At 37.3% G+C, this 63,722-nt stretch overlaps 1 protein-coding gene across 1 annotated transcript; it reads right to left on the bottom strand.

Moving 5' to 3' along the window:
* Positions 1–9,221: 9,221 nt before the first annotated feature.
* Positions 9,222–32,062, bottom strand: LOC119527060 (guanylate-binding protein 4-like). The gene is made up of 11 exons (XM_037826695.1): positions 31,893–32,062; positions 25,243–25,438; positions 23,497–23,624; positions 19,278–19,387; positions 18,882–19,078; positions 17,245–17,490; positions 16,088–16,368; positions 13,838–14,050; positions 12,871–12,973; positions 12,315–12,508; positions 9,222–11,417 (listed from the first exon to the last, which is right to left on the bottom strand). The coding sequence occupies exons 2-11, from the start codon at positions 25,430–25,432 to the stop codon at positions 11,196–11,198; spliced, it is 1,884 nt and encodes a 627-aa protein (XP_037682623.1). The 5' UTR covers positions 25,433–25,438; positions 31,893–32,062; the 3' UTR covers positions 9,222–11,195.
* Positions 32,063–63,722: the final 31,660 nt, after the last annotated feature.

The following is a 63,722-nucleotide window of genomic DNA, read 5'->3' as shown; positions in this document are numbered from 1 at the left end:
TGATTATGAGTAATTTAATTCATGTTATATGCAGCATTTCTGGAAAATGCTCATAAATCAATAATGCTTGGATAAAACCTTCAAAGATATTTTAACAGTACTTAACAGAATATAATGAACAGTATTTCTAGCTAATTGAAGGACTTAGAGGTTTTTTTAAAAAAGTTTTCTGTGTATTGTTAATTTCTTTTCAATAACTGAATTATTTATTAATCATAGAAATGCACAAATATAACAATAAGGTATTTTCCATTTTTAAAAAGAAAATCATTGATTTCAAGAAACATTTTCTGAATGATTTCCATGTATTGGGTATTGCAATTTAATAGGTAATATATTTGTTAAAGTATTTAATAATGATGACTATATCCAAAACTGTCATATATTAGGTTCACTGGGTACATTGAAGTTACTTATACCAAGATGTGTCAGATAGGAAAGACTGTTTCGAATGAAGGATTGTCCTGGCCCCCTTGATTTGAACAGTAACCAGGGTAATCTGATATAGTTTATGAGACTGAACTATTTTGCTGAGCAACTAAAGGAGGAAATGTTCATGACAATTGCAGGTTGGAACTGGGGCATCATTTTATTCATGTGGTAATTTACTTCAAATATTTCAGGATGATCAGTGTAATATGTGTGTTTATAAGCTGACTCCAATTTATACTCATGATGTAGTTAATAAGCATATGAATTGTCCTAATATGAAATTATCATTTTAATGGTAGTGATTTAGCACAGGAAACATTCATTTCCAATCAACAATAAAAGGCTTGTTAATTGACATAAGAATAGACTCAATGAGGTTAGTGGGTTTAAAGTCATTGATTGCTTGGGGAATTGAAGAGGACCCAATACCCTTGTATAAACAAGACATGAGATACATGAAGCCCAGTAACTTATGCCAGTTGTGCAGAGTTCCAGGGTTAAGAACCTGCTGCCACCATTTCTCCCTTCTCCCCACAGAGGGTCCTGCTGCCTGACCTAATTTCAAGGCCAGAGAACCTGCTAAAGGATCTCACTGCATCCACCTTATAGTAAAATTTGCTTCACAGAGAGGGACATCCCTAGGCTACAGACAAGTTAAACTTCTTTGCTTTAAGAAATGTATGCATATGTGGCAGATTTTAATATAATTTAATGCAAGGCTTTTTACTGTACCTAAAAGATTAGCCTCAAATTTGTGGGGCTGGGAGTGTTCCCTGACTTCTAATCACCAGGGGATACCAGTGTTACTAAAAGAACCAAACATCTGCAAAGGGCCCCTTGGTTTCATCAACAAAAGTGGAGGTCAAAGGACAAAGGTGAATCAGTAGAAGGCCCCTGTGGGTGTCAGCAATAGTGTGAAAGTCTAAAGCATTTTGAGAGCCTTAGAGAGCCCCATCCATGCAATCAGGGCTTAACCCAGTGGTGTTCTAGGTCAGCTTCCCTGTGAGAATTAGATTAAGTTTAGCTTTCACACAGGGTGGGGACAGCTCAGGGGGATGGCAGAGAGTCAAAAAGCCAAGCTGTAATCAGTGGCTGGTCCTCCTGTTTATCCACCCACTATCCTTGCAAGGTGGAGACTCAGGGGTAGAGGTTCCTAAAATAGCCTCATAACTTGTTACCAAACTAGCTCAGACTGGTTCTGCAGTTAAAGAACAAAGGAAAGAGGAGTGGAGACTTGTTTCAAATGTTTCAAGTTTTCTTGGGAGACTTTTTCAAATGTTTCCAATTTGCCCCTGCTGCATGTTTCAAATTGGGCTAGTTAGGCTTGTTGAGTAGAAGGTAACCTCTGAAGTATCCAGCCGCTGGAGAAACAGGGGAGGGACTTGTGGGTTAGGCGTAGGGAGTAAATACTGCTGGGTCTTATTGTTCTGCATGCTAATCTCCCACATTTTGGTTGTGCGCCTGTTCTTGCAAGATCGTGAATAAATTCTTTTCTTCTCCACAATCGGGTGAGCATCTATTTCTTTTTAGGTATAGTGCTGTTTCTCACATTCCCCATCCCTGGGTGTGGCATTGAGTTGAAGAAGTCAGGGTCATAGACCTGCAAGGGGATGGGGTATAGAGTACGTTCCCTGAACAGGAACTCTGAAACAAGGATGAAGGCTGATGCCAAATGATAGGACCTCAGGCAAACAATGGAAAAGTGGAGCTCAGGTCAGGATCAGACTCATGTCCCCATGTTGGTGTTGATAGGGATAAATGAGGTATGGATAGTTTCTGAGAACCTGGTCCTGGCCTATGGACCTAGCCCATGTGAATATAGGGAGAGATTCAGGAGGTTAGGGCAGGAGGTGAGAGCAGTGTGAACTAACAAGGCTTTCTGAAACTGTTAGGACTTCACAGAATCAGTGCAACCATCTTTTCCAATCAGTTCTCCGCTGCTCTAGCTCTACTTTGCTTCTCCTCATGAAACTGATTATTTGTTTTCAGAAGCTGAAAAGCAAGCTGAGTGATGAGGGATGGGAGGAGGAGATCCAAAATCAGAAGTACATGCACTTTTGGTGCATGTGGGGTGAAGCAGGGTGGCAAATTCCTGACTACTCCACACCTGGATTGGGAAACACAGGCTTGTCCCTGCCCATCTCAGATATGCCACAGAAATGTTTGTTGAAATTTTTGCAATTGGCTTAGGTTTCTATTTTGTGCACAATAAATCTAGCAAATAGGGTGTGATTAAACAAACATATCCTGTTTGAACATTTCAACATCCTCTTTAGAGGTACTTTTCTCAGAAAGTGGTTTTTTTTTGTTTGTTTAATACTGTGTTTAGAAATTTTTTTACTGCTCATTTCTCTTCCCTCATTTTTAGAAGTTTTCTTGTTATTGACTTAGTGCTTTTTTTCTTTACTTCTAATAAAATGCATATATGTATATATATGTTAATTTTATATTCCAGAGATATTCACTTTTTTTTTTTTTTTTTTTTTGCACAGTTTTCCAGTCTTTTTTTTCTGCTTATTCTAGTGTGGATATAGATTTTCAGAGGCCTGAACCTTATATAATTTGGGATTCACTTTCAGTACACTAGTACCAAAATACAATTACAAAAATAAATATTTATTTAATATGAGCAAAGAAATAAAAAACAACAAATTTTTAAAAATTGACAAATGCTTCAAACATCTTCTGTCAGTTTTTTTATTTGCTTCTGTTAGAGTGCTTCTTCCCTATCATATTTGAATTTCAATATGAGCAATAATTCTGGCATATGAATTTGAGGCATATACATGGCAATTTAAATGATTTTAAAATTGCATTCAATTGTATTGAGCTACAGAACTACAACTATGTAATTAAATTATGATTTTGCTATATCTGTTGCCTTGTGGATACATATAGATAGTACATGTGTTACTGGAACACTCATGGACTTTGGTTCATAAGCTGTTTTTCTCTGCTTAGAATATTGTGAGTGGATTGAAAAGATAAGTGTTAGTTCCATTTTCACCAATATATTTCAGTGAAATTGGCTCTTTGACAATATCAGTGGTAAAAACTATCAACAGTTAATATTAGAGACTCACTTTTTATGACATTATCAAAAATAGATTCCTAATATGACACACTTGTATCCAAAAAACTTAGTGCTAAATATCAGAAAACAAAGTTTCTTATTGAAAAATTTAAATCTTCCCTTTTCCTTTGATATGTGATGTAATAGTAGAAAACTCATTGTTATTGAAAGTTTTTTCTCTTCATAAAGAATGAGTTTAAATCCTTCCTTTCCCAATTTTAGGAGCTAAAATGTACTCTTCTTTAATGAAGTCATGGTGAAGTTGGATGGTCAATTTTCAAGTTGTCTTTACTTGATACTATTAAAATTGGGCAATGCTATAGTTTTCTGGCCATTTCTGCTGAATCTTGAAGTGTGACTCTGATTTCAGCAAAGTGATAGGAGGGAATGCACTTTACAGCAAAGGAAATAAATCAGCAAATACACAATAGCAGGAGGTAACTACCAGGAATCAGCCAGAGCCCACTGTATCTACTGTAACAGGCAGATCAAGGATGAAATTGAAAGATCAATTGGCACTTAGGTCATAGACTCATTCCTCAGACATGTAGGGTGACATTTATTGGCGTGCTGTACACTGCCCTTGAATTCTATCACTCTGGTGGCAGAAGAGGAGAGAGAATAAAGTGGAAATACTGGAGATAGATATTTAAGACATTCTTGTTACAGCTTAGAAGACATTTGACAGTCCTACCAGTCTAGGGTCTTTGAAGGATTCAGGTGACTTTCCTGTTATCGTTGTGTACCTGTTGGTCAGTGTGCTCATCTGAAAGGTCTAAGCTTGACCACTGCCACATCTATGATCCAGACAATAGGAAGGGAAAAGCCAGGCTGGTGGTGTACAGGCTCAGAGTTTCCTGGCCCAGCCCCCCAGTGACACACATATGCTTCTGCTCACATTCCATGTGCAGACTTACTCACATGGCCACACCTGGCTGCAAGAACACTGGGAAAATATAACCTTGTGCATTGTGACTATTAGCTCATCTAAGAGAATGATAAAATATTTACCTGAAAAGTCAGCTATAATTCTAAAAACATATGCAAAAGATTCCAAACTTTTTAAGTCTTGAAATTAAACTTGGCACTTTCAAGAGTTGAACCCAGACAGGAGTAAGTATAATGGCCCTGTACTTCTTGAGCCACAGAGATTAATGTAGGAGAAGCAGAGGTAAATGATATGAGTGAAATAAAATCAGCCCTTCCTCAGGCAACATCATTGAAAGCTTCTTTGTCTCTTGTTTTGTTTTTGAGAACATAAGGTTGTGAGTTTGGAGTTTGAGAATCTATGGCTAGTTAGTTCTTTTTGTTTGTTAAATAAGGTTTTTATTATTATTTAGCAATGGAAGAAAAAACAAATTTGGATTCTTTCTTCCAGATTCCATGGTATGTAATTGCTTCTAAGAGAAATATTTTTAAAAATTATATTCCTATATGTATGTCACAGGAGAATAATTTTAGTTAAGGAAGAATTGTAAAAATCATTTCTGAAACTGATGGGGGCTAATGAGGCTTGGTTTAGCTGAAATTAAGATTTTTCATGTTCTATTAAATTAACCCTAGGAGAGATAGTCCAATAACTTGTGTTATAAAGTGTATTTATTGGAGACATAGTGTTCTCTGCTTTGGGGCTTAGTGGAAATTTTTAGTCAGGAAATGTTTCATTTTAAACTTCTGCTGCACAAAATTAGTGAAAGACCATAAAGCTGCAGATGTGACAGCTCTTCCAGAGAAGGAAAAACTTGACACAGTATCAGGTCAGAAAACTGTTGAACACAATTTTTCAGCTGAGAGAAAATGTGGATATGAAGGAGTAATAGCCCTTTTGGAATAAGGTTGAAAGGCATAGGGAATTCCAGAATAAGTGAGTAGCTACTGTGACATAACAGTAAAACAACCCCAAACAAACATCTGGGCTATTTGTCGCTGGGCTTAAAAAAAAAAAAAAAAAAAAAAAAAACACTGGATAAAAGAATAAACATTCAGAACTAAGCAAAATGTAGGGCAATAGACCTAGGTAGGTGAGTTGACTTTAATAAATATGTCACCTTTCCTGCAAGCTGGATTGAAGGTTTTATCACTAGAGAGATAGTACACCCTCAGTTCAGTCTTGGTGTACTTGGAACACAGGGCTTAAACAGAAATCAGAAATAACCAAAGCTTTTAATTTGTAGGTTGTACATTTAGGAAAAGAAAGAGCCTCCAGTAAGACCCTGACACTGGAAAGCTAGTATTACATATTTATGATTTTACAAAGTCAAGAGTTTCACTCATGCCACTCCCTGAGAGGTTTCTGCTGGTCCCCTGTGGACCCTCCCCACATATGTTCAGCCCCCAGTGCCTCCCTCCACTCATTCGCCTTTACGTGAGGTGAGACTTGGCTTTGTGCCACATCACTGATGGCGACCACAGACACTCCCTAGTGTACAGCCCCAGGTTCCTGGCCATTCTTGCTGCAGGAGGACACCGTTGTGAACTCCGTTGCTCTGATTCCCCTAGGCAACAGGTGCAGAGATTTACATATGAACCTGTTGGAAAATTCACCTCACTCTTCCTCCTGATATCAGTCTGGAAAATGCGTGCATCGTTGTCAGGCCATACCTCAAAAGTACCACATTTATTCAATTCCATACTCGTCAGGGATGGTTTAACTTGAGGATTTTTTATTTTTTAATTTGTGATTGGGTGTGTCAGGTCTCATTGTTGAACAGTCATCGTTCACTTTAAGCCCTCTTCAGATCCCATTTATAAAGAGGAAAAAGGTATTCCTGGCCTAATGTTTTTTTTTCTTTTCTTTTCTTTTTTCTTTTCCTTTCCTTTATTTTCTCTTTTCTTCCTTCCTTCCTTCCTTTCTTTCTTCCTTCCTTCCTTCCTTCCTTCCTTCCTTTCTTTCTTTCTTTCTTTCTTTCTTTCTTTCTTTCTTTCTAACCATTTCTTGGGTATCAGTATCAGAGAGTTCACATAATCAAAGTTCATGGACTTTGGCATTGGGGGAGGAGGTGTCATCCATTACCCCAGTGGAGAAGGCAGGATCTAATACAAACCCTGAAGGTCTAGGTATCTGTGCATTTATCCTCTCTAAAGAAGGTTTTATTCAGTGTGGTGGGTTTCTCTAAGCGTCTTGAATGTAGACATACATCGCCAGGAGTGTTTACTTTCTCACTTTTACCTACTACCTTTTCAGAATATTGGAGCCTAAAATATAAGTATAGTACAACACTTAATCTACTTACTATTGGTCCCTCAAATTCCTGGGATGGGGAGTGATTTACACATCAGTCACTTAAACTGTATCCCCCTTTTGTCTCAGGCTTATATTTCCTAGGATATGAGGAAAATGGAAACTGCACCTGAGACCTGACAGGGACCCACATGGTCAGGCACCAACTCTCTCAAGATGATGTTGTTCCCACCCTAACAAGAACAGCAGATCTGATAATCTACCAAATCACAATTTTGTTTTCATCCTTTTGTGTGCTGAGGTCACAAGACATGCAGGTAAACCAGATTCTAAAGGATGATGGTCCCCTTTGAGGAGATGGGCCACCAAACTTTTAACCTGTGACAGAGCATGGAGGTAAAAAGAAACCAACTGAAATTTTAATGAATTATTTAATGGCTGTATAGCCACATGACCCAAATAGAAATCAGAGTGCTTGCTCTGATCAAAGAATACTCTTTTTCCCTCTTTCATTATGAGATCATGAGGTTGCAAATATGTGTGGTTTGAGATGAAACAATGGAAGGCAAAAAAAAAAAAAAAAATTGATACTCTCTTCTGGCTCTCTTGGTTTGTGGTTGCTATAGGAAGCATGATTTTTTTTAAATATGCTGTTCAATAAGTCTAATGAGACAATAGTATTGGGTAAGAGAAGAATTATAAACAAAATATTTCCCTAAACTGATAGAGGTTAATAAATGTCAGCTTGATAGGATGGTAATAATATTCTTTCATGACTCATGAATTTAATCCAAACTGGAAAACCTGGCCTAGCACCTTGATGAGGAATGAGGGGTTGACACCTTGTATTCGCAGCTTTGGGGCCTTTGTGGACATTCCCAGACTGGAAGAGTACCATTTAACATCAGGCAACAAAAGGAGAAGGAGTACAAAGCATATTGATATCTAAATCTGCATGGGATACATGGAACTCAGGCTTTAAGCTGTTTCAGCTCAGCAACCAGTTTACTGAAATTCTTACAGCTGGGGTAAATCTGGGGATAAAGGAAGAATTCTTTTTAAAGTCAGGATTTACAACCTTAAGGAATTCTTGAACAGGAAAGTGAAAAAAACTCCTTTTACTCTGCTTTTATTGTCCTTTACCTCACTCCGAATCCCTTCCTGTTCTCTAAACTGCTACAATTTCATATAAACATTCTCTTCTTTGTCAGTTTCTTATTTCCATTGTCTCCATGGGCTGTCATTAACTTGCAGCTAGGATGTTTTCTACTACTTAAAGGGTTATGAGAAAAGTATGTCCTGAAGGAAGAGACTGCTCAGTTATGCAGAAACTCGTGTTTACAGGTGCTGGTCGTCAGTGTTGGGGTGATCTGAAAGGGAAGTAGGGCATATCCCCGCCCTTGATCCCCTTTACCAGACCACCCAGATGTGCATTCTAAGCAGTATTCCTGTGGAGATGCTAATGGCCTTTGGGGACTGGCTCAGCTGCAGGACTTCTCATTCCAGTGGCTTTGGTTGGCCACTAAGCCTTGCCTCCAAATTCCCAAGGAAGAAGTGAGGACTGATCAAAATGTTGCTGCCTATGAATCTCTGGACAATGTACAGATCCACAGCCTTTGGATATCATTTTCAGTGAGAAACAGATCTCATATAAAAAGCATGGCTTTATGTGATAGAACTACAATGGAAATGAAGTTGCGGAATTCTGACACTTTCATACTATTTTAAAAGTCATAATTACCCTATGAGACAAAGATGATCAGTTCACTCCTGGACAGCTGTTGTGAGTGAGATGCTTTAGAAGTACAGAGCAAAATGGTGTGACTAGTCTCTCAGAAAGAGCAGGCAGCAGGGTCAGAACTGCAGGCATGTCCTTTCTGCTTCACGGAGTCCCTTCTACGCTCATTCCTAAAACTGTCCTTTACTTATAATCTTAGAGATCAGTTAATATAGTGAAGAAATGGTAAATTGGAGGCCTGTTGGATGGCAGCTCATGTATTTATTTAGCCAACATATTATGAAATAATGGTGTTTATGTGGAGGGCTCTGTGCTAGGAGCTAAAGATGATGATGAAGACGACCAAGTATCTGAGACTCAGAGGTAGTAGGGGAGAGAGAAGTAAGTAGGCAATTTCAATTTCACAATTGTATAAATGTGCTATGGTAGGAGTGACAAAATGTCACAGAGGCGTCACATAAAATGGGCACCTCATCCAGCCTTGGAAGTCAGGAGATAGGAGACTTGAGAAGCAGCAGAAGTTGGCAAATAAAGGGTATAGGGTTGAGGAAGCAGTCTTGTTTTAAGAAGTGTGTACCGAATGCAAGGAGTCAAACGATAACATGCCCAGCTTGTGGAATTACATGGAGTTCATTCCAATCACAATGGAGTCTAAATCAGTGGACAGGTGGAATGGATTTGCAAACAAGTTGAGTAGATACTGAAGGCAAATTCTGCTTCTAGTTCACCAATGTTGTAAATTTGGAGATGGATTTTAGAGGACATTCCAGCCCACATCCCATATATCTGAAAAGAAATTAGGATCCAACATTTCAAAGCTTTATTGAAAGGAGTGAAAGCAATGTTAGGCTGCACATTCCCTGTTGTTGTCAGCAGTCTCTTCTTGTTGAGCTGACATATGCCAATCTACTAGCATTAAACACTTTCATACAGTCATAGGAACTTCCCCAATCCATTCAATTATGAATATTAATTTTCATAATTGTATGTATTTATTTTTTAATACATAATTGCATTAATACAAAACAAAATACAAAAGGAACAGAAGAATATATGACATTATGTTAATTGGTTATCCTCCCCTGTCTGCCCAAATACCATCCTCAATTGTGGCTATGGTTACTAGCTTATTGTGTATTTTTCCTGAGATGCATAATAATACACATATTCATTGTTTTCTAAATTCATTGTTTGCAACTATTCATACTTTATACATATTTATTTTTTTCACTTGATGATACATCTTGGAGATTTTCTCACATTCATACAAATAAAGCTTTCCCTTTCATTTCAGTGACTGACAAGTATTCTTTGGTATGTTCCGTGATTTACATTATTAGTACCCTACAGAGTTGTTTCAAATGTTTGCTATTGCAACAATGTTGCAAGAAGTATGCTGTACGGATATCATTTTTTCACTAGCACAAATAAATCTATAAGATAAATTCTTAAATATGGACTTTCTAGGTCAAAAGTATGTGCATTTAAACATTTGATATATGATCATACCAATTTGCACTCTCACTAGCAAATATGAGAGATTGTCCATTTCCCCAAACTCTTGTCAACCTGGTGTCCTATCAAATGTATTGTTACTTGACCATCTCATAGATAAAATAGGATAGTTTTAATTTACACATATCTTGCTAACAACAACGAAGAACATTTTTTTATATTCTTGTCAGATTTTCCCCTTTTTAGTGGGGGGGGGGGTTCTTTTGTTCACTGGTATATAAAGGATCTTTATAGCTTAAAGAAATTATCTCCTTGCCTGTAATATAAATTTGAAATGTTTTTCTTAATCTTGATTTTTATATTTTTGCTCTACTTATAGCTTCTCTGTGAAAATGTCATTAATTTTATGTAGTTAAATTTATTAAGTTTTTCTTTTATATCTTCCTTTTATGTTAAATTTTAAAGGGCCTCCTTAATCTAATACTATTTATAGTTTAGTTTTTCATGCTTAAACCTTTGATATATATGAAATTTATATTGGTATAAGGGAGACTCCAACTTTATTTTTTTCAGTTGGCCATCTATGGGGTATGAATATACTTTGTTGAATATTCCATATTCCTTCACAATGTGAATAACCAATTTATCATGTGCTAACTTTTGTGAGAATTTGCTTCAATTTCTAAACTTTCAAGTCTGTTTTATCATTGTTTGGATATTCAGGTCCTAGTACGCTTATGCCAATTGTTAGGCTGTTTCAATGTATGGGTAGAGCTAGTCCCTCCTCATTAATTGTCTTTGTTCAGAATTGTGTTGGATATATTTGATTGTAATCTTCATATTTACTTTAGCATAAATTTGTGTACTTCCAAAAATATTTTGACAAATCTGTTTGTCATATATTAATTAAATGTATACAGTGACTTATAAGACTTGACATTTTTATATCTATCATTTAAATAAATTTTTGTGTTTTTCCATTAGTATTTTGAAGATTGATTCATATGAATTTTACATACTTCTTGATAATTTTATTCTGAAGTATTTAATTTGTTTTGATGTTATTGAAAATTTGGTCTTTTTTTTCCATTATATCTTTTAACTTATTTCCAATTTATTTAAATAAATTAATTGAATGAAAATTAAGTTTGTCTTTTGTATGCCAGGCCCTGATATCCTTTGGTAATCACTTTTTATTTTTAAAGTGTTGCTGAATGAAACTGGAATGATACATAAATTTCACAAATGAGATAAAGCATTAAGCTATTAAAAGAAAAGAAGCCTCATCTTATAACTTCCTAACAAGAATTCTAAGCCTATTTCTTTTGTGAGCCAAGAAGTTTCATCCCTAAACCAACCATCTTGCCAGGACCAGGCATTGTTAACATTAATACATTTCCAACTGCATCAAGAAACTGTGAAAAAAGTGTGGGTTCATTTGATTTAGTTGTTTCAATCTCTTGTTTTAGTCGATTTATCTCTTCACTTAATTCTGCAGATTTCTTTCTAAAACCTTCTTTAAGTAGTTCTTCTTGGATCTACACAAGGGAAAGAATGTACTTTTGAAAATCCCCAAGTATCGAGAGTCAGGGCTTTGTATTTAACAACTTCAGCAGCTAAGCACATCTGTGTACTTCTCTACCACCACACATTGTTCTCTGATGGCATTGTCCAATGTCTCCATGGGTTTGGACCTCTACATTGCGAGTATCCATGATTTTAACCTTGCTAGATTCCCTAAGAACCATTTCAGTGAGAAAATGCTGGGGTTGGGAGAAATTAGAATTTATAATTAGAATTATAACTTTAATGTGTTTTAGCCAAAAGGATGCCCTTTGGGAGGTAGTGTAGATTTGACGCTATTTATTACTCAGGTCCAATAGTGGTAGAGTGGCCACATACATCTAACAGATAATGGGAGTCCTGACGCTGTTCAGAAAATTGGTTAACAGGCTCCATGATGGGCCAATGAAAGAAATTTCCTCTGTGCTGTAGAGGGAGACTCAGGCAACTCAGAAAACAAGGGGAGTAAGTTTGTGAGCTTTCAGCATCCTGTATTTGGTATCAGGACAATCTGATACTTGAAACACCAGTGGAGTTTATTTCAGATCTCTTTTTCGGTTGTACCAAAAATCCCAAGAAATATAGCACTGTAGGAGTAAGGCCCCATTCAATTGGGCTACAATGAGATCATCATATAATCCTAAAAAATAGCAGCCCAATGCTTTAGGGGGTGTTATTTGTCCTCTCCAAAGGCTAATTCCCAAAAACGTGCTGCAGACTTGTAGATTTAAGGTCCTTAGCATGATTCAGAAGGATTTGAGGCATTTAGTGAATCATTTGTCTTTTGTCATTCCCTCTGGGATCATGACTTAGCTTCAAATTTTGGTCCATACCTTCCCAAAGCACCTGGGCACTGCCCAGGCCTGACTTACCTTTAGCTTATGGGCTAGCATCCTTTCCTGCTCTCTCAGAATGTTTTCTCTTTCCCTCTCCATCTTCTCTCTCAGTTGGGCCATGTTTTCCTTGAAGCTTCTCTCTTGGTCCTCCATCTTTTGCTGCTGCTCTTTCTGTTTCTGTTTTAGCAGCTCATTTTCCTTCTCAGCTGCCTCCTTTTGAGCTTGCTCCACTGCCCCATGAACGTTTAAGAAATAGAAGAAAATGAAAATCAGGCCTGAGCCCAACATTGCTTAATACCCTCCTCCTGCTCGGACACAAAACCAAACTTGAAAGGGAGGTTCGCAAAACCTCTGAATCCATGGAGTGTCCACACCATCAAGAGCATGCTTTGTTTCAGAATGGGGTGGAAAGGCACTGCCTGCCTGGCTGGACATACAACCACACTCCCCTAGTAATTTTCAGATTCAGTGGAGTGTGTGTTCTGTTGAAAAAGAAACAGCTCATTATCTCAGGAAGATATTTTGGTCAGGTGTGTGGAGGACACTGTGGAAATCTCCCTGCCCTGCTGTGAGCTGGGTCCTGCCCCTGTACCTGCAATGGCCTTCTCTCCATCGGTGAGGGCTTTGTCTGACTGCAGGATAGATTCCTCTAACACCATCTGTGACTGCAGGAAGCTCTGGAGGACATCGTTTGCCTGAGGAACCAAAGACATGTTAGGCAGCAAAGATTGGTGTCATGCTGGGGAAATTAAAGTTTTATAAAATCGCAAATAAGACCCTGTAAATTTTGCATCCTTCTTAGGATCCCCCAGTGATTCCATTCCTTCCATGGCAACAATGTAAAGTCTCAGCCCAATTTGGGACATGAAAACCTTCCAGCATCTTTCCTAGCTCTCCAACCTCCTCTCCCAGGGTGCCTCCCACACCAGACAACATGATTTATGTTTCAGTGCTACTCACACATATCCTGTTTTGTTTTTATTTACTTGCACATTATTTTCTTCTGTGTGGAGGCTCTTCTACCTTCTCTTGAATAGAATAACATCTTTCTATATTTTAACTTGTACCTCCTACTTCCTCTGGGCTGCCCTATCAACTCTACCTCCTGCTGGCTGTGTGACCTTGGGCAACTTATGAACTTCTCTGTCCATCCCATTTCTCAACCACATAATGTGGATAACAGTAGTACCTAATTCATAATATTATTCAGAGGATTACATTGATTAAATCCATGCCCAGTATAGTGAGTGCTCAGTATGTGTTATACAATATTTGTGTCACTGTACTTAGCACAAAAACTGTCACATTGTTTGATAAGTGAAAACAATGTTCTTCTCCACATATATTCCCAATTCTAAACCCTTTCTTTGGGAAGGCCTATATCCAGTCTTTTAAAGGATATCCAAGTAATTATAGGTAAAAGCTAAAAATGTCAAGATATCACCATGCTCTGCTTTTGTCCACCACAACTGGTGCTGTGGTCTTGTATTTTCGGAAAGAGCAACAAGGCTGTCTAATTTTGATTTGCTGGCCTTCCCACTTCTGCCCTTATTCCTCACCTTAACTCCTTTTCTGGGTACTAGCTTATAGTCCTGTTCAACCTTTTTCTTTGCTTCTAAGTAGAGTTTGTGCCCTCCAGAAACAGAGAAAATTCCTCTTGAAATATTTTCCATCAAGGGCTGTGAAAGCTGTTTCAGCTCATCCTGGCAATATTTGACAGATGCCTCTTCATTCTCAAGTATGAAATTCTCCTTCTTTTTCTCTATGGTGCCCTGTTAGGGAAATAATAGAGACATACAAATGAAAGGCACTTTTAGAGGGGATGGTCCAACTGTGATCCTCTTGGAAAAAGCAGTCTGCCAGCCTCAGAGTGGAGTGGGACATGGAGTGGACTGGGAATCAGGAAACTTGTTTTGGTCCCAACTCTGACCAATCTCTGTGACATTTGGAACATAATATTTTCCTTTGGTGTCTGGCTCATCATCTATAAAATGATGTGGTTGGAATCCATGAATTCCATGGTTCCTTCAGCTGCAGTATGATTATTAATAATGAGCCATAGAAATTGAATTGTGGCTTGATATTGAGTTTCCTCAGAGAACCTAGCTTTTGTGTTTAACAAAAAAGCTCAACAATGACTTAAGTGTACTCTGAGCAGAGTTCAGAACTCTTTATGAATTATTTCAATGAGGATTTCAGAATGTGAGGATATAGGAACAAACATGTTTTGCTTGCAGTTGGTATAGAAAATCCAGCCGTTTTGGCATTGCTTCCTCAATATGAACTAAAATGTTGTCACTTGTAGGCTGATCAAATATGACTGAAAGACAGAATTTCCGTGAATGTTCCTGTGCTGGTTTGAATGTATTATGTCCCCCAAATGCCATTATCTTTGATGTAATCTTGTGTGGGCAGACCTATCAGTGTTAATTAGATTGTAATTCTTTGAGTGTTTCCATGGAATGTGCCCCACCCAACTGTGGGTGATGACTCTGATGAGATATTCCCATGGAGGTGTGGCCCCACCCATTCATGGTGGGCCTTGATCAGTGGAGCCATATAAATGGGCCAACAAACAGAAGGAACTCAGTGTAGCTGCAGCTGGAAGTGACATCTTGAAGAGGAGCTACAGCCAAGAGGGACACTTTGAAGAATGCACTGGAACTGAGAGGAGCTTCAGCTTACAGAGACATTTTGGAGATGGCCTTTGAAAGCTGACTTTTGCTCTGGAGAAGCTAAGAGAGGACAAACTCCCCAAGAGCAACTGAGAGTGACATTTTGGAGAGAAGCTGAAGCCTAGAGAGGAACATCCTGGGAGAAAGCCATTTTGAAACCAGAACTCTGGAGCAGATGCCAGCCACATGTCTTCCCAGCTAACAGAGGTTTTCCGGGCACTATTGGCCATCCTCCAAGTGAAGGTACCCAATTGTTGATGTGTTACCTTGGACACTTTATGACCTAAGACTGTAACTGTGTAACCAAATAAACCCCCTTTTATAAAAGCCAATCCATCTCTGGTGTTTTGCATTCTGGCAGCATTAGCAAACTAGAACAGTTCCTATGGTTAGCAGATCTCAAATTTCCCCCAAGATTTCTCTCCCCTGCTGTCTATACCCTGCACAGTCCCTGGGCCTGTGAATATGGTGGATTTTATTCACATGGCTAAATTATGTTAGATGGCACAAGTTGACTATAAGAAACGGAGATTACCCCAGTGGACTTTACCTAAAGCAGACTTTTTTCCAGCTCTCAGCAGAAGAGGAAGTTGAATATTAAAGAACAAGGATATTTTCATAGTTGCCGGTTTGAAGATAGAGTGGGGCATGTGGAAAGAATTGAAAGAGGCCTATAGGAGCTGGCAGTGACCACAGCCGACAATTTATAAGAAAATGGGACATGAGTCCTACATCCATAAGGAACTTGATTTAGCCAATACCTGAATGAGCTTGCAAGTTCTCTAGATCCTCGAATGAGAACTCAGTCCACCAATACCTAGTTTTCATCCTGTGTTACCCTTAGCAGAGCACCCAGCTCCTGATGACAGACTTCTGACCTACCGAACTTTGAGCTAATAATTGTGTATTGTTTTAAGGTGTTATATTTTAATCTATAATGGACCAATAGTAAACTTTAAAAAAAAATATGCCCAAATTTTAGGAAAAGCGTGAACTGTAGCCCTGTAGGGCCCTGCCATTCACAAGATTCTAGACTCCTTCTACCGTAAGATGAGCCATGGGTTCAAAAAGCTAGACTCCAAGCATCCTTCCAGAAGACCAGGAATCAAAAAGGATAATTCAAAGATACAGTACCAAGAGCTGTTTGTAAAACTCCTGGTTTTCATCCTTGAAGGAGTGCTCCATGAAGACCGCAATAGCTTCCCTCTCACAGCCCGCATGGACATCCAGCAGCTCCTGGAGCGTGTCCGTGGGGAACCTCACTCTCCGGGTCATCTGCTCCTTGTAGCGGTCGGCTGCCTTCTGCACGGCCGCCGAGTTCTCACGCTGGGCCAGCGTTGTCACTGCGTTCTCCAAACAAGGCACTGCTCCACTGCTGATGGCACCCACATAGGTCTCCACTAGAGTCCCCAGCCCTGAATGAGGCAGGAAATTTAGGGATAAATAGGAAGTTCTCATACATCGCCTTACAAGTTTAGGAAGCCTGTTCTGAATATCACAAAACCCTATTTGACATAAATGTTCTTTTCTATTTTTATAAGCCCACATTTTTCTAATAATATTTTTGTTTTTCCTATTCTCTTTTTTTTTCTAGTTCTCCTGTTTTCCACATTACAATTTAAATTACTTTTCATAACCAATATGCTTGGGGAGTTCCTATAAAAATACTTTCCCTTTATAATATAAAAAGGGTAGATTAGACAGGTAAAGTGACATGAATAATTAAGACCAGTTTCATAATTTGTGTGACCCAGTACAAAAGGGAAACATGGCCCCTTGTTGAAAATAATTATGAATTTCAAGATGTGGCTAAGGCAATAAACCAAGTATGGGGATATTTTGAGAATGGGGCCCTGTGTGACTGTAATGGTCACATGCCCATGAAGCCATCCCTGTACATAAGATTATATTTAATTTTGTTTCTTGAACTCTCAATGGGCTTGCAGGATCTCATGGACTACTTTTAATTTTGACCCATTTAAACTCACAAAATATTTTTTATACCCTTTCTGAGAATCACTTATCCCATAAGACTTCTCACAATACAGATATTCTCTCTCTGACTCATTTTGAGTTTTTACAATTACTGGTTTAGGTTCTTGACATACAGTATGTCAAGAACTTTAACTTACTAGACTTTAATTAAGAAATATGTATTTCTGAATGTGGCATGAACATATGCTTCTCCTCATTCACATACAAATGCACACAAAATTATTAACAAACCATTATCAGAGCTTCATCACACACACAGATCCACAGAGACATGCTTTGGGGCCAAGGTGACTCACGTTTTCCTGTGACAATGATTCCCTGTCTCAGGGTCTTGGTCTTCACATGGGTGAAGATATGGGAAGAGAAATTTTTTGCTTGCACCAGGAAATTATGATCTAGCTGGTCTTCTGGAATGTCTTCAATATGAGCTAAAAGATTTTTGTCACTCGTGGGCCGGTCAAAGACGAAACACTTCCGTTTTGGAAAGAAATGCCTGATACACTCTCTAGGCATATTGGAATTTTGGATTTTGGGATTTTTGCCTGTAGAAGAGGAAAAGGAGCAATCATTGAATGGTCGGCCTTCAGATAGGGGCTGAGAACTGTTATTTTCATGAATCTTTGCATCACTGTAGCCCTTGTGGCTATAAGTCTTATTTAATCCAAATGTGTGGTACGTCATCACCAATTGCCTTTGTGCCATTCTACCAAGGCCATGGAAAATCCATTTGGCAGAGTTTAGAGAGTCAAGGGAGTATTGGTGTAGAAGAAGGGAACAGTCATCCCAAGTGAAGAGACTTATGGTTGGTTTCCTCAGCAATTGTGTCGTGTCCAGTGGATTAATTTTTATTTAATCTTTATTGAATGATTAATTAATGAAAAAAAAGGGTCAGAAGTAATTTTCTGATCTTATTGTCCCTATATCAGAAATGAAATGCGGTCCTTGAAGAAAAGTAATGCTAGAAATAAGGGCAAAATGTTGCTATGAGAAATATCTGAAAGAAGACAGATGATTCCCAGGTTAGTAAAGAAATCTTTTATAAATTAGAGGCAGAAAATGCACACATGATAAATAGGTTTAGGTATTCTTTAGCATAAACCTCCAAAGAGTTCATTTAACTCAAATGTAATTTGGAGATATCACAACTTCTCTATATCTTATTATATCAGATTTGATAGTCCTCTCAAAGTAAATATGCAGCATATGTCAGCTGTTCAATAAATGTTTGCTGAAAGAATGAATAAATTAATACATAAATAGAAATGGATATTCCCTGTGGGTACTATCAGTTATCCATCCTACTAAGTTAAACCCATGTAGTAAACTTTTAACTTTAAATTTGTATCATGTTGTGGATGTGTTAGGCTGTAAGAATGAAGAAAGGGATGTTACAAGAAAGGTCATTTGAAGGACTTGATCATCTAACTAGAAAGATTTGTCATTTTTTCCTGCATCATTTAGGATATGAATATTCTCTCTTTGAAAAATGTAATTATCCAGGCACTAATAAAATAGTGCCTGGATACTGCATAGATACTGCATAGAATATATCTTAAAAATTAGGTCACTTTATTTCACAGTGATTCTGTTTTCATCAGCTTCCAATCTGATTAGCTATTTTCCTCAACATAGAACAAATGGGGCACTTAAGAAGGAACACAAGTATTGGGACCTTAGGAAGTTATAGCATTGGTTGTAATATGCAAATGATTTTTCCTGGTACCAATTGGTCCAACACTAGGCTTAAACTCCAGACACTGTAGTGCTTCAAGTAATAATAACCCCCTCAAACCATGCCTTACTCTCAATCGCCATTTACCATTTTCATCCAGTCTCAGTCCAGTCTCAAAAATAAACGGAAGTCAAGTCATGACCTGGCCTAGTTGATCCACCTCTCACTGAACCTTTCCCCACCCAGGCCATGCTCTGATACCTGGAATCAGCTTCAAGGCATTCTCCAGGTACTCATCTTCGGTGATGGGGCATTCACCTAACTTCAGCTCTAGGGTGAAATCCCGTACAGTCCAGACGAAATCTGGAAAGAAACTCACAAACTCAGTGGAGTCATCGATTTCATCAGCTGTGGAGGAGGATTTTGCCCTAATTAGCTCTGTTAGTTCCGTCACATAGCTGGGAACTTAGTTAAGGAAGGAGAAGCGCTGTACACCACATTTTACAAATCCTACTTCAAAGCAGATTTCATAATCATTCGCTCCTCTCTGTGTCTCTTTCACTTCAGCCATGATGACTGAGTCACAGAACAGAAGACATAATCTTAGTTTCCCTTCCCATAAGCCCGGTGAGCCTTGTGGCGGGTCCTGAAGGATACTGCAGCTGCTCCAGGGCCTGGTGGTTGATGGTGCTCATGCTGTTGTAGACGAAGCAGCTGCTCAGGAGCACGGCCAGCGCGAAGATCCATGAGTCGTTCTTGGGGTCCCCCTGGAGAGCACGTTAGAGCAAGAGACCTAGGAGTCCACTCCTTATTTGATTGTTTGTCCACTCACTCTTTCAGCTGTACTATATGTAGTTGAATAGTAGGATGATGGACACATGTTTTGGAGACAATTCTAATTTCAAACCTCAGTTTTGGGATTTATATTGACCCTGCCAGGGCTTTGGGTTTTTAGCTATAAAAGATGCAAATGAGAATGTCATAATGTGTGTAAAGTGTTTAAAATAAATTACAAAAAGAATATAATTTCACATTTGCTTGTATGTGCTTAAAGAAACTGAACAGATAGATAATAAAGTTAAAAATAATTGGTTTCCTAGACTGGGTTGAGTGAGCCCTGGGAGGACAGGAATAGGTTATCTAGCACTCTTTTTATTTGGATAATTTTATTACCATGCAAGTTGTTTTCATTATAATTATATATACATATATATAATTATAATAAATTATAATATATATACATATGTATATGTATATATATGTATATAATGCATTTAACATAATTCTGAGAAAGTGTCAGTAGGCTTCACCAGGCTTCCAAAGGCATACTTGGCAGAAAAAAGGTTAAGAATCTCTGTTCTAAATGATCATGCCTTTCCATTATTGCCCTTCCTGTTTTAAAAAACAATTGTGGTAACACAAATATAACATAACATTTGCCATTTTAACCATTTTCAAATGCTTATTTTGGTGACATTCATTGTATTCACAATATCCCATTCACCACTGATTTCAATTCACCATCAATTAATGAAACTTTTTATCACCCTAAACAGAAACTCTGTACTTATTAAGTAAAAATTCCCCATTACTCCTACTCTCAGCTCCTGGTACCTCTAACGTATCCCCAAAATGTTTATTATCACATGTAGAACACAATAGGTAGGGAGTAATAAGTGGGCAGTTATTTCTTTGGCAAATTTTTATAGATCATGAGCTATATTATGGACACAATTTTAGTCAACAACTATTCATTAGCCATCTATGAAATGCCAGACACTACATTAGATTGCCTGGATCCTAAGTTCCATACACCAGTCTCTTCTCTTGGAAGTGTGATTTTCTGGAGTGGCAAACAATCATGTACACATACACATGAAACAAAGATGATAATCCCTGCCAGGAATGTAACCAAAAAGCATAGTGTAAAAGAAAAAGGTACAATTTCAATCAACAGCAACAAGCACCACAAGATTTCAGAGCAAGAAGGGACTATGTCTGACTGGGACACAATGCCCATAGGTTGAAAATAGCTGGGTTTTAAGAATTGATTTAATTGAAGCAGTGGGTTTATGTGCATGAGTGGAAGATGAGGTTGGAACCAGACAGGAAGGGCTTTAGGCTCAGTATGAGAATTAGATACTACCCAAAGCACACCATAAGTTCTATAGTCAGCTGGTGGTTCTATTTCCATCATTAGTTTATAATATGGTATATTATGGTTCCTTGAACAAATGCAGCATCTGAATTCCATCCTTAACAGACTTAACCTTGAAGATTAGAAACACTTTTTATATTTTAAGGTAAAATGTACTTCCTAAATTCTTTGTATATTATTCCCCAAAGCATCCAATTTATATTTTAAAAAGCAGGATTGGCTAAGCTACAATCCTTTTTCAAAATCAAGAATCCAGCATTGTCTTATACTGGGAATGTTATTGAGGACTTCAAAAATGAACACATTGCAGCTCTGAAAGCCAGCATTTCTCCACACAGCAACTGTTAAATAAGCTGAAAAATCTTCAGTTAGAGATATGAATGAAACGGACCTGGTTAGGACTAAGGTAAATCAGAATACAGGGTAAAAGATGATTTTGCCTGTATTTTAAAACCTCAACTTCTTTGTGAGACCAAAGGCAATGATGTTTATTTGGTCTAAAATTAAAATTCTCTGTGGCACACTATCTAATTTATCCTGTGTAGTCAGTTTATTTAAACAACAGATTACATGGAATAGCAAATGAGATCTTGTTACTCTGTACAGGTTAATGTAATACTCCAATACATTGCAGAATATTTTGAGCAGAAAATAAAAAAAGGATTTGCAAAGTTGCCTTGAGGAACTGAGGAAAAATGTAGAACTATTAAACTTCCCCACCTGGGGAATTCCTGATATTCTCTCAAGCATTAGGGACTCCCAACTTAATAGGCCAAACTCGATCTTGAGGCTTGCCCTTATGAAATTTATTTCTGAAATGACAAAGCTAAGCCTATTTAATTATGTCTAAGAGTCACTCCCAGAGAACCTCTTTTGTTGCTTAGATGTGGCCTCTCTCTAAGCCAACTCTGCAATTAAACTCACTACTGTCCCTCCTACAGGGGACATGACTCCCAGGGGTGTAAGTCTCCCTGGCAATGTGGGACATGAATTCCATGGATGAGCCTGGCCCTGGCATCGTGGGATTGAGAATGCCTTCTTGACCAAAAGGGGGAAAAGAAATGAAACAAAATAAAGTTTCTATGGCTAAGAAATCTCAAATAGAGTTGAGAGGTCATTCTGGAGGTTATGCTTATGCAAGCTTTGGCCAAATATTACAAATTGCCATGGTATGCCAAGCACCAACCAACGATATTCCTAAAAACCCTAATGAATACCCTGGGCTCCATCTAAGATTCTATAAAAGTTTTTCTTAGTAAGTTTATTTTTTCAGAAACTTAAAGACTCCAGATGGCTCCTATGCTATTACCTAGCATAGTCTCTCCAAGAACATCAACCAGTTTCATTCCTCTACCCCATAAGGTCAACACCCCTTTCCAGCAAGAAGTTAAAATGATCATTGCCCAGATATCCATGAAGATTGAGAGAATGATCAAATGAGAGGGAGTAGGTGTAATGGAGAAATTAGGATTTAACAAATGACTGTGACTACTACTCATTATATAGATATTTCTTTTTAGTTTCTAGTGCATTAGAATAGCCAGAAGGAAATATCTGAAATTGTTGAACTTAAGTCCAGTAGCCTTGATCTTTGATAATGATAACTAAAACAATTTGCTGTGTGACCATGTGATTATAAACACCTTGTGACTGACGCTCCCTTTATCCCGCATATGGGTAGATGAGTAATAAAATAAAGACAAAAAATAATAATAATAGGGGCTGATAAGGGGTATGGGATATTTTGGGTTTTCTTTTTTCTTTTTATTTCTTTTTTTTTGAGTAATGAAAATGTTCTAAAATTGATTGTGGTGATGAATGCACAACTATATGATGATACTGTGAGCCACTGATTGTAAACTTTGGATTATACGGTGTGTGCATATATCTCAATAAAATTGCATTAAAAAATGAACACAGAGTTTCTAAATTCTGCTCTGTTTCGTTTTGTTTTTTGAGTGGGGGTGGAAACAAACAATTTACTTTAGACTCAGAGTAACATAAAATAGGGAGAAATGATTCATTGTACTTAATACCATGAAAACAAAATGCCTAACATTTACAATGTTTTCGGTGAGTTAAGCTCAAGCTTTCAGAAAGTTGGTATAGAATTAATCACCAAAGCCTGGAAAATGAGAACAAAACTTTGTGAATGTTCCTGGTGTCTCTCACACCTTTCTGTAAAGCTCAAGATTTTGAATAATGTACTTAGCTGATTACTTAAGTGAGACTCCATTTTCAAGGCTTCTGCCTCCCACCTCATCTGCACACACAGTTTAACTAGCAGCTCCGCTGATCCCACGTTACACGTTAGACGTTGTTTCCTCAAAGAAGTTTCTGTAACCCATTCAACTGGATTAGGTGCCCATTTCTCACATCCACAGCACCCTGTGTCCTTGTCTCTCCAACTAGCCTCTAGCTCTTTACTTTGTTCACTGCTATTATCTACAGTACTTGGCACAGAGCCCTGGAATTCAGCTATTCAATAAGTATTTATTATATTGTACCATCCATCCAAGTGTTGAAAGTAAAATCATGTCTTATGTACCAAAATATTGTGCTTACCAAGGAGGAAAGATCAAGAAATCAGAATTCAACTTCAATATCTGTAATTGGATTTCCAATTTGCAGGAATAAGTCAACAAAGTTAAAGTGGCCAATTAAAGGTAAGCAGAGAATCAAGGGCTAAGAAAGTTTCTGGACAGCTCTGTGACTTACCTTTTCCACATCTCCCAGCCCCTCAGTGTCCAGAAGGACCAGGGTGTGGTTTGGCTTGTGGGGGTGAGGTACACACCACATCCAGATGCCCTTGGTTTCAGACCTAACCGTGGAGCCCAGAGGGAAGCCTGCAAGGAAAGAGAAGAAAGTAAAATGGATTTTTGAGGATCCTGAAAATTGAGTGGACTGAGTTCTAACCTTAGTGGAACTGAGCCAAACAGGAAGCAAGAGATTATTTTAAAAACGGCTTCTTAGTCTGTATAGATAGAATGAACTATGAGGATGAGGGACAAATTCACTTAAAAGTCAATAAGAACCAAAAGAAACAACTCAATGGAAAAAAGATTTGAACAGGCATTCAATATCATAGGAAACACAAATGGCACATATATATGTGAAATAGAGCTCAACCTAATTTACAGTGAGGCATGCAACTATATGGTCACTAGCTCAGAAAAATTAAAAGTCTGATAATGCCAAATTTTGTAAGGAATTGGAGAATTCTCAATTACTGCTAATAAACATGTGAATTTCACAGAAGTTTAAAAGCCTATTTGATACTACTGTGAAACCCTGAATATACACATACCTTGTCACCTAGCTATCCCACTTCTGGAATATTATACAAGGGAAGCTCGTGGACATGTGCACCAGGATAAAAATAAAAGAAAACCCAAGATAGCCTTGTTCATAAAACATGAAAGTTAGAACAAATACAAAAGCTCATCAATTACAAATGGATAAATAAATTGTGGTATCTTCATATAGTCACATACTATTAGGCAATGAGAACAAATAAATTACATTATATATGAGGAACTAGATGAAGCTTATAAACTACTTGTTGTGCAAAAGAATCAAGACACCAAAGAATACATACAATATAATTCCATTTACATAAACTTTAAAAGCAGGACAAACTAAATTAATTTTAAGATATGCATACCTACATTGTAGGCCCATATTTTAAATGTAAGGGAGAAAATGTCAGGAAAGTAAAAATATTGATGAGCTCTAGTGAGGGTGTGTGATGGTGATTTGGGCATTTGTGTATTGACAATATTTTATGTCTTACTTGGGCAGTAATGATATAGGTGTTCACTTAATATTTATTAATTTGATTACACATTTGTATTTTAGGCACTTGTCTGTGTGTGTTATATTTAACCTATTTGAAAATGTTTGAAAAATATTAATAAGAGAATAAAGGGTTATACTATCATTGTTATGAAAAGGAACAAAAAATCACCTGGTAACTCTTTTGATATATGAGATAATAAAGATTTTTCCTTCTTTCCTCCCTCCCTTCCTTCCTTCTTTCCTTCATTCCTTCCTTCCATCTATATTTCCTCCCTTCTTCTTTCCAGTTTAAAAATAGGACATATTAGACTACATTTATGTACATTTTATGCTTCTTGAAATTACCCTATATTTCAGGCAAAAGTTATAGGAGAAAGAAAGTGAACAATTGCAGGAACTGAGCTTCTGACCAGGTAAGAAAGGATGGGATCTAGAAGAAAGGTGGGGTGGATCATTTGATAGGGTTGGGAGAACTCTTCTGTATCACTGGAGAAAAGATTGATATTTTGTGGAGATATGGGTTTGAGTTTGTAAAATGGGTGGTAAGTTAGGTTTCTTCATAGAAATAAATTGGGCTCTTCCTTAAGTTGACTCTCATGGAGGCATGATCAGCCTGCACTATCACTAGTTCCAAGCAAATGGCTCCTGCCCCAGGAAAACACTCACCATTGTTCTGTCCAGCTAGGAGGTTCATCAGGTAGGATTTTCCTGTACGATACAGCCCGACAATAGCCACCACAATCACAGGCTGTGATATCTTCTCAAGAATCTTTAATGCTTCTGGGTTCACTGTCAGTTGCTCTTTGTCATTTTCCACCAGACAAATGGGGACCTTCATGATGGGTCCAGATGCCATGGTGACCTGGAAATCCAGAAAAGTCACTCAGCAGAATGAATATAAGATCCTCAAGTCATCTCTAAGTATGGTTATGAAAGCACATGCATGTCAGTTTTTTCCTTGTTGATATGTGTATATCAACTTCCTGCTGTTTGTACATTTCTAAGGGAAAAGTATGTAGCCTAGCAGATCATGGAGCCCTTCCTCCATCATCCCATAATCCCTGGTGATATTATGAAACTTGGGATATAATTACTCTTCAATGACTCATTTCCCTAAAAATAATATTCTAGTTAATGAATTCCTTTGTGTGTGGAGGCCTTGTACAGAGACATTATGTCATATATCTTATTAATGCTCACACAAACTTTGAAGTTTAAAGAATTTTATCTTTTCTTAGTAAAGTAAAGGAAGTATGTACAGACTGAATGATTTGTTAGAGGTTTAATACTCATTAAATGGAAGAAGTAGGATTTGAACATCAATCTGTCTGTATCACTATACTAACTGGAACACTTATCTATCAGCTAAACCTACCAGACATTCTTAAAATAGTTCATCTACATCAGCGAATACACATTCTTCCAAAGTGCAATGGATAATTTTCTAAAATAGACCACACTTGTCTCACAAAACAAATTTCAATAAATTTAAAAAGATTGAAATCAAGAAAGCAGTTATGCAAAATAAAATATCAGAAAATAAAATTATATACTGACATTTAAAAATCTGCCTTTTTCTTTTGATATGTGATGTGATAGTTTTAAACACCTTATTATTGGAAAGTTTGTCTTTCAATATGAGTTTATAGCCTAGCCTTCCTAATTTTAAATATTAAAGTTTACTCTTCTTGAATGAAATCATGGTGAAATTAGATGGTAAGTTATTTAAATTGTCTTTACTTGGCGTTATAAAAACCAAGCAATGCTATTTTTTTTCCTGCACCACTTGGAGCACAATTCAACAACAACAAAAAAACTAAGACCAATATCCCTCGTGAACATAGATGAAAATCCTAAATGGAATTTCAACATAATCAAACATGATCACATAGGATTTGTCCCAGAGGCATGATTGGCTTAACATTCATAAACCAATCAATGTAATTCAGCACATTAACAAAGAGAAAACCATATGATCCTTTCAATAGATGCAGAAAAAGCATTTGACAAAATCCAACATCCATTCCTGATAAAAACTCTCAGCAAACTAGGAATACCAGAGAACTTTCTCAGCTTGAAAAAGGGCATCTGTGAAAAACCTACAGCTAACACATCATACTTAATGGTGAAATACTGAATGCTTTCTCCCAGTGTCAGGAATAAGATAAGGCTGTCTGCTCTTGCCACATTTATTCAACACTGTACTGGAATGCTGATAAAATAATGTGGGAATTCTGTAGATGAAATATTGTAAACTAGAATGTCTCGCTTTGCTATGCTGTGTTCTTGCATGCAGCACATTCCAATCCCAAAGCCAGGCTTATCTGTTGTCTACTTGCCTGTCGATCTTTGTGTCATAAAGGTCAAAACGTCCTGCCTCCCCTCCTGCCTCTCTAAACAGCCTTGAGTGCCAGCATGTCTCCCTACCCCAAAAATCTCAATAAAAACTGAAATGAGAACTGCTTGGAAGGACACTCTCTCTTGAGTTCTCACTCTTGCCTCTCTTGATTTTTGTCTCGAGTAATTCATTGCGTCACCATGGTTACTGCTGGACAGAAAACCACAAAATAAGATAAGGAAAGCAAATAAAATAAGTCCAAATTGAAAAGGAGGAAGTAAAACTGTCTTTATGTGCAGATAACATGCCAATCTATGTGGAAAATGTGGTGGGATCCAGAATAGCTACTAGAACTAATCAGTGAGTTGAGCAAAGTCTTAGGATGCAAGATCAATATGCAAAAATCAATTGCATTTCTGCATACTTGTGAAGTACCACTTGAAATTGAAATTAAAAGTGCCATTTACAATAGCATAGAATATGAAATATTTAGTGATAAATCTGATCAAAGATGCATATGCCCTATATGCTGAAAACTCAAAACATTGCTGAGAGAAATTAAAGAAGCACTGAATAAATGGAGATAATATTTTGTTTGGGTAAGAAGACTCTATATTATAGTATATCAGTTATCTCCAATTTGTTCTAACCTCAATGTAATCCTATTCAATATTGCAGCAAATATTTTTGTAGAAATTGTCAAGCTGAGCCTAAAATTTTTATGGAATTGCAAAGGATTTAAAACAGCCAAAACAACTTTGATGACTATCAAAATTTGGATGACTAACTCTCCCTGATTCCAAGGCTTACTATAGAGCTACAGTAATCAAGACAGTGTAACCTTGGCATCAATATCCACAAATGGGAATAGAATCAATAGGATCAAGAGTCCAGAAATAGCCTGACACATATACGGACACTGTATTCTGGCAAAGGTTCAAAGATAATTCTGTGGAGGAAGGATAGTTTTCAACAAATTGTGTTGGGATAATTGCATATTATTATTAAAAAAACCCACAAAACTTCAATCCATATCTTGAATCATATTTAAAAATTAACTTAAAGTTGATCATAGACCTAACTGTAAAATCTAAAACTATTACAAGAAAACAAAGAAGACCCTTGTGACCTTAGGCTAGCCAACGTTTTCTTAGATACGACACTCAAAAGCATGATCCGTAAGAGAACAAATCAACAATATGGACTTCATTAAAATTTAAAATTTCTGTTCTCTGAAACACACTGTTCTGAGAATGAATGAACAAATCATAGACTTGGAAAAAATATGTTCAAATCATTTATCTGTTCAAGTAGTTGTATCTAGAATATATAAAGAACTGTAAAAACTTAATAATAAGAAAACAACCCAATAAAAGAGCAAAATATTTGAAAAGGCACATCCCTCAAAAAGATACATGGATGTCAAATAAGCATATGAAAAGATGCTTAACATCATTTATCATCAGGAAAATGCAAAATAAATCCATATTAAGATACTTCTACACACATTTACAATGGCTAAAACTGAAAAGGCTGTGCATATCAAAGGCTGGGTAAGATAAGAAACAAACCTCTCATACACTTTTGGTGGGAATATAAATTATAACATCTACTTTGGAAAGCAGTCTTACAGTATTTTAAAAATTTAAACATACACCTACACTATTACCCAGACATTTCACTCCTGGGTATTTACCCAAGAGAAATGAAAGCATATGTCTAGACAAAGACTTTAAAATAAACATTCATAGCAGCTATGTTTATAATAGTCAAAACCTGGAAACAACCCAAGTGTCTATCAACAGTTGAATGGATAAACAAACTGTCAAATATCTGTACAGTGAAAATACTCTTCAGTAACAAAAGTAACAAATGCAGCAAATACACAGCAACATTTCTGACTAGCAAAGAAGCAAGAAAAAAATGAGTACAGGCTGTATAATTCCATATATATATATATATATATATATATATATATATATATATAATTCTAGAAAATGCAGACTAATCTATAGTGATGAAATGAGATTAATGGTTACAGGGTTGGTGGGTGGGGAGAGGCAGGAGAGAGTTTATAATGCACATGAGAAAACATTGAGGGTGATGATACGATAATTACTTGATTGTGATGACCGTTCTATAGATGTATATTTAAGTCAAAACTTATCAAATTATACTCTTTAAAGATCTGCAATTTATTTTATGTCAATCATACTTCAATAAAGGTGTTTTAAAAAATGCTTTCTGTGAGAGTTTATTATCTTTTACTGTGGCCCAGTATTGGCCTAACTTGCTTTTAAGGATTCACTTACAACAGAATGCCACTACCACTCCCATAGGGTTTTTCCTTCTTCCACTGAAACTGCCTAAAGCCAAAAGTAAATATTTTACAATCATGAGGACTTACTCCCATTTAAAGCCATGGCCCACAGGATCTTAGAAGATTTTACAGCATGAAACAAACCACCGTAACATAGGAATCAAGTAATTCCTCATTCACGCATGTCTCAGAAAGAGTGTGTGTAGTAAGGAGAAAGGTTCTTTCTTTCTATAGATACTAAAGTGAGGCAAGGACAAGTGACTCCAGAGATGTACAAAAGGAATGTCTATTATTACTCACAGTTTGTGGAACAAAGAAGAGTGGCACGTCTCATGGGTTCACAGGGAAAACACATCAGAAACATAAGCTCAAGCAAGCAAGCACAGAGCAGAAGGTTATGGTGGACCTGGGGAATATGCCTTCTGTTGTTACAGGTAGAGCTGTAGTGGTTGGTCGAGCAGGAGTGAGGGTTGGCAAGTTTTTATTTGACTTTCACAGGGGCGCAACCCAGGTAGGATGCAGGGAGGAGAGGGAGAAGGGGTTTATCTTGTATAAGCAGGTATCAGGAATGGTTCTGGAGGGATCTAACAACAGGGTCTAATATACTGAGGCATTATGACAGGGCAAAAACCCCTTACGTTACTTCTGACCTCTGAGTGCTGAGGCAGCCTGTCAGTAAGAAAAGTCCCTATTTTATTTTAATTCACTGCAGAGTGGTTGTTACAAAGTCTTATGAACTGTCAAAGTACTTAATGTTCCAAATTTCTGTCTGTTTCTCTGCCCTCCCTTTATAGTATTTCTGCTTTGTTTTATCGAAGTTGTCTAACTTTTACATGCTTTGGACTATAAAAGTTGATAAGAAAGATACAGGGAAACTGATAAAAACAAAACAAAACAAAACAAAAACAACCAACCAACCAATTAACTAGAAAAACTGAGGACATGGAAGGGAAGTCTCCATGCAGAAGTTGGGGCTTTCAAACTATTCTGCTTGGAGACAATGGAAGAAAGGAATGAATTTCCTCAAGTTCTTAAACATTTTATGACTTAAATGGATGTCTGTAATCACTACTGTCAAACATTTTAGCCTCAAGTGTTCCCCGAGTAATACCTTTATTGCTCTCTAGTTGAGCCGCTCCCCCAGTGTCTGTTCATGTAGAGTCTAAACACTGGCGCCTTACAGGAAACTGTGACCCTGCCCTTCAGGAACTCAGGCCCCAAGTCTACTTCTTGAAACATTATCCCCACATCCCTTTTGTGTATTAAGACTACAAAATAAATGCAAAGATCAATAGGGGAACCAAATAAAAGACTGTGTGATGTGTTGGCTATTCAGTTTGCTTTGGAGCAGAACTTAGTAGTTGCATGATGTTTAACCTAACACTTAAGCATTTTTAAAGCCTGCTTTCTAGAAAATGGCAATAACAAAACCTAGTTGGAGGTTTGGATTGGGGGTAAAAGTAAAAAATACATGGTATTATATTTCTTGATTATAATAGGAGAGAGAAAGAAGAGAGGAAAACATGTAAGGGAACAAAAAACCAAAAATAAGGATTTGGATATTTGGAGAATTGTATCAGGAGACCAGAGAGGAAGTTATTCAAAGAAATTTCCAGCCATGGACTTCTAGCATTTCTGTTTTGTGCTGTTTTTCCATTTAGAGGCTGAGGAAAAGGAGTGGCAAGAGGAAAAGGAGCTGATAAATGAGAGAGAATGGAGTCAGATAAGTAGGCGATGAATGAAGCTAGTGCCATGCCAAGGAATTCAGGGGAGGAGTTCACAGAAGCCTGGGTTAGAATTGCTAGAGGGCATCCAGAGTTCCAGGCACACAAAGATGCTGCCTTTCTCAATGCACTGCAGTAGATTTTTAAAAGAGGAAACCCTTCCAATCAAGTAGTGGTGCGGATTTCTGGTTGTAAAGGGTTAAGGAGTGAGCGGGCACAAAGAAATTGGGTCTTGTTAGTCTGGACTATTTCTAAAGGAAGAAAGCCACTTGCACACAAAGTAATTGTGTATGATTAAAAAGTATTCTGTTTACATGAATCTTCCTCATCTTTCACTGTGGGATTTGTTTTGATTTTTTCTTTTCCACTGGAGCATACTGGAAGCAATGTAGTTATTTTAGGATATTTGTTTTTCTTTTCATTTGTTTTTCTTCTGTTTTTAGGTGTCAGGGTTTAAATCACACCTCATTTACTGTTCTTTCTGTCCCATAAAAATAACACATGTGTAGCTTGTTAAATTACTTAGCTGCAATCAGAATAGGGCTGAACATATTCCATCAAGGACAATTGTAAGTTAATCATGTCTCTAGTCAACACAGACGATATTAAGAAAGAAAAAGACATTCCTAAAGCATTTCAGACTCTCAGTTTATGCCCCACCACTGCTGGTTCCTAACTCAACACCACGCAGAATAGTGGCAGTTAGGAGGGACTTGCTGCCTGCTTCATAGCACCAGGATTTTTGTCTGACCTGGTGTCCCACATCAGCTCAGCTGCAGCCTATCCTGGTGACAGTCATTTTTAAGTAAACTAACCCTTATAAATCCCTTCCCTCCCCTGCCCCAGACTCATCACATAGTCTATGTCCTGGAGCAGAGATGCTTTAGAGCTGGGAAGAAAGCTGGTTTGATGAGAAAGTAGTAAGAATTCTTACCTGTTTTTTCTTTCCAATTAGGTGGAATGATTTCTGTTACTTCTCTCTCACTGGATCTTTGTAGTTTTATTTCACCCCTCCAATGTCCTAGGGCTTTCCTACAGACACCAGATAATTAGAAATAAAGACAACAAGCAACCGCTCTAACCTATTTCAACTAATGTGAAACTGAAAGCACCATTTGCAAGGGGTGAGTCAACAGCCATAAAAGGATTACCCAGAACTGTGCTGGTGGGAGGGTAGATGGGTTTCACATAATTTCACAACTAGAACCTTCAAAATGCAGTTTTGGAAGAGATCCCAGATAGCATTTGATGTTTAAAAAAAAAAAAAAAAAGAGGAGGTCTTTGGTTCATTGGAATGCAGTGAAATTTTTCTCAAGTTTTGCAGTCAGTTTGAGAAACAAGGGAGCATATTATTTTTAGGTAAAATTTCCTGAAATCGACACAGTCACAATGTACATGGTTTGTGATTTACAGATGCAGCAAATGAGGGAAAGGACATGCCTTACACACTTAGCAATGCCCAGCACTCAGTCCATACACACCTACAAGGAGAACTTCTGAGCCCTGCACCTTGTTACAGACTCCATGCTGATTTCTTTACAGCTTGTAACAAATATTTTCTCCTGATTTATAGAAAGGAGAACAGAGAAAGATTTAATCACTTGCCCAAAATCACACCACTGTAAGTCATCTAAATCCAAGCAGTTTTCAGCCAAACCCTCTTGTTGAACCACTTCACTACACCGCCTCTCTATGTTTGCTAGGTGAATAATAAAATAATAGTGTAGCTTTCATTTGCTGCTTGTTTTTCAAGAGCTAGCTATGTTTCGTGTCACATTCCATTCTGACTACAATCATGCAAAATAAGTGATATTGTCTCTATTTTACAGTGAATACAAGGAGGCTGAGGGAGTGTAAGCAGAATGCCTGCCCCAATTCACAGAGATGGGATGCAAATATTAGATTTTGTTTAACTGTAAACTCTGTGCTCTTTCTCCCCCTCCTCATTGCTTGTGTCAGGAAGCAAGGAGAACAGAAAAAAGAAGGGGGAAATTTACAAGGGCTTTGCTAATCCCACTGTACCAGATTCACAAATGGAAGTTAGTATCTGAAATTTGACCAACAGAAATCCTCTCTTTACTCTTCCCTTTTTACCATTACCTTTAAAAAATATGACGGAGTAAATAGCACTTTAATTTGCTTTGGAAATTGTGATGTATCTGGGTCTTTCAATTGCAGTAACACACCCAGGTCCTTGTTGCCTATGGGTCTTTTCATCAGCGATTTTCCTCACAGGGCACTTTCTTATCCCAGATCCTGGCAAATTTGGTTCCTTCTCATCCTTTAGGTCTCAGCTAAATGGAGTCTTCTCAGAAGGGTCTGCCACAATTCCTCTGTCAATTTCCATCGCACCACCTTGATTTTTTTTTACATTTCATTTCTGTCTATCTGTAACTCAAGTTCATGGGGACAGGATGTATCTCAGCACTTAGAACAGAGTTGGTGGCCAATGAATATTTTATGTGGCTAAATGTAAAATGACAGTGATTATGAGACTAGTTCCATTCTTTTGCCAATTTGAATATATATATATTTTTAAACACAGAAGAAATAACAAAATGTTTATCTAAAACATTTAACTTTTTAATGTACACACTGCTATATGTTTAATTGCAGGCCCCCAAAACATATGTTCAAGTTCTAAGCCTCTGTATTTCATAATGTAACAGTATTTGGAAATAGGGTCCTTAAAGACTGAATTAGTCAATTAAGATGAAGTAGGCTGGGCCCTTTATTCAATCTGACTGGTGACCTTAAGGAGAAAAGAGACACAGACACATGGTGGGGGGAATGCCACATGACGACGGGCACAGAGATTGAAGTGCTGTAGCAGAGACTGAAGGAAGGCCAAGGATTGCCAGGAAAATACTAGAAGCTAGGAAGAGGCAAGGAAGGATTTCCCCTACAATTTCAGAGGGAGCATGATCCTGTCAACACATTAATTTTGGACTTCTAACCCCTAGAACTGCAAGAGAATAAATTTCTGTTCTTTCAAGCCACCAGGTTTCTTGTACTTTACGGTGGCCCCTGGAAACCAAGACACACAGACTTAAAATTAAATTTTATTCCTGTCATGCAGACATATTGGATTTTCTTACATTTTGTAAAATAATTTTATTCAAACTCTTCACATCCTTCTTTTACATGGTGACTTCCTCATTATTAAAGCTACTGTAAAATCATTTAACTTATTTTTTCAGAGCACATCATCCTTAATTTTGCCAAAATTATTTGAGATGCAGTATTTACCATACTAATCATATTAGGAGATTTATTATCAGAATTGGCTTGTGCAGCTATGGGCATTGGCAAGTTTGAATTCTTTAGGACAGGCCACAAGCTGGAAACTTGGATGAATGTGAAATTGTATTCCCCAGGAGAAGCTGGCTGGCTAGAGAAAAGGGCAATCTCTTTTGTGGATTGTGGAAACAGTCAGGTGTAAATGCAATCAGCTGAGTAATGATGTAAATTCATCTAAAAAACACCCTCACAGTAATAATCAGGCCTGTGCTTGCTTAACCAAATAACTCGACACCATAACACAGCCAAGATAACACATAGAAGTACCCATCAAGTAAGGTAATGCTATGAACAACTTTATGCCAAGGAACTAGTAAAATAAAATGGACAGATTCCTAGAAAGACATTAACTTCTGAAAGTGACTCAAGAAGAAATAAAACATCTGAATGGGCCTGTAACAGGTAAAGAGACTGAGTTACTAATTTAAAAAAACTACTCACAAAAAAAGTCCAGGCCCAGATGGCTTCACTGGTGAATTATAATAAACATTTAAAGAATTAAAACCAGTTTTTCATAAACTTTTCCAAAAATCAGAATATGAGGAAAAAATCCCAACTCATTCTATGAGGCCAGTATTACACTGATACAAAACTGTACAAAGACATCAGAAGAAAAGAATCCCACAGAATTCTATGAAAATAGATGCAAAAATCATCGTTGAAATTGTAGTAGACTGAATCCAGCAATATGTACCTAGGATATACCCATGAAATGCAAATCAAAACTGCAATGTGATACCATAACAAATCTGGTAGGATTCTAATGAAAAATAAGAAGGATTGGTGAGAACATCATGGACTGATGCTGTAATGTTAAATGATACAGCCAATTTAGAAAACAGTGAGGCATTTCCTCAAAAGTTTAAACATAGAGTTACCATATGACCTAGCAATTCCACTCCTAGGAGAAGTGAAAACATATGTCTGCACAGCACTTGTTCACAAATGTTCATAGGAACATTATTCATAAAAGCAAAAAAAAAAAGGAAACAACACAAATTTCCATGAATTGATGAATGAGTAAATAAAATGTGGTCTCTCCATACAATAGAATGTTATTCAGCAATAAAAAGAAATTAAATACAATGCATGCTATAATATGCACAAACCTGAAAACATTATGCTAAGTGAAAGAAGCCAGTCACAAAAGATCACGTTATAATTTCATTTATATGAAAATGTCCAGAATAGGAAAATTCGTAGAGACAGAAACGGATTAGTGGTTGCCTGTATTCTGTGAGTTTAGTGAGAAATGGGGAAGTGAGTGTCTGCTACTGGGTACATGCTAGTTTCTTTTTAGCATGATGAAAACATTCTGTGATTGTAGTGATGATTACACAACTTTAGAAAAAAAAATTGAATTGTGCACTTTAAGTCAGTGATTTATATGGTATGTGAGTCATAGTTCAATAAAGCTGTCATTTTATAGTGTATTATGTTATCTACAGACTTGTAGACCACTATGGTAGATTGAATCATGTCCCCCACAAGCACATGTTCAAGTTCTAACCCACAGGATCTCCGAAGATCCCAGTAAGATGAGGTCAAACTGAAGCTATGGGCCTTAATCCCATATGATTGGAGTCTTTATAAGCAAAAGAAACTTGGACACAGAAGCCACGGGAGGAGACTGAGGGAAATAGATGGCCATGTGACAGAGGCACACTTTGTCAGCAAGCCAGCATCAGAACACTACGGACTTTGGAGAAAGCATGACCTCTCAATACCTTGATTTTGGACTTTTAGTCTCTAAAACTGTGAGACAATGAATTCCTGTTCTTTAACAGACAACCACCTTCTCTTTCCATATCAACTCCCGTTCTATCACACTTTCCCTTGTGCCATATGGCACTGGATTGGCCTTAACACTTTTGGCATTTGCTAACGACAGTTGAGTTTGAGGTACATTTAGTTTCTCATATCATTTTTTTTGTGGTTTGCAGTCACTTGTATGAATTGTTAAATCCTTTCTAGCTGCCCCAGTGTAGTCATGGCTTGCCAGAATTTTCCCACTGCTCACTGTGTCATGATATGAAGATGCAGAATCAGAGATCACATATAGACCATATCCTATGGCACTCAGTACCATAGTTATGTGGGTGGTGGAGGACAAACAACATTGGAAATATCAATAGCCAAAGATGGTTTGTGCAAAATGTCTCCAATCATCAGTCCTGTGAAATTGTAAATAAAGAATTTAGTTCTCATTAATGCTTTGTGAAAAATGGAAGTTTGGTCAAAAACGGAAGTTTCTTTTAAGGAATATACTCCATAATACAGCATATACCATACTGTGCTTTTTTTTAATGGAAACCACACAGAATAAAATTCACCCAAAGTCCTATGTTTATTATGCAGAAACTTACAGTAGTTCTATAAACAACAAATTTTCTTGTGTGTAGTAGCTTTTTAATTCTTCCTAATCAATTGGATTGTGTCTTAGATTATTGGACATTCATTGTTTCTATTCCACATGTATAAATTTCACTGGTAGAGTAAAACTACGTGACATAAAAAGTGTTCTTATGACATCATTCCTACAATATCCATCAATAAATCAATATATGTTGTATGAGAATAATTTGATTCACAATTATGTAGTTCAATACAACCTAGTTGTAATTTTTAACTATTTTTCTTCAACATTTTATTTTGGGCTACTATAAGACTTACAGAAAAGTTGCAAAATAGTACAAAGAATTCCTATATAATCTTTATTGAAATACTTCAAATGTCGATATTTTACCACATCTCTCACTTTCTCTCTCTTTCTACCTCTCTTAGCAACTATTTGAGGGTTAGTTACAGGCATGTCTCTTTGCTGTAAATAATTTAGGATGAATTTCCTTAAAAAATGATATTCTCTTACATAGCCACATTTTCTTTCATGTAAAGTACTTGTAGGTTTATATATTTTTTCAGTTTTGTTTTTTGAAAAATCTGTAAATCCTTGGGCAGGAACACTGATATTTAACAGACATTTTAGACCTGTCATTGTAAATATAAAGTGGACATGTAGCTGTAAACGTTGGTATTTGGTACCTTTTGTTTTATATACTAGACCAGTTTGGAAATATTATGTCCCCCACAAGAAGCTATGTTCTTTAATGCAATCTTGTGGGGGCATATTTATTAGTCTTTTGATTAGGGTGGAAACTTTTGACTGTTTCCATGGAGATGTGACTCACCCAATTGTGGGTGATACTTTTGATTAGATTATTTCTATGGAGGTGTGGCCCCACACATTCAGGGTGGATCTTGATTAGTTCACTGGGATATTTAAGAAAGAAACTCAGAGCCAACACAGACCCAGATGCTTGCTGAGCTCAGAGTTGCATGGAAAGGTGGACAGAAGGGCGTTTGGAGAGGCTAAGCTAGGTGACGAAGCCCAGAGTTTGCCCTGGAGAAGCTAAGAAGGTGAGACCCCAGACATTTAGAGAGAAGTGCCCTGGGAGATGGAAGCAAGGATGCACAGGAGCTGAGAGGGAGGAGCTGAAACACAATCCGGGACCAACAGACGCCAGCCATGTGCCTTCCCAGCTGACAGAGGTGTTTGCACACCATCAGCCATTCTTTAGTGAAGGTATCTTGTTGATGCCTTAGTCTGGATTCTTCCATGGCCTTAGAACTGTGACTTTGTAACCTAATAAATACCCTTTATAAAAACCAATTGATTTCTTGTATTTTGCATAATGGCAGTGTTACCAAACCGGAACATATACCTATCTACTTTATTGTGTAACAATAAAATTTTAAAGAGAGCTCATGGAAACCTGTGTTATTCTTTAGGATCTGTAAAGAATCCTAAAGTGTCACTCTGTGTTGGGGCTACTTAGGTCTATATTTATTCCTGAGCCAATAAACAATACTTATTAAGTTTTAAAACTGTTCAAACTATTATGAGATCCTGGCTAGTCTATTCCAGAACTTGAAGTTTACATACAACTTTTAGTTAATAAACTGTTTTTCACCAGGACAGACATTACTTGTAACAGATGATTTTAAAACTGGATGAACATGTCAACAACACTCAAAATGTCTTGAAGGTATACAGAGCATAAAAAGGCTTGAGTTTACTAGGATTCCATGGAAATGCAAAAGTCCTTAACCAATGTCTTGAAAAACATTCATTATTATTTTGAGTGTATTTTGAGTTTAATGAGCTGTTGCAAATACCACTTTGTTTTACGTGAGGGTTGCTTTAGCAGTGGTGAGGATGAAAAGTGGCATTCTTCAAATAAAGGAAATTTTATGAGAATCATTAAACTACTTTTTGAGTTTGATCTAGACTTGCATGAGAACTTGGAATAATATCAAAATGCAAAAAACAATGATGCTATTTGTATCCAAGACAGATTATGAAGAATTAATCAAAATAATAGGAAAACAGTACAAAGTGAAGTGTTAAATAAATAAAACAGACCCCAAGTACTTCTCCATTATTGTAGAGTTTATAATGAATGGGACAATCAATTAGGGATTATTATGAGCTAAAGTTGTTACAAAACACCCTAACAGATTTGGATTTTTTTTCTGCTGTCTGAAAACCATGTATGTGTGACTTTACTCAACAAAGTGAAACAAGTTCTGGGTGATTGTAATATGCCATTGAACAATATTCATGGGCAATAGTATGAGTGTCAAATGACCATGCAGCTATTATAAAAAGTAAGGTCAAAGGGTTGCATGCATTCTTTAAAAACATTACTAAGTAAGCAGAATGTGTTTTTTTCAGAGTTCATTCCCTTTTCATCAGAAAAGAAAGTGACTGCATAATACATGAAGTTGTGGACTACTTATGTATTTTTCAAGTTATGTTTCCTTTTAGGGTTAGTCTTGCAAGAGTGTTTTAAGCCCACAGCTCATTTTTTTTCAATAGGGATTCCTGCTTTTGGTTATGACAAGGGGAGGGAAATCTAGAAATGGTGGTGGAGAGGGAGATGCTGAAAATCAATTATGTGACAAATTGCAGCAGCAAAATCTGTTGCCTGTTCCACTAACCTCTGTGCATTCACTCCTTCATAGAAACATGGCTGGTAACCAACTTGAAGACTTGATGATGGAATGGATTTAATGTAGAGCACAAGGGGATCAGAGTAGTGCAAATGGTGAACTCTCTCAGATGCATCTGATGCACTGACTCACATCTTCTCAATCTCACCTGTGCTGGACAGTTAAGAGCAGTTAATCTCAGGCTGATAGCATCTTCCTTTAGAGTGTGTGCCACATGGTTTTCTTTTCCTGTCTTGAGGATTTTTTAACACTGAAGACTCTAGTAAGAGCTCACTTGAAACATCTTTTCTCAGAAGTGCAGGGAAGTTAACCCTCAGGACAAGCCTCAGTCATGTGTATGAAGCTGATAAATGATTCTACTTCATCCTTTGGGCAGACCAATTTGGGAGGCATTCTGTCTGCTGTTCAGGAGCCTAGTTGAATTGAGCCCTGGCTGCCCACAGGACAAGCTACTTACTCTAAGGCACCCTTATATTGTCTTTTTTTCTCCTTTTATGCTCATGTTCTCCCTGCCCTTCCTTTCTGCTCCCTGTGATCCCCTGCTGAATAAACTACCCCCACATAAGTCGTTGTCTCAGCCTCTGCCTTCGGGGAACGCATGTTAAGATACCAATCATTTATCAATGCAGTGCATGGCATGTAATAGACCTTGCATAAATATTTGTTGATTGAACGAATAAAAACTGGCAGTGTTAAATGTGGACTAAATGCAATGCTCTTTATAATGACTTACGAAATCTGCCTCTAGAAATATTTTCAGATCCTCTCCACTCCCCCAAGTATATATGAAAGCATATATACTTTCACATCCTCTCTAACAGGCAGAATTAAGCATTTAAAACTTTAGTAAATCGATAGATGGAAAATGGCATGTTGTTTTATTATGCAATTTGTGATTTCTATTGGAACATAACATATTCATATACTTCCTTTTTACCACATTTTCATTTCATAGTACACAGACTTCCTTCAGGCATTAAGCATGAGTTAGTGTTGTAATAAGAATTTAAATGTTCCTAGTGTCTACTAGATGCAGGTATTTCCTACATTCTTTACAGGCACTACTCATTAAATATAATTTATTCCTAGTATGTGCTTATGATGTAGGTATTATTATTATCTCCATTTTTCAGAGCAGTGAATAGAGCTGAAAGCCTTTTAATGGCATTTTAGTACCTGTTTATCAGATTGCAAGGTGTCAGCAGCTGTTGATTGGGGTTTCCCCAGAAGATAAGACAGTGTGTTATAGAAGAGGATTAAATTAAGTTCAATCACATCTCTGTATTTTGCAAAAGTGGACTAGAACACTCTGGTACTGTATGTTTCTCTTTACCCTCCCTAACTTTGACAGTATGATTATGTCTTTGATGAATGAAATTCCCTGGCCCATGCCTACTTTTTCTATGAGGGAAATAATTTCTGATGTCACTTCAGGACAACTTGAAATGATTTTTACTGAATACATGTCAGATTGAAAGTGAAAGCACGGAAGACCTCTGAGTTTCTGGGAAATAGACCAGATGCTGAGAAAACAGCTGCTTCTTCTTGTGGTACAAGATTTGAGCAGTTCTTGTGCATTTTGTTTTTATGTCAGGCTGCTTTAAAACATTTTTAGAGATATTTTCTGTTAAACTCTAAGGATGTGGAAACAAAATTTCCTCACTTCCTGTTTACTTGAAATTGCTCTTTCTCATACTCTTGTATCTTTATAATAGATGGTCAGGGATCGAATTAATTTACAGTTTAGTATTATTACATTAAAAATCCATATATATGTATGTTCTTAGAAAAATGCATTAAAGAATATGTATCAAAATATTAAGTCAATTTATTTCAACAAAAATTTGTGAGCACTGTGTGTCAGGAAGATTTTGTTATCCATTCATTCCTTCCAGGTTTAATTAAGGACAAACTATATGCCATACCCATTGTGAGAACTGTACCTCAAGATTCACTGAATGTGGCAATTTAAGCAAGAAGGGTGAGGACTGAAAAGGATACTGGCCAATGTATTGAACTGAATGAACTCTATGGGGCACAAACATAAAATGGTCTAACTTTTTTACAAGCAAGGCCTTCAGTCCTTCCACATATCTTTTCTCTTTCCCAACCCTTAACACCCCTTTGTTAAAAAGACTTTTGATCTTATCAGACACAAAATATTGCAGGCAAGGCAAATTCAGTCTAGTTTCAAAGTCCATAGCTTCTCCTTCCTCAAATTCCTTCTTGACTAGTGCAGATTGGACTGTGGGGTGGCAGTCACATCTGCCCTTTTGCTTCTTTTCTCTTTCCTTTTAATTTTCAGTTTCCCCCTTTTTTTTCCTGAAAAATATTGGGGACAGCAATGTAGATTAAAGGAAGAAATGAGAAAGTATCGTAAATATCTTTCTATACCTCTTATCTAATTTGTTTCTGGAAAAGTACCCTTGTGGTATCAGGAGAGGCTTGTAATCTTAATATGTATCTCATATATTGATGCATTGGATCAAGAACATAAAGACAAATATGGTCCTGAATTTTTAAGTCCCAAGAACACCTTCCCTGAATCTCAGGTATGAAATGTTTTTATACTAAGCTGATTTTCACATAAAGAATTCCATGTAGCATGCAGGGATGTCCAGGCTGTACAGCAGAAGGGATTCATTTATTCATTTGGGGTTAATGATTCTCACATACACTGGAGGCAAGACCAGCTAGTCAGAAAAACAATCTGCTCATGTATATAGAGAGCATTTGTACCATGTGCACTGCTCTGTGCTAGGTGCCAGGTTTGTATAAGAATTAATTACACACAGTTCCTGCCTTAAATAGGACTTATTTTAGTGGATGAGACTGGCCACTAAAGAGAGCAAAGGAGAGGACAGGGAGGGAGGAGCACTGAATACTGAAGTAGCTAGTCCCAAGACTCCCAATTGTAGCATTTGAAACTTTTATTAGTGGAATTTATTCTGATATCAGTTGTGTGAACTGAGTCGAGTTTTATTTTCTTTCAAATGGTTCAACAGTTTTTCTATTTATATTTTGAATTTGTTTTTAGGCCATCCATTCTGTTCTGTTGTCAGTCTATTCTTATAAGCATCACACATTGAAAATGAGTATACTTCATATTTTGTTTTAATATTTTGTAATGGAATTTTTTTCTAATACATTGTTTTGGCTCCTCTAACCAACCAATTCTTCTAAGTGAAAATTATGATCCCTTTGTCAAGTTTCTCCAGATTTGTTGGAGTTTTATTAAATATAGCATGCAACTACAAATTAAATTACAGATAATTAAGATTTTTAGTTGATTGCTTCCATCCTTGAGCACAGTTTGTTGTTCTATTTAATCAAATTAGTTTTTTAGTCTCAATATTATTTGATAGTTTTCTCTATTTCTATTCAAATTCAAATTTCTTCATAATTTTTTTTTTTTTTGCATTAACATTTAAAAAATTTATATTGCTACTGAATCTTTTTTTTTTCCTGCCTGTTTTCTAACCAGTTGTTTTTGGTATATAACAGAGTTCTCCAACTGGAGCCCATGGTTAGCTCCACCCTATGGTTGAGTTCCACTGTGTACATGTAATGTTTTTAAATGCCTTCAATTGGTGTGCTTTTAGACCTGGCCTGTCTTTTCCATTTCACTTTTTTTTTTTTTTTTTTTTTTTTTTTAAATTTTGCACCTAGCCTATGTTACTGGTTTATTTGACATTGCTGTCTGTAGGAATTTGAGTTGGTGACTTCCTTTTGCATAGGAAACCTATATGGTAGCTTCCCACAGAAACAGACCTGAAAACCGTGAATTCAAAATCCAAACACAAACAAGGAAGCAATTCCCTACAAGGATATATCACTGAAGCAAAAAACAGTAGAAAGAGCCACAAGGATTCCAGACCGTTTACTTTTTCTAAACTTTTTATTTTGAAATAATTTCAAACTTACAGGACAATTGCAAAAGGAATACAAACCCCATACAGATAACTCCAACATACCCTCACTTCCCCCAGATACTGAGATACACCAGCTTTTCATGTTTTGCCAAATTTACCGTATCATTCTATCTTTCTGTCTATCTATCATCTATATCTATCTATCCATTATCTGTCTGTTTACCTCCCTCTCCCTCTCCCCCCTCCCCCCACCTACCTGTGCTTGTTTGAATCTGTTATGTACCCCAGAAAAGCCTATGTTCTTTTAATCCATCCCTGTTGGGGCAGAACTTTTGTGGGTGGGGACTTTTTGCTTAGGTTGTTTCCATGGAGATGTGACCTAGCCCATTCAAGGTGGGTCTTAATATCCTTGCTGGAGTCCTTTATGAGAGGATAAAAGGCAGAGACATTTTAGAGAGAGCTCGGAGATGCTAAGAGAAAGAAAAATTCTGATAAAAACTCATAGACATTTTGGAGAAAACCTTTTTAAACTGGAACCCAGGAGAGAAGGACCAGCAGACATCACCATGGGCCTTCCCCTGTGACAGAGGAACCCCGGATGCTATAGGCCTTTTTTCAAACAAGATACCTATCTACCTCTTGATGCCTTAATTTGGACATTTTTATTGTCTTAGAATTGTAAATTTGCAACCTAATAACCCCCCATTGAAAAAGCCAACCCTTTTCTGGGATATTGCATTCTGGCAGCTTAGCAAACTGAAACACTACCTGTCTACCTACCTTCTGAACTTTTGAGAGTAAGTTGTATATATCAGTGTTCTAGTTTGCTAATGCTGCAGAATGCAAAACACCAGAGATGGATTGGCTTTTATAAAAAGGGGGTTTATTTGGCTATACAGTTACAGTCTTAAGGCCATAAAGGGTCCAAGGTAACACATCAGTAATCAGGTAACTTCACCGGAGGATGGCCAATGGCATCCGGAAAACCTCTGTTAGCTGGGAAGGCATGTGGCTGGCTTCTGCTCCAAAGTCCTGGTTTCAAAATGGCTTCCTCCCAGGATGTTCCTTTCTAGCAAGCTTGCTCCTCTTCAAAACGTCACTCACAGCTGCACTCTGTTCAGTCTCTTTGAGTCACCACATTTATATGGCTCCCCTGATCAAGGCCCACCCTGAATGGGTGGGGCCACGCCTCCATGGGAGTATTCCACCGGAGTCACCACCCACAGCTGGGTGGGGCACATCTCCATGCAAACAACCTAATTCAAACATTCCAACTTAATCCCCACTATTCTGTCTGCCCCACAAGATTGCATCAAAGAATATGGCTTTTTCTGGGGGACATAATACATCCAAACTGGCACAATCAGGTTCCTTGAACACTTAACACTTCCTGTACATTTCCTAAGAACAAGAATATTCACTTAGGTAACCACCTTAATTACAGTTATCATTCAAGAAATTTAACATTGATATAAAGCTTACAGTCTATACTCTTTTTTATATGTTCCAATAGCAATCTTTTTCTTTTTTCCTTTATTAGAGAAGTTTGGGGTTTACAGAAAAATCATGCATAAAATACAGGATTCCATAAACCACCCTACCACCAACACCTTCCATTGGTGTGCTAAATTTGTTACATTTGTTGATAGCACATTTTTACAATTGTGCTACTGACTAACGTCCATGGTTTCACTTAGGTCTACTGTTTGTGTAGCGTAGTTCCACGGATTTTTTTTAAAAATTATTCTTTTGGAAGAGGGGCAAAATGGCAGCATAGAGAGGAGTGGAAGCTAAGTAGTCCCCCGGGAACAACTACAAAAAAACAGAAACAACTAGTAAATAATCCAGAATAACTGCAGGGGGACAAACGAGACCATCCACTCATCATACACCAACCTGAATTCAGAGGAATGCCCGAGAACACAGCATAAAATCTGTAAGTAAAACCTGCGGATCCAAGTCGTGAGACCCCCTCCCCCATAGCCCAAGCTGCAAAGCCTCGTGGTGCCAGAGAGAAGCTCTCTCCCAGCAAGCAAATATAGCTCAGCTGAGATCCAACTGGGGTTTTAAGTAGCGGGTGTGAACTGCTCACTACAGGTACGCATCCCCAAAAAACAGACACAGGCTATGGGTGACGACTGACCTGGGAGAGCCAGAGGGTCGCCTTGACTGGGTCTGAAGGGGACTATCTGTTTCTTTTTTGGCTCAGTGGAGAAAGCCCCAGTCATTTTCAGTTTCCAGGGCTGTGAAGCAGAGAAGGGTGGAGACAGCACAAGCAGAGAGTAAGACCACTGAAATGCTGATGACCTCCACTTGGGGGCTCTGTCTTCTCTAGGAGGAAAGGGGTGGGACCCTTTCCATTCAGAACCAGACCCCAGAGCCTGGGGGAACACAGCCATACCTCCTCACACCAGTCAAGAATTATAGGCTAACAGGCATCACCTGCTGGGCAGAAAAGCACAGTGACCCGAGGCATCAAAGGGTGGAGCAATTTTCTAAGACACACCCTCAGGGAAACCAGATACTGAATATTTCTTCCCTCTGGGAACTGAGCCTGCTCTGGTCTGGGAAAACCTGATTTGGATAACCAAGGAAACCATGCCTAGACAACAGAAAATTACAACCTACACTAAGAAAAACAAAGTTATGGCCCAGTCAAATGAACAAACGTACACTTCAACTGAGATACAGGAATTTAAACAACTAATGCTAAATCAATTCAAAAAGTTTAGAGAAGATATTGCAAAAGAGATAGAGGCTGTAAAGGAAGCACTGGGCATGTATACGGCAGAAATGAAAAGTTAAAAAAACAACTAGTAGAATCTATGGAAATGAAAGGCACAACACAAGAGATGAAAGACACAGTGGAAACATACAACAGCAGATCTCAAAAGGCAGAAGAAAACACTCAGGAACTGGAGAACAAAACACCTGAAAGCCTACATGCAAAGGAGCAGATGGAGAAAGGAATGGAAAAATATGAGCAACGTCTCCGGAAACTCAAGGATGAAACAAAGTACAATAATGTACGTATCATTGGTGTCCCAGAAGGAGAAGAGAAGGGAAAGGGGGCAGAAGCAATAATAGAGGAAATAATTAATGAAAATTTCCCATCTCTTATGAAAGACATAAAATTACAGATCCAAGAAGCGCAGCGTACTCCAAACAGAAGAGATATGAATAGACCTACGCCAAGACACTTAATAATCAGATTATCAAATGTCAAAGACAAAGAGAGAATCCTGAAAGCAGCAAGAGAAAAGCGATCCATTACATACAAAGGAAGCTTAATAAGACTATGTGCGGATCTCTCAGCAGAAACCATGGAGGCAAGAAGGAAGTGGTGTGATATATTTAAGATACTGAAGGAGAAAAACCGCCAACCAAGAATCCTGTATCCAGCAAAGCTGTCCTTCAAATATGAGGGAGAGCTCAAAATATTTTCTGACAAACAGACAATGAGAGACTTTGTGAACAAGACACCTGTCCTACAGGAAATACTAAAGGGAGCACTGCATGGTGATAGAAGACAGAAGTGTGTGGTTTGGAACACAATTTGGGGAGATGGTAGCACAACAATGTAAGTACACTGAACAAAGGTAACTATGAATATGGTTGAGAGAGGAAGGTGGGGAGCATGTGAGACACCACAAGAAAGGAGGAAAGATAAAGACTGGGACTGTGTAACTTGGTGAAATCTAGAGTATCCAACAATTGTGATAAAATGTACAAGCATGTTGTTTTACGAGGGAGAACAAGCAAATGTCAACCTTGCAAGGTGTTAAAAATGGGGAGGCATTGGGGGAGGGATGCAATCAGCATAAACTAGAGACTGTAACTAATAGAATCATTGTATTATGCTTCCTTTAATGTAACAAAGGTGATATACCAAGGTGAATGCAGATAAGAGTGGGGGATAGGGGAGGCATGTTAGACACTTGACATTGGTGGTATTGTCTGATTCTTTATTCTACTTTGATTTAAGGTTATTTTTCCTTTTGCTGCTTCGTAGCTGTCTTTTCTTTTTTCCTCTTTCTTTTGCCTCTCTACCTTCTTTGACTCTCCCTCCTGCCTTGTGGAAGAAATGTAGATGCTCTTATATAGATAGTGGTGAAGGTGGTGAACACATAAATGTATGACCATGCAGAAAACCATCAATTATTTACTTGGGATGGAATGTATGGTGAGTGAACAAAACCATATTTAAAAAAAATGGGTTGATGACAAAACCTCGAGGGCAATGTACTGAGTGAAATAAGCCAGACACATTAGGACAATTATTGCAGGGTCTCACTGATAGGAACTAATTATAATATGTAAAGTCATAGACATGAAATATAAGGTACCAAGATATAGGATGAGGCTTAAGAATGGGGAGTGGTTGCTTAGTATGAGCAGAACGTTCAATTAGGATGAACTTAAATGTTTGGAAATGAACAGGGGTGTTGGTAGCAAGATGCAAGAATAACTAACAGCACCGAATGGTGTGTGAATGAGGAGGAAAGGGGAAGCTCAGAGTCATATATGTCACCAGAAGGAAAGTTGGAGGTCAAAAGATAGGAATGTATAAAACTGAATCCTATGGTGGGCAATGTCCATGATCAACTGTACAAATACTAGAAATCACTTCCATGAACCAGAACAAATGTATGACAATACAATTAGAAGTTAATAATAGAGGGACATATAGGGAAGAACTATATACCTATTACAAACTATATACTACAGTTAGTAGTATTTCAACATTTTTTCATAAACAGTAACAAATGTACTATATCAATACTAGGAGTCAACAATTGAGGGGGGTTGATTAGGAATAGGGGAGGATTAGAGTTTCCTTTTCTTTTTTTCTTTTTTCATCTTTCACTTTATTTCTTGTCTGGAGTAATGAAAAGTTTCTAAAAATTGAACAAAAATTAAGTGTGATGGATGCACAGCTGTATGAGGGTACCTAGGGGCAAGTGATTGTACACTTTGGATCTTTGGATAATTGTATGGTATCTGAACAAGCTCAATAAAAATGAAAAAAAAATTATTCTTTTGCCATATACAAAAATATAAAATTTCCCCCTTTTAATCACATTCAGATATATATATTTTGGTGCTGTCAGTTGTGTTCACAGTGTTGTGCTACCATCACTACCATCCATTACTAAAACATTTCCATAATTCCAAAAAGGAACTCTGTACATTTTAAGCCTTAACTTCTCATGTCCTATCCACATACTATTCTCTGGAAACCTACAATCTAGATTCTGATTCTTTGAGTTTGCTTTTTCTAATTTTTCAAATCAGTGTGATCATACAATATTTGTCCTTTTGTCTGGCTTATTTCACTCAACATGATGCCTTCAGTGTTTATCCATGTAGTTTCATGTATCAGAACTTTATTCCTTTTTATGGCTGAAAAACATTCCATTGTATGTGTATACCACATTTTATTTATCTATTCATTGGTTGATGGACACCTGGGTTGTTTCCATCTCTTGGCAATTGCGAATAATGCCACTATGAACATTGGTGTGGAAATATCTGTTCAAGTCCCTGCTTCTACTTTCAATTCTTCCGCGTATATACCAAGTAGTGGGATTGCCATGTCATATGGTATTTCTATACTTAGATTTCTGAAGAATCACAAACTGTCTTCCACAGAAACTGCATCATTTTACATTCCCACCAACAATGAATGTGTTCCTATTTCTCCACATTCTCTCCAACATTTGTTAGCACCCCCCACTTTTCTTATAGCATCCTTTCTAATTGGTGCAAAATGGTACTTTGTGGTTTTGATTTGCATTTCCCTGACAGCTAATGATATTGAGTATATTTTCATGTGCTTTCTGGCCATTTGTATATTTTCTTTGCAGAGATGTCTGTTCAAGTCTTTTCCCCATTTTTTAACTGCTTTGTTTGTCTTTTTGACTTTAAGTTGAAGGATTTCTTTATATATTCTGGATATTAAACCTTTACCAGATATGCGGTTTCTAAATATTTTCTCCTATTATGTAGCCTATCATTTTACTTTCATGATAAAGTCCTGTGAGGTTCAAAAGTTTTTAATTTTGATAAGGTCCCATTATCTGTTTTTTTTTTTTTTTTTTTTTTTTTTGTTCATGTTTTGGGTATAAAGTCAAAGAAACCACTGTCTACTACAAGGTCCTGAAGATGTTTCCCTGTTTTCTTCTAGGAGTTTGATACTTCTAGCACTTATATTTAGGTTGTTGATTCATTTTGAGTTGATTTTTGTATATGGTGTGAGGTAGGGGTCCTCCTCCTTTTTTTGGCAAATGGAGATTCACCATTTGTTGAAGGAACTATTCTTTCCCAGTTAAGTGGTGTTTTCCTCTTTGTCAAAAATCACTTGGCCATAAATGTGAGGGTTGATTTCTGAGCTCTCAGTTTGATTCCACTGGTCTATATGTCTGTCCCTGTGCCAGGACCATGCTGTTTTGATTACTGTGGCTTTGTAGTAAGTTTTAAGATCAAGAAGTGTGAGTCTTTCAACTTCATTCTTCTTTTTCAAGATGACTTTATCTATTTGGGGCCCCTTACTCTTTGATATAAGTTTGATGATTGCCTTTTCCAATTCTGCAAAGAAGATTGTTGGAATTTTGATTGGAATTGCATTGAGTCTAAAAATTGTTTTTGGTATGATTGACATCTTAATGATATTTAGTCTTCCAATCTATGAACACAGAATGTCCTTCCATTTATTTAGGTCTTCTTTGATTACTTTAAGCAATGTTTTATAGTTATTTAGTTATTTGTGTAGCAGTACTTTACATCCTTGTTTAGATTTATTGCTAGATACTTGATGATTTTGGTTGCTTTGGTGGATAGAATTTTTTTCTTGATTTCTTCTTCCAATTGGTCATTGCTTGTGTATAGAAACACTATGATTTTTGTGTGCTGATCTTGTTCACAGCCACTTTGCTGCATTCATTTTACTAGCTTTAGGAGCTTTTTTGTTGATTTTTTTTGTTCTAATTTTTTGCATAAGATCATATTATCGACAAATAGGGAAAGTTTTACTTCTTCCTTTCCAATTTGGATGCTTTTTATTTCTTTTTCTTGCCTAATTGCTCTGGCAAGAACTTCCAGTACAATGTTGAATAACAGTAGTGATGGTGGGCATTCTTGTCTTGTTCCTGAATCTTAGAGGGAAAACTTTTAGTCTTTCACCATTAAGTAGGATGTTAGCTATGGGCTTTTCATATATACACTTCATCATTTTGAGGAAGTTTCCTTCTATTCCTAGTGCTTTTATCAGTAAGGATGCCAGATTTGATCAAATGCCTTTTCTGAATCAGTTGATGTAATCATGTGGTTATTTGCCTTCATTTAGTTAATGTGGTATATTACATTAATTGACTTCTGTATGTTGAGCCAACTTTGCATACCAGAGATAAACCCCAATTGATTATGGTATGATTATGGTATATGATTCTTTCAATATGCTGTGGGATTCAGTTTGCTAGTATTTTATTGAGGATTTTTGCCCCTGTATTCATGCAAGATATTGCTCTATAGTTTTCTTTTCTTATGGTGTATTTATCTGGCTTTGATATGAATTGCCCTCTTTGTCCCTTGTGACTGTTTTTAACTTAAATCTATTTTGTCTGATATTAGTATAGCTGCACCTGTTCTCTTTTGGTTACTGCTTGGATGTTATATTTTTCCTATCCTTTCAATTTCAATCTACTTGTATCTTTGAATTTAAAGTGAGTCTCTTGCAAATGGCATATAGCTGGGTCATACTTTTTATCCATCTTTCCAAATCTCTGCCTTTTGACGGAAGTGTTTAAACCATTTACATTTAAAGTCACTGTGATAATACAGGTCTTTCTTCTGCCATTTTGCTATTTAGCCTTTTTTTTGGTCCCTCAGTTCTTTTACTAATGTTTCCTTTTATATTTATTTGATTTTTAAAGTTGTACCATATTAAGTGACTTCTCATTTCTATCTGGATGTATTTTTCATCTGTTTTCCTTGTGATTGCCAAGAGGTTAAAATTTAACATCCTAAATGTAAGACAATCATATTTGGATTAATATGAACTGTACTTCCATAGCATGTACATATACTTTTCCTGTAGCTCTCTGTTCCCCTACCTTTTTTTGTACTTGTTAACACTTATGTCTTTGTACATTGTATGTCCAATACCATAGATTAAGCAATGTGTTTTATGCATTTGCATTTTAGCACCTGGAGGAAGTAAGAATTGGAATTACATGCCAAAAATTACAGTACATAATAATGCTGGCATTTGTAATCATCCAAATGATTACCTTTCCCACAGATTTTTCTTTCTTTATTCCACTCTGAACCACTGTCTAGTGTCATTTCCTTTCAGTTTGAAGAACTCCTTTAAGCTTGGCTTATAGGGCAGGTCTAGTGGTGATGAATTTCCTCAACTTTTGTTTATCTGAGAATGTTTTAACATCTCCCCAGTTTTTGAAAGTAAGTCCCTCCAGTTATAAAATTCTTGTCTGGCAGTTGTTTTCTTTCAGTACTTTAAGTATTTAAACTCATTGCCTTCTTACCTTCATAGTTTCTGAAAAGAAATTAGGACTCAATCTAACTGGGACTCCCTTGTATGCAACACATTGCTTTTCTCTTGCAGCTTTCAGAATTCTCTCCCTGTACTTTGTATTTGATAGTGTGATCAATATAAGACAGGGTGTATTTTTCATCATGTTTATCTTGTTTGGTGTTCTCTGGGCTTCTTGGATGTGCGTATTCATGTCTTTTGCTAAGTTGGGAATGTTCTCTGCCATTATTTCTTTGAATATTACTTCTGCCCCTTTCTCTCCTTCTCCTCTTTCTGAAATTCCCACAATGTGTATATTGGTGCACTTGATGATCTCCCAAAGGTGTCTTAGGCTATTTTCACTTTTACTAATACTTTTCTCTTTCTGCACCTCAGCCAGACTCATCTGAAGTGTCTTGTCTTTGAGTTCACTGATTCTTCTGCCTGCTCCAATCTGCTCTTGAAACCCTCCTGGGCATTTTTATTTCAATTATTGTAGTCTTCAACTCCAGTAGTTCTGTTTTGTTCTTTTTTAAAATTTCCATCTCTTTACTAATTTCTATCTTATAATGCTCATTCATTGTTTTCCTGATATCCTTTAGTTCTTTCTCTGTATTTTCCTTCCTCCTTGAACTTTGTTTGGTATGTCCAAATTTCAGTCTTTTTCATTGGTATTTTTGTATTTCTATCCTCTTCCTTTGGATGAACCATCATTTCCTGTTTCCTTTTTTGTCTTGTACTTTTTTTGTTGTACCGTGAACATTTTAATATTTAAAAATGGTAACTCTGGGATTCATTCCATGAGATGACTTGCATTGTATTTTGTAGCCAGCTGGTGATATGACAGTCATTTTCTTGAGCTTCAGTCCTCTTGTCAGGAAGGTCTACGCAAGGCAAATGCAGTTTGCAGGGTTTTCCCTGTCTTTCTGGGTCTCTGTCTTGTCCTGGGCTTTTGCTTGTGCTGCAGTTCTCCTGTTTACATGAGTTTAGTTGTTCTTCTCTTTCCCAGGATGCAGACCTTCTTCCCTCAGGTGTTTGAAGCTGGCAGGCCTTTGCCACTGACTGTTTGCATCTATAATTTCTTATCCTTCCAGCTGGTGCAGCAAATGCAGCCCTTCAACTAAATGTTCCCTGCAGTCCTGAGGAAGTGCACTGTCTTTAAGCCTCCACTGCCACTGCCACTGTACTGGGAGGATTGAAACAATGGCTGTCCTGAGAGCCAGGACTCAGTGAGCCAAATTCAGTAATCCATGGCTATAACTACCCATGGTCTTGGGGAAGAGGTTTTTAACATCCCTTTCTGTCACCAGTGAGATAGCCAGGCCTTGGACCCTGTGGCAGCCTGCCATGAGAGTGGGGGATGCATGCCAGGAGCCATGGTGCAGAGACAGCAGTTTACTGCTCATTATCATAATTTATCTGCTTCTTCCTCCTGCTCTTCCCTGGATGCTGTACAGTGTTCTTATGACCTCCAGAGTTTCAACATAATTGTTTCAGACAGTTCCAGCCTGTTTAATAGTTGTTTGGTGGAAGGACTGATCCTGGAGCTCCCTACTCTGTCATCTTCCCACAATTACTCAATAATGTCATTTTGGGCATTTCTCCTCCATTATTAGATCCAATCTGGAATCATGTGTTGCACTGAGTTGTAATTGTCTCCTTAGTCTTACTCTCTTTTCTTTGAGAAATATGTATATATATTAATATATAATATATATATTAAATACATTTCAACCACTCCCAAGCATACATTCAGTGGGATTATTCACTCTTACAATGTTGTGCTACCCTCACCACAATCAGTTACTAGAACTTTCACTTCACCTTAAGCAGAAATCTTGTGCTCATTATGCATTAACTCCTCATTCCACTTCCCCCACTCCCCCACCTACCCCCTGTCCCTGATAACCTATACTCTATTTTCTGTTCCTATGAACTTGCATATTCTAGCTATTTAATGTAAGTGGAATCATACAATATCTGCCTTTTTGTGTCTGACTTATTTCACACAGAATAATATCTTCAAATTTCATCCATGTAATAGCATGTATCAGAACCTCATTCGTTTTTACATTGCCTATATTTTAATTGGGTGAATTGTCTTTGAGTTGTAAGAGTTCTTTATATACTCTGCATAGTAAAACATTATCAGCTATATAGTTTCCAAATATATTTTCTCATTCTGTTGGTTGTCTTTTAACTTTCTTGATATTTTCCTTTGATGCACAAAAGTTTTAAATTTTGGTGATTTCCAATTTATCTATTTTTCTTTTGACATTCATGCTTTGGGTATTAAAATCTAAGAATTCATTGCCTAACAGAAGAGCCCAAAGATATTTCTCTCTGTTTTCTCCTAAGAGTTTCATGGTTTAGCTGTTATACTTAAGTCTTTGATTCATTTTGAATTAAATTTTTTAAACATTGTGAAGTAGGGGCCCACTTTCATTCTTTTGCATGTGGATACCCAGTTTTTCCAGCATCATTTTTTGAAGAGACTATTTTTTTCCCATTGAGTGGACTTGTCACCCTGGTCAAAAATCAGTTAGCCATAGATGCATGAGTTTATTTCTGTGCTCTTATTTCTATTCCATTGGTGTACATGTCTATCCTTGTACCATTACCACACTGTTTTGATTACTGTAGCTTTGTAATAAGTTTTAAAATTGGGAAGTGTGAGTTTTGCAACTATGTTTCCTTATTCAAGATTTTTTGCCAATTCAGGGTCCCTTATCTTTCCATATGAATTTGATGATTAGCTTATATATTCCTGCAAAGAAGGCTGTTGGCCCAACACTTTAATTTTGAGACTCAGGTTATATAACAAGAATGTTTAAACTGTTAGAAAATATAAGAAAGTTGAAATATTAACTAGAAACAAGATGCCAGAAATATTATAAGGTAGATTTTGAAAGACCCCATAAATTTTCTGAAATGAATAACATAGTTACTTGAATTAAAAAAAAAAACAAAAACCTGACAACAGTAAGTTAGATAATTATGTGAAAAGCAACCATGAAGATAGATATGAGGATAATATCCAAAATTCAGCACCAAACCAAGGGACAAAGTTAAGGTAAATATGAAGAAGAATGAGCACTTGCTCTGAAGAGCTATATAGATCTCCAATGAGAAAGAAGAAGGAAGAGTAGTCAAAGAAATATTACCTGGGGACAATCACATGAATGTAGAACTTCATGATTTACAGTGAATCTTAAGCAATACAAATGAAAATAAATTCATAACAAGATATATCATGAAAAGGGGGGAAAGATGTGATGTCAAAAGCAGCCAAAGACAAAAGATGCATTCCTTAAAAAGAAAGTACTCAGACTCCAATAGGATTTTCAACAGCAACAACATAGGCCAGAGAGAATAGAAAATCAACATGCTGGGAAATAGTAAATGTCAATGGTTTGTATATCCATCTAAGACAAACCATCAGGCAACTGTTAAGGTAAAATAGAGACATTTTTAGATATGGAAAAAGAGAGTATTTCCTACCAACAAATCCTCACTGAAGGAACTTCTAAAAGCCAAATTTCAAGATCAAGGAAAATGATGCCAGAAGGAAGATCAGAGGTGCAATAAGAAACTGAGAGGAAAGAAAATGTCAAACATGTTTGTAAATACAAATATATATCATAAAACATGGCATATTGTGTGCAGAAAAAGGTGGAGCTGGGACATGAGAAGAATACACCATACTATTTCATCACTTGTAAGGCTGAGACAAGCCATGGCTGTGTGAATGAGTTGGGGTGGGGTGGGGGGGCAGATAGAAGCAAGGAGAGAAGCGATGAAGTACATTTTAAAAGGAGATTTTTTCCTATAGATCAAGAACACTTTTTTTTTAAAGAGACTATTCATTAATCAGAGAGTGACTAATGAAGTAGTGGCAGAAGAGAATGATTCCATAAAGTAAGATAAAGGGGCAGCTATTGAGAAAGAATAAGGTTGGTTTCTGTTTAGACAGAACTGGATAAAAAATATTAATTGTGTAAACAGTAATAATATTGCCTTATTTGAGGAGAAAAATAAGATAAATCCTAAATACAGCCAAAATAATAATTTAGACTATGGCAAGGATTACTGGTTGGAATGTCCTTGTAAGGCTTTCTTGAATATGACTGTTAAAAGTCACAAGTAACCTAAGTAATGTTAATACAGTCTAAAACTTGCAAGCCATTATGAGAAAAATTTAAAAAGAATATTGAGTTACAATGACATGGCAAAGAGAAAAAGAGAAATAGAATTTCATGTATGATGTACATGACAGTAGTAATATAAGCCTTATTTTATTTCTACCATAAGGTATACAGTCAGTCCCAGAAATCTACCCAGCAAGAATAGTTGACTGAGGAAGAGAAAACTCAGGCCTGGTTTAAAGATGGTTCTGCACGGTAGGCTGGCACCACACAAAGTGGGCTTCTGTAATACCATAGCCCCTTTCTGGGTCATCTCTGATGGACGGTGGTGAAGGGAAATCCTCCTAATGGGCAGAACTTCAAGCATGCACCTGGTTGTTCATTTTGCTTGAAAAGAGAAATGGCCAGAGGTGCATCCTTGTATTGCTTCATGGGTTATGGTTAATGGTTTGGCTGGATGGTCAGGGACTTGTAAGGAACATGCCATTGGGAAAATTGGTGACAAGAAGATCAGGGGGAGAGACAAGTGAATAGACCATTCTGAATGGGAAAAATAAATATGAGGATATTTGTGTCCCATGTGATTGCTCACCAGAGGAGGATTTTAATAATCAGTAGGATAGGATAACTAGTGTGGATACCAGTCAGCCTCTTTCCCAACCACTCCTGTCATTGTCCAGTGAACTCATGAACAAAATGGCTATGGTGGTAGGGATGGAGGTTAAGAATGGGCTCATTAATGTGGACTTCCACTTACCAAGGCTGACCTGACTTCAGCTCAGTGTCCAAATTGCCAGCAGCAGAGACTGACATTGAGTCCCCAATATGTCACCATTCCCCAGGGTGATCACCCAGCTACCTGTTTGCAGGTTTATTACATTGGATAGTTCCCATCACGCAGGGGCAGGGTTTGTTTTCGTTGGAGAAGACATTTACTCTGGACACAGATTTGCCTTCCATGAATGTAATTCTTGTGCCAAAACTACCAACTGTAGACTTACAGAACACCGTATCCACCATCATGGTATTTCCACACAGCATTGCTACTGATCAAGGAGCTTACTGCAAAGCGGATGAATGGTGGGAATGGGTACTTTCTCATGTTATTCCCTATTCTTACCATCTTCTCTATCATCCTGAAGCAGCATATTGAAAGAATGATGTTATATTCCTTTAAAGACTGATTCTGTCATTAAGTGGGTGGTTATACCTTGCAGGGCTGGAGCACTGTTTTTCCAGGAGGTTGTATATGCTCTAAATCAATGTCCAATATGTGGTGCTGTTCTCTGATAGCCAGATTCATGGATCTAGGAATTAAGGGATGGAAATTGGAGTGGCATCACTAAATATTACCCCTAATGATTCACCGAGACTTTCTGCATTCTTTCCTCCATGATCTGCTGGTTTCAAGGTCTTTGGTCCAAAGTGGGGAGTGCTTCCATCAGGACACACAACAGTGATTCCATTGAACTGGGTGTTAAGACTGTCAGCTGGCCAGTTTGGGCTCCTCATGCTTCTAAATCAACAGGCAAAGAAGGGAGTTACTGTACTGGTTGGGTGGTTCATTATCACCAAGAGAAAACTGGAGTGCTACTACACAGTGGAGGTAAAGGAGAGTATGCCTGGAATATAGGGGATGTCTTAGGGTGTCTCAAAGTACTGCCATGCCCTGTGATTAAAGTCAGTGGGAAACTATAACAACCCATTTCAGGCAGGGCTACTAATGGCCAAGACCCTTCAGAAATAAAGGTTTGGGTCATGGGATATTAAGGACAAGAGTGAAATATGGACTAAGAACTTTGGCAACACATTTATCAGGTTTTCCAGTTTGAGACCTGCCCTACAGAGTTGTAATTTCCAGCCAAGGCCACCAGGCCAAGATCCCCAACCAGCTGAAGTGCTTGCTGAAGGTAAAGGGAATGTAGAATGGGTAATGGAAGAAGGCAGTTATAAATATAGCTGTGACCATGCAACAAGTTGCAAAAATGGGAGCTATAATTTTTATGAGTATTTATTCCTTATTTTGTTATGAATGTGTTTGTGTGTCTATATATATGTATATATATTTCAAATATTTTGTTTTCTTCCTTTTGCTATCCCTCATCATATAACGTAAGTTGTAATAACTTCACATCATAATATTTAAGTTAAGGGATATTAAGGACAAGAGTGAATATCATCCAAGGACTTGCATCCTTTTCAGGGGAAAGGGTTAGTGCATTTTCAGTGGTACACAGCATGGTTGTATCATACTAGGCAAAAGAATGACTATGTTATTTTCTTTATTTGGAGACTAAATATGGTTTAAGGAAATATGTATGGGTGCAAAGTTGACAAGTGGTGGACTTCGATGGTTAATTTCATGTGTAAACTTGGCTAAGTTATGGTGTCCAGTTGTTTGGTTAAACACCGTCCTACTTGTTAATATCAGGGTATTTCAAGGTGGAATTTGTATCTATAATCAGTTGATCGCGTCTATGATCAACAAAGGAGATTTCCTTAAGCAATATGGGGAGTCTCCTCAACCAATCAATTGAAGGTCTTAAAAGTCAGTAATGAGGAATTAGGAGATCAGAAGAGAAATTCTGACTAAATTTCACCACTGGTTTTTGCTAAAATTTCCAGCCAGCCAGCTTCCCTTGGCAAATATGGACTAAGAACTTTGGCAACACATTTATCAGGTTTTCGTTTGAGACCTGCCCTACAGAGTTGGAATTTCCAGCCCTCATGGTTATGTGAGCCACCTTCTTATAATAAATCATCTGCACACACACACACATAAATAAATACTGTTGGTTCTCTTTCTCTGGAGAACCCCGACTAAACAGGAACTATATTTAACTCTAATCTGAGAGAAATTGGTCAAGGACTTACTGATCCTGCCTGTCTTTCCTTTAGCTTTCCCTAACTTTCTCAGTTTGTCTGATTAATATTTTGCTAGTGTTAAGGTCTAAAGTTCGCTCCCATCTTTCTTCAGGAATGTATAATTTTGGTGTCAATTTCAGATTTGAAACTTTATTTCCAATGACTGCAGGCGCATTTGAAAGTGAAAGTAGGGCAGGGCTGCTTCAAAATAGTACTAATGCTAGGAAATCAGCTACTTTTTCTTCTGACCAGTATAGTCTATATTTACATCACACAATGAAAATACAGTGCTAGCAGCAATTGGATTTTTTTTTGTGTGTGTGAGCTGTTTATAATGTAACGGTGAATAAAGTTGAATTTCCTCTGCTTATAAACTGTAAAGAGCTCATTTCCCTTCTCTCTTCTAGAATGTTTCTTTGGAGAAGAGTAGGTCAGAGTCTTTTCTCTAGTTTTGAATGTAAATAAAACTCTCTATCTGGCTCTCCACTGTCAGATTTATAACTCAGGGATTTCTGGGCTCTATCTCTTTTGAAATGTAAACACCCATGAAGATAGAGCTCTAGGCTTTCTGACTCCTTGAGAAAAGTTTTATTATTCTTTATGTTGAGGATAATTAAACAAATGTCTACCTCAATTCCCAAGAGAACACAGGATGGACTATATGAAGGGACATACAGTCAAGTTCAGGATATAACTGCAAATTGTGCTGTCAAATCCTCTTAAGGGAAAACAGGATACTATTAATTCTAAAAAAGTATGTGACATATGGGCTGAAAACAGTGCAGTAAAAAAGTAACATATTTGCTTGGATGTATAGTCACTTGCAGACTACCTATATATGTGAACTTTGTTCTGCTTAATCAATAATAATATATTTTTCTTTCTTTTCTATGTTGCTAGGGAGAATACACACTTTTAAAGAACTGAATTTTTTGCCTACCCTCCAACCCCTATCTATAGATGAATTTGGACATATTGGTTAAGAATAGTTTGATACATAGCATATATGTAAAATGATTATATTTATGGAAAACTTGCAAATCAATAATGCTTGGCTAAAAGCCTAGAACAATGTATACTCCAAAATTAATTGTGTGTTTCTAATTGAAGGGATTGGAAATTATGTTTTTATTTTTATATTTTACTATCAATTGTGGATTTTTTTTAACAACTGTGAATTATTTTTATGATCAAAGAAAACTACATCAACAACCATGAAGGGGTTCCTATTTTGAAAAAGAATATCATTCATTTCAAGAAACTTTTCTGCTATGTACCAGATATTTCTATTTAATTGGTCATTTATTTGTTAGACAAGTATTTAATAAGCAATGAGTTCATACAAAGTCTGTCATATATTACTTATTGTTCTGGTTTGCTAAAGCTGCCATTATGAAAAGTACTAGAAATGGGTTGGCTTTTATAAAGGGGATTTATTAGGTTACAAATTTACAGTTCCAAGGCCATAAAAGTGTCCAAACTATGGCATCAACATGTGGATACCTTCACTGAAGAAAGGCCAGTGGCGTGCGGAACACCTTTGTTAGCTGGGAAGGCTCGTGGCTGGTGTCCGCTGGTCCTTTCCTCCCAGGTTGTGTTTCAAAATGGCTTTCTCCAAAATATTTCTGGACTTCTGTCTTTCTTACCTTCTCTCAACTCTCTGCTTGGTTCCTGTGAGGCGTTTCTCTCTAAGGGTCTGGGAGTCCTCTTTTAGCTTCTCCAGGGCAAACTTTGGGCTTCATTTCTTAGCTCCTGCATCTTCAAACGTCCTTCTGTCTGCATCTCCCAGAGTCTCTAAGCATCAGCATCTGTATCAACTCTTACCTTCTCCCAGGGCAAACTCTGGATTACATATCTTAGCTTCTCTCCAAAATGTCTCTCTCAGCTTCTGTGAGCTCCTTGTTTCGATGAGCTCTCTTGAAGGATCCCAGTTATCTAATTAAGACCCACCTGGAATGTGCAGGGTCACATTCCCATGGAAATAATTTAATCAACGGTCTCAATCACAGTTGGGTGAGTCACATCTCCATGGAAACACTCAATCAAAAAGATCCACCCTAATCAAAAGACTAACAAGTCTGCCCCCACAAGATTGCCTTAAAGAACATGGCTTTTGTGGGGGACAAAATAGATTCAAACAAGTACACTCATCAACTAGGCCCAATTGAGTTATTTGTATTACTTAGGTCAGATGTGAAAGGCTGGATTGAGTGACTTTCATGGCTTCCTTGGTTTGGACAACAACAGAAAACAAAATGCTCTGAACTGTTCGCTCATCTATGTCTTAGCCATCTAATTGAATTTGGTCTCTTTGGTGGAAAATCTAGACAATTTAAAGACTGAACTGAAATTAAGATTTTTACCCAAACTGTAAGGAATATAGGCTCAGATCCTAAAATGGCCAGAGTGTCCATAGAGTTTGGGGCTATATTCAATACTAATATGAGATAAATTGGTCAAGGACCCACAGATTCTGTTTTTCCTCCTCTTGCTTCCTTAACATTCTCAGTCTATCTGATGAATATTTTACAAATGGTAAGTTCTAAAGTTTATTTCTATCTTTTTCATGAACTTAAATTCTTGTATCAATTTCAGGACAAAATTTGAAATTTATTTCTTGTTATGAAAGTAAGACTGAAAGTGAAAGTAAGGCAGGACAACTTTGATATATAACTAATGCTAAGAAATCACATGTTTCTTCTTCTGACCAATGAAATCCATTGCTTATATCAGGGAATCCAATTAGTCCCAGGAACAGTGGAATCTTTTGTGAACTCTTTATACAAAAGAGCTGCATTTCTAGCCAACCCTTCAAACCCCCTTCAGATAAATTAAAGTTATTGTCTGTAGATACATTTTGGAAATGTTTGTTAAGAACAATTTATGGTATGCACAGTATGGTTCCATTTCTGAAAAATACTTATAAATTAGGTTTATATAAAACCTTCAAAGAATGTATAATTCAAAATTCACAGTATTTCTAGTTCATTGAAGGGATTAAAGATTATTTTAAACAAAGTTTCTGTGTAATATGACTAATTTTAATGATTGTGAATGACTTTTATAATCATAGAAATACACTTGTATAACAATAACATATTTTACATTTTTAAAAAGAAAATCATTTATTCCAAGAAACATTTTCTGAGTTATTTCTATTTATTGGGTATTGCAATTCAATTGTTTGTTTATTTGTTAGACAAGTATTTAATAAGAAATGACCATATTCAAAACTGCCATATATTAGGTCCACTGTGCACATTTGTGTTACTGATTGCAGGATAGACCAGATAGGAAAGACTGCTTGAAATAAGTGATTGTACTGGACCCCTGGATTGAACAATAACCAGGAGCTTTTGCTATAGTTGTAGGGGCCAAAAAGGTGTTTTAATCTACTGAGCAAATAAAAGAGAAAATGCTTCATGACAATAGCATATTGGAACTGGGGCAAGTTATTATTTATCCAACCAGCAATCTCCTTTAAACATTTCAGAATAATCAGTGTGATGTATGTGTTTACAAGTCGATTCCAATTTACACCCATGGTGTGGTTAATAAGCAAACGAATTGCCCTAATCTGGAAACATCATTTTAAGAGTTGATGAGTTAGCACAGTAAGCATTCTATTTTGAATTAACATAAAGCATTTGCCAATTGTAAAGGTTGGTGGAAATAACGAAGTCGGTGGTGTTAAAAGCACCATGGCTTATCTTATGAACAAGGCATAAGATATGGCAAGCCCAGTAGCTCATGCCAGCTGTACAGGGTTCCAGGTCCAGAACCGCTGCCCCTCTTCTCTCCCCTCCAGAGAGGATCCTGCCACCTAAACTGACTTTAAGGTTAGCAATCCTGCCACAGAACCTCACTGCATCCACCTTGAAGTAAGCCTTTGCTTCACAGAGAGGGACCTCCCCAAGTTGCAGACAGGTTGTTAAATGTACCTACCTCCTTGTTTAAGAAATGTGGCAGAATTTAATATAAAGCTGTTTTTCGTTGTGTTAAATGTGTGGGGTTGGGGGTTTAGGCCACCTGATTGCTAACCACCAGGGGATACTAATGTTTTCAAAAGAAACCAACATCTGCAAAGGGCCTCTTTGTTTCATCAACAAAAGTGGAGGTCAAAGGACAAAAGTGAAGCAGTAGAAAGCCCCTGTGGGTGTCAGCAATAGTGTGAAAGTCCAAAGCATTTCAAGAGCCTCAGAGAGCCTAGTCCATGCAATCAGGGCTTAACCCAGTGGAGTTCTAGGTCAGCTTCCCTATCCCTGGGTGTGGCATTGACTTGAAGAAGTCAGGGTCATAGTGCTACAAAGGAAAGGGGTATAGAGCAAGTCGCCTGAACAGAAACTCTGAAACAAGGATGGAGGCTGGCGCCAAATCATAGAACCTCAGGCAAACAATGGAAAAGTGGTGCTCAGGTCAGGATCAGGATCACCTCCCCATGTTGGTGTTGACAGGGATAGCTGAGGTGGGGATAGGTCCTGAAAACCTGGTCCTGGCTATGGACCTAGCCTATGTGAATACGGGGAGAGATTCAGTTAAGGCAGGAGGTGAGTAAGAGCAATGTGAACTAACTAACAAGGCTTTCTGAAACTCTTAGAACTTCACACAATCAGTGCAACCATCTTTTCCAATCAACTCTCTGCTGCTCTAGCGTTACCTTTGCCTCTTACGAAACTGGTCATTTGTTTTTAGAAACTGAAAAGCAAGCTGAATTGTGACGGGTGGGAGGAGGAGATCCAAAATTGAAAGTACATGCACTTTTAGCACAGTTGACTGTTGAGGGTTTCACTGTTTTTAACCAAGGCGGAAGAATGGAGTGCGTGCGGTGAGATGGGAACTTCTGTGTTTAACACACACCCAGCTTGGGAAACACAGGGTTGACCTTGCCCAAATCAGATTAGCACCAGAAGTATTTGATGAAATTTTTGCAGTTGGCTTTGGTTTCTTCAGCCTGACAATAAAGCTAGAGAACCAGGCAGGAGTGTAAACAAACTAACTGTAGGTTGAGAATTTTCAACAGCCTGTTTGGAAGTACTTTT

The sequence above is a fragment of the Choloepus didactylus genome, chromosome 2 (assembly GCF_015220235.1).
Source record: "Choloepus didactylus isolate mChoDid1 chromosome 2, mChoDid1.pri, whole genome shotgun sequence".
Taxonomy (NCBI): domain Eukaryota; kingdom Metazoa; phylum Chordata; class Mammalia; order Pilosa; family Megalonychidae; genus Choloepus; species Choloepus didactylus.
The sequence above is the reverse complement of the archived record's forward strand: the minus strand, read 5'-3'. Positions and strand labels throughout refer to the sequence as shown.

What these genes read in the sequence shown, in the direction of transcription:
- LOC119527060 (XM_037826695.1), bottom strand. Translation starts at nt 25,432, where the DNA reads ATGGCATCTGGACCCATCATGAAGGTCCCCATTTGTCTGGTGGAAAAT. An exon ending in GGCTGGGAGATGTGGAAAAG is followed by an intron (nt 19,388 to 23,496) that starts GTAAGTCACAGA and finishes CGTGCTCTCCAG; the next exon opens with GGGGACCCCAAGAACGACTC. An exon ending in TGCCTTGAAGCTGATTCCAG is followed by an intron (nt 17,491 to 18,881) that starts GTATCAGAGCAT and finishes CCTCTTCTACAG; the next exon opens with GCAAAAATCCCAAAATCCAA.